The sequence below is a fragment of the Lygodium microphyllum genome, chromosome 16 (genome assembly GCF_053477565.2).
Source record: "Lygodium microphyllum isolate KBCC chromosome 16, Lygodium_microphyllum_v1.1.10, whole genome shotgun sequence".
In the NCBI taxonomy this organism is placed as follows: Eukaryota; Viridiplantae; Streptophyta; class Polypodiopsida; order Schizaeales; family Lygodiaceae; genus Lygodium; species Lygodium microphyllum.
Window position 1 is genome coordinate 92,659,221 of NC_141150.1, and position 72,089 is coordinate 92,731,309.

At 41.0% G+C, this 72,089-nt stretch overlaps 1 protein-coding gene across 1 annotated transcript; it reads left to right on the forward strand.

The window, feature by feature from the left end:
- Positions 1-51,772: 51,772 nt before the first annotated feature.
- LOC148023124 (uncharacterized) lies at positions 51,773-55,427 on the forward strand. Its single transcript, XM_087696119.1, has one exon. It carries the CDS (start codon positions 52,020-52,022, stop codon positions 55,311-55,313), a length of 3,294 nt encoding a protein of 1,097 aa, XP_087552245.1. The 5' UTR covers positions 51,773-52,019; the 3' UTR covers positions 55,314-55,427.
- Positions 55,428-72,089: the final 16,662 nt, after the last annotated feature.

A 72,089-nucleotide genomic window follows, 5' to 3' on the forward strand; every position in this document is an offset into this window, starting at 1 on the left:
ATGGTACAACCAAAAGTATCGTAGAGGCATGTCATCATTTTAACCCAAAACTATTGGAAGTATACTTTCAAATCAATCTTCTAGATTGGGAAAACATCTCAACTAGCAAAGAGAGCATTTAGACAAGAGGATAGGTTTCAAAAATCTTATAGCAAGGTTCCAACTTTTCCTATAGTTTATGGCACAAAATATGGAATGAATCCAATGCATTATGTTGAATTTAAATTAGATTTCAAAAGGACAGATTTTGGAGGGAAACCTATAGCCAATAATTCATAAGGAAAGCATATATCTAACGATAAATTGAAGGAGATATATACCAAAGGTTTATGCTTTAAATGAGAGGAAAAATGGATCCTTGACCATAAGACAAATTGCAAGTCAAAGGGAGCAAAAATTAACATGATTATAGAAGAGAGATTGGATGAGTAATCGAATAAGAATTAACTTTTTTAAGTGTCAACTTTACCTATACTAAAGGAACCACATGAAGATGAAGAAGCTCGAAATGAAGAGTTTTATGATTCGATGTATGGGTTTTCCTTTGATCTAGGTGGTTCTTCTATCATTTGTTTAATATCTCATGATGCATGGATGAGTAGTAAAGGTGAAAATACTCTTTGGCTCAAAGGGCTTATCAATGCAAGGTTGCCTATATTCTTGTGGATATGGACAATGCACATAGTTTTATGAATATGAAATATTTGGAAGGGTTCAAGCTACTACCTAATAATATGGAGGCACCATTGAGAAAGAGGTTTCCAATGGGAATTTTGAAGCCAACTATGAAGTGTGTCTATGCATTCCTATCAAACTTTCAGTGTCATGCACTATACAAGCTGATTTGGTAGCCTTGGAAATGGGATCCAATGACATAGCACTTGGATATGATTAGCAAAAAACATTTGGTAGATTTACCATGGATTTTAATGCCAAAAATTTGGAATTCTCATGTAATGAATAGCCAATTACCTTGCATGGAGTGGATCATATGTATACGGAGCTCATTTGCATGAAGAAATTAAAGAGAGAAATCAATGCCAACAAGTCTTGTGTATTTGCCATTCTCATTTCTAAAGAGAATGAATATTAGCTCACATCTACTAAAAAGAAGAAGAAATCAACATTGAATAAATTGTTAGAGAAATTCGAATATATATATTTGTCTCCATCTTCATTGCAACCTAAGAGGAGAGGTTGATCACCTAATTTACTTGGTTCTTAATACCAAGCCTGTTAATAAACCTTCTTTAAAAATGTACAAGTTTAAGCATGAAAAGGTGAAGTGAGAGGTTAAAGAGTTGTTGCAAATGGGTTTGATATAGCCTAGTCAATCACCTTTTGCCTCTCCAACACTTTTAATGAAGAAAAAAGATGGCATATTTTGCATGTGCATTGATTAGAGAAAGTTGAATAAGTCAACATTAAAAATAGGTATCTCATTCTATGCATTGACAATCTTTTGGATGAACTCAATGATGCCAATGTATTTAGAAAGATCGATCTACATTTAAGATACCATCATATTTGCATGAAAGCGAGGGATGAGTATAATACCAAATTTAGAACTGAGAGAGGATTGTATTAGGTTCTTTGATGTCTTGTGCTCTATTAAATGCTCTAGTCACTTTTCAAGCTCTCATGAATAAGATTTTGCAACCATTCTTATTGAATACAGTTTTTATCTTTTTCAATTATATCCTCATATATTGTAAATCCAAGGATGAGAATTTACAATGAGTAAGGTAGTTGTTTGACACATTGAGGAAGCACAAACTTTTTGCAAAAGAATCCAAGTATTCCTTTATGCAAGATGAGGTGGAGTATTTGGGCCACATTGTCAATGAGAGTGGGATTAGAGTGGATCGAAAGAAGGTGCAATATGTCAAGAATTGAACTACCCCTACAACTTCTATATCTTTGAGTCTAGATTTTCTTGGCTTATCATATTTCTATTGAAAATTCATTAAAAATAATGATCACATTGCAAATCCATTAAGTGATAGGCTGAAGAAAGAATATTTCTTTTGGGATTCCATAGGAAACAAAAGCTTCAATGAGCTGAAGTCTATGTATCTATTCTAGTGTGTCTAGATTTTTCTAAAGAATTCACTATGTATAGGATGCTATGGAAGAGGTATTGGAATTGTGCTATGTCAAGATCATGGAGTAACTGCTAAATTTGAGAGTAGAAAATTGGATGAAAAGGAATGTCAACTCCATATTTATGAGCAAGAAATGTTAGCCATTCTACATGCAATCAAAAAGTGGCATCACTACTTGTAATAAAGCATTGTACTTTGCTCGGTACTTAGTGGTAGAGAAGAGGGGTATATAAAGGTGAGAGAAAGTCATGTCCATTATTGTTTTACATTAATACAATCTCCTTCTTGAGGATTCCTTTTCTTAGAATCCCGCCATTGTAAGGGGTGAATACCTTGCTCCACCATTGCAAGAGGTGAGTTCCTTGCTACCTACTACTTTTCACCATTGTCAAGAAATTTAAGTAGCAATTATAGTTATTTTGATCATAGCATTATCTATATTTTTGTTCATTTCGTGTGTTTCTTGGATATATTGAGCAACTCACTCTTTTATATATAATTATAGACATAATGAAATTGAAAATGCAAAAAAAATGTGCTTATTATTGCTAAAATACATGTATGCTCTGACACAAGTCTTTTGACATGTATTGAAGTACTCTTGTTGACACACCCATAAGCTTTATTACTAATGTAATAAATGTTCCTTGAGTTTGTCTATATTCCTAATCCCTTGTAGTAGAAGGAGGGCTTCGATAGAGGAGTGCATGTCTTCAATCCTCGAGGTAAGCCCTTGCATCCTCTTCATTTTTCCTTTCAACATTGTATTTATAGAGAGAGAGGAAGAGAGAGAGGGAAAAGAAGATAGGGAGAGAAAGAGAGATGGGGTAAAGAGACAAGCATACAGACAGGCAGACAGATAAAGAGATCAAAATGCTATATATTGCCATTCAAGAACATGATGTGTAAGTCTCATGATAATACAAAGCAAGTAGTATGGAAATTAGGAATGAAGTACAATAGTATAGATGTCTATATCAATAATCTATACTCTCTTAGGATGCATATGAGACCATGGCTATCCAAAGGGTTTGTGCTAATAGGTATCGATAGGATAGGTAAGGTCAAATAGTCTCCCTAACAATTCTCAAACACTTTCCACTCATTCAAGTGTTTGTCACTATTTTCTATGTTAAGCATGGCAAGATTGATAACATGGCATGTAGGAAATACATGGCCACTACAACATATAGACCCAATAGCGATGTTTAAAGTGATGTAATTATTCATGGAAAAAATTACCCCCGTCACTGCTATTTGCTTCGCTATTAGTGATGTGATAAATACATCGCTATTTGCATCGCTATTAGTGTCGCTATTATTGTCATTAACCTAATTAGTGATGCAAATAGTGACGTAAATAGCGACGTTGATAGAGACACTAATAGCGAAGCTAATAGAGATGCTAATAGCAACAGTTGCAGAGTAAATTTCCAACGCAAATAGCAACGGTTATAGAGGGGGGAAAAATTAGGTGGCAGGGCATGCAGTCATGCCACCCTTCTAGCTATATGTACTAAATATTCTTGTATAATTCATTTGCCAATATCACCTACACCTAATGTCTAAAAATTTTGCATTAGATTTTCAAAAGAAAAAAGGAATCCTCTGATTACAAAAGCTGGATATAACCAATTTGAAAAGGTATTACGCACGGAGCTTTTTCATCACTTTCTTAGGCTGGAGAAGAAGAAGAGCTTGTGATTGCAAAAGCTAGATATAATCAATTCAAAAAAGTATTACTCAAGGAGCTTTTTTATCACTTACTTAGGCCCAAGAAGAAGAGCTTCACTTCAAGCTTTCATTGCAGTCAGGACCTTGATGTATGAATACGTCTCAGTCATCTCCTACTCACTCTAGCTTATTCCAAAATTGTTCAAGTCTTTTTGGGGGAGCAATTGGACATTTGAAAGAGTTATACCATGGCATTGGAGCTAGAAACACTTATATAGGAAGGAGCAGTGTCTCTGAGCTCTACTTCCTCCTTCTTGTTTTTACCTACATCTAAATCATCTTCTATCTCTTCTTTTTTGGCCTCACCCTTCATCAAATGCATATTGTGCCTCACAAGAGGGCATCAACCTGACCTCACCCTCAATTCAATGGATGGAGGTGTTTCAAGATCAAAAGAATCAAGCTTATCCTTCCCCTTCTCAAACTCCATTTCTTGAGCTGCAGCATGTGGTGCAAGGGTTCATCCTTCTGACATATCCACATATATTTTTTGTTCTTTCTTGTATCCTAACTCCATCATCATACATTCTACCTTTGAACACATCCATTCTCCATCATTCTCCCTTCACATAATACTCCATCATTTCTTCCTCTTCTTGGACTCCTTTAGGTTGGCATTCTTTGTCAAAAGATAGGGAGAGAGAGATGAGGCAAGAGAGAGCAAAGAGCTCCCATATTCTTCATTATTCCATGTACTTCACACACATACTGAATGACTATAAAGAACTAGGTCTAAGTGATGTGATGACTACTCACACTAACTAATTCTACCATAGTTAAGTGTACTCGACTTATTGACTATGACTCACATGCTAGAGATAGCTAGACACTAGCTATTATGTCCGTGTGCATGAGTTAAGATTGAAGTCTCAACATTCTCCCTCAAGCTTAGACTAGTTGTTATACTCCAAGTAGCTCCTTGAAACGAATGAATTTCTCTTTACCACAAGTGATTTGGTAAATATATATGCTACTTGGTCTTCTCTCTTCACATGAAGTAGATCAATTTGTCTTGCAAGTACCATTTCCCTGATGAAATGGTAATAAACTCTATGTGTTGGATCTAGCATGATAGATGGGGTCGCTAGCCGGCATCACACTACTGAGATTGTCACAATGTAATGTAACTTTGCTATCCAACTTGATACCCAAATCATGTAGCAGTTTCACAAGCCAAACTACGTTGCATGCCGCTAAGGCTGTATTCTGCCTTTGTACTATAGATGAAGCAATAGTGGGCTACTTCTTACTGCTCCATCTGATCATCCTACTACCCAAACTAAACACATAACCACTAGTTGACCTCTTGTCATAGACACAACCAACCCAATCAGCATCCATATAACCTATCATACATGTCCAAGATTAGTGTACTTGAACTTTGGTAAGCCAAGTACAAACTCTTTCTGCTGCATATTTTTTAGCTTCTATACATTAACATGATCAATGCGTTTGTGCCATATTTCTACATCCCGAACTGCTTCATTATCATGGGTAAAAGGTGAGAATCTGCATGTCCTGCATAATCGGAGTCAGTGTACCCCACGACCCCTGTATCCTGGCTGCCATAGCAAATACACATATCTGTTGTGCCCTTCAGGTACCTCATGATACCCTTCACGGCATCCCAATGTTTCCTACCAAGTGTAGCCATATAGCGTGCCACAACACCAACTGCAAAGGAAATATCTGGACGAGTGGCTATCATGGCATACATCAAACTGCCCACCGCTGAAACATAAGGGATCTGGCCCATCTCGGCCCTCTGCTCATCTGTCTCTACAGACAATCGGCCTGTGATACCTTCACATAAGAAGGCAATGGACAGCCAATAGGCTTTACGTCCTACATGCAGAAGCTCTCAAGGACTTTATGAATATACTCCCTCTGTGACAAGTAGAGGAGTCCTTGATGCCTGTCGCATCTAATGCGCATACCAAGTATGTGAGAGGCCTGTCCAAATCCTTCATCTCAAAGCTCTTCTTCAACTGAGATTTAAGAGCATCTAGCTCATCATGAGTGTTGAGTGTTGAAATGACTTGTTTTTTGGCTGATTTTTGTTGTTTTTGAGAGCTGAATGGTTGATTTTATGAGATGATTGATTGGTTTGGAAGTGGTTTGAGAGTGTTTTGGATGATATTGATTGTGTTTTGGAAGTTCATGATGTTCATTAGTAGAGATGTGAGGTTCTGATTGGTTCTGATTGGTTCTGATTGGTTCTGATTGGTTCTGTATACCTTCTGTATAGCTTCTGTTTTGTTCTGATTGACTTCTGTAAGGAGGGATGGAGTATTGATTGATGAAGATTGAGATCTTGTGAAAGCTTATTGAATAGTTTTAGAGAGTTTGGAATGGTTTGAGTATGAATTTTGTGGTTTTGATGACCTTCTGTAACCTTCTGTAGGTCTTCTGTAGAGCTTCTGTCTCTGTTCTGTTCTGTACTGTAGCTGTTCTGGTACTGTTCTATAGACTGTTCTATATGCTTCTGTATGTGTTCTGATGGGATGAGAGTGTAGCTTGGGAAAGTTTTCTAGCCTTGGAAAGAGCTGAATACAAGTGCAAAAGAGCTGAAAGAAGTGAAAGAAGTAGCTGCTGAAAACTCAAGTGAAGACTGAAGTGAAGTGACAGTAGTGAGCTATGAAAGGACACTGTAGTGGCTCTGGTGACTCTTCATATCAGACATACCTCTTGGGAGGGGTGTCCACGACCTAAGAAGGATTATTGAGAGTGATTTTGAGAGATTGTAGTGAGGATATGATGTATTATTGATGGAGAGAGAGAGAGAGAGTCAGAGATAGCCAATTCTACTAAAACAGAGTGATTGTATATGAGAGATTGAGAGAGAAGACTATGAAGATATTGAAAATGAATACTATGTGATGTATTTCCATTCAAAGATGGTGTATTCATTTTCTTTCTTTGTTATATTGATGGATTTTGTGAAGATATTGAAGAATATGGTTGATTCTATCAAATCCGTGGGAGATCTACATGATGCTGCATGAAGATTTGTTGTACCTGGTGTTCTTTTCTTCATTGTGATCATATAAAACATAATAAAAAAGCTTGTTGATATTACAAGATAGATTTTCTTGCAAGAGAATTCCCTTTTCCTTGGTTTCCTCTTGGGGCTCCATGTTTTTGGTGCGCAGCCGGGGAAACTTGCCATCAACAAGCACCAGAAGAGGCTGAAAATGAAGAAATTGGCATTGCCAAGAGGAGAAGAATTCAATGGATGTTTGTAAAGTTCCTTCTTCCACTGAAGAGTTGGAATTTCTCATAATCAAAGCCACTTTCCACAAGAAGTTCATCCCACAATGGCGGAAACACATCACCATCATGATGCATGCTCTATGTAGTGGACAATTTCCTCTTCCTGTTGAAGCAGTAGAAACTTGCATCTTGGTGGCAAACTGTTTGGGAACAAAGTGGAGCAGAAACAGAGAGAATGACCATCCATGGAAGATTTGGCATTCATTGAGAAGTTTCCAAACATCATCAAGTGGGAGATTGTGAAGAAGCTTCAGGAGTCTTGGTCTGTAGAGGTTCACAAGGACAAGAAGGAAAAGGGTTGGAATTTGTTCGTGGATGCTCAACAACAAGATACATGGGATGCTTGGTGTACTGATAATCTTCTGTTTGTTCAATTGGCAACCCACTGAAAGTTGATAGACAGAGTGTTATTTACAACATACACTGTTGAAACCATCAGAAGCTGGCATTACTATGATGATGGCACCACCACAATGCTTAGACGTATGCATTTTGACACCTTCAGAACCGAATACATTCCTCTATGCAGTGGCATGAAAGCAGAATTCACAGACGTTGAAAAGGAAGAAGTAGAAGAAATGTTGGCAAGAAAGTCCTCCAGAGACTGAAGCATTCTGTTAACCCTCTGTGGAGCACTAACAACATAGTGGAGCCAATCCCCTGATGAATGACGCAATAAAGAGGCAAGCATTAGAACGAGCCCAGAGGTACGTGAGAAGAGAGAAGGAAAAAATCAGAGCCGAGAACGAGCTCGCAGCAGAAGCCGCCTTTGATGCCCTTGCGGAACTCTTTACAGAAGTCCCAATGGCACATCAAGCCCTTCCTCCTCTTGCTAGATGTCCACTTCCAAGCCAGATCCATCCTGGAAATATTGATGACAGGCCAGCGAATGTAGTTCCATTGCCAGTTTTTAAGGGAGAGTACAATGAAGACCCCGATCTTCATGTAGCAGAGTTTATGGTAGCATGTGTGGCTAACAATGCCAGAACCCCTGAGCATTGGTTAGCAATATTCCCCGCCACTTTCAAGGGCGCAGCGTTTCAGTGGTATGAGAGACGAGCAGCAAGAACTTTTGGCACATGGGACGGCCTTCCTCACTAAATTCAGGCGTGAAGGTTTTAAAGAGTGGATGCGAGAGACATTTATGAATTTAAGTCAGTCCTCTGGAGAAAGAGTAGAAGCTTATGTCTCACAAATGGAATCCATCCTGAAGAGATGGACTAACCATAATCTAGATGATGGCATTCAGAAGGGGGTGTTTCTCAGAGGATTACAACCAGAAGTCCGTAAGTTTGTGGAGCTACAAAGACCAGCCACACTGCAAGCTGCAACAGAAGGTGCAAGACTTTACGATGAAGTAGAAGCTAGATTGGCGATGAATCCAAGAAGAGGAGTCCTTCCTCCTCTGATGCCAGGAATGATGTACCCAACAAATGCAGTCCCAAGGACAGTACCCTATCCCTACCAACAGATGCCCCCAGTATCACAGTACAGTGCACCAAATTCATAGTGGCCACAATCAATGCCTCAAATGATGGTTCAACCACAACAACAATGGTCCCAACCAATTTCCCCAATGCCATACGGTCAAATACTTGGTGTGGTAAGTGTCATCAAGCAGGCCATTTAGCCACTGAATGTACACGCAAACCAACCATTCCTAGAGCCTTCTGTTCCTACTGTTTGCGAAAGAACCATACAGAGGACATTTGCTCTCTGAAGGAGATGCATGATAGGAGAAGAAAGGAAGAAGATGCAAGATTCAACTTGCTGGAATCCAAAATGACAACACAGGATATTGGACCCAAGCCTAGAGAGTTTGGTCCTAATTTCGGACCTAGAAGATTTCCCTCACAAAGTTACAGAGGAAGGCAGTCTAGTGGTGGTCAGAGATCAGAAGTGGAGTGTTACAGATGCGGAGAAAAGGGACACATCTCACCAAATTGTCCAAATCCCAGAAGGTCAGTGGATTATAAGCCCTTATGCAGTCGTTGCAAAGGAGAAGGCCACACTGCAAAAAAGACTATCCAAGCCCAGCCCCAGTGAAAAACAGTGCTACTGATAATTCAGCCAAGGCCCAAGAGCCTACCTCCAATTTAGTGGAATTGGAAGTTGCTGCCATCACACGTGCAAAGAAAAAGGAACCACCTATCCAGAAAGAAAACAATCCTCCTGCCAGAACAGTGAAGTTCAATCTTCCACCAGAAGAACAGAACAGAACAGAGCCTGACAGTGCCGTACAGAGCACTACAGTGCCACAGAAAGTTACAGAGACAGGACCAGAGGTCCAAGAGATAGAAGAGGAGGAAGTGCCACTAGTGGCAGAAGAAGTTCCCATGATGCCTCTGTTGGAAGAACAAAGGAAAATGAAAATGGGTGTTGCCCCATTCCCTAACCGATTAGAGAAGCCAGTGGATCCTATTCAGGAATACGATCTGGTCAGAGATCTAGATACCTTTAAACCAAATCTCACGTTTCGACAATTATTGCTGTTGTCTCCCAGTTGCCGAAAAAGGTTCAAAAGTATATTGACAAGAAGACGTGGATTAAGGATTGCTCCCTCAACAGCAACAAAGTCCAACAAAGCTCCAGAGTCTGTAAAAGAAGTGGACGTGGCTAACGCCTTCCTAGATCCGGGTACCCCAGAGACTGGCATGTGGATAGAAGGCTGCTTCATTGCAAATGCACTAATTGATGGAGGTTCATCAGTGAACATTATGACGGATGTGACAATGAAGGATCTAGGCCTACAAGGTGTGCAACCCACCCAATGGCTCATCAGACTGGCAGATCAGAGCAGAATCAAGCCTTTGGGCATTCTCCCATATGTGAAGACTACAATGGTTGGAAAAGATTATTGGCTAACCTATCTGGTGGTGAAGCCAAACTCTTATGGTACATCCTAACCTCTGAACTGGGCAGACCATGGCTTTTTAAAGCCAGAGCAAGGACGGATTGGTTCAAAGGAACCTTGACCTTAGGTAGAGGACCCAACAAAGTGGTGCTGAAGCTATATGGTTCTCAAAAAGGACATGGATCCACCTCCTTGGAATTATCTTCTGACTCCCCTAATGAGGTTACAGATGGAACATCAGCAGACGAAGATGCTGTCAAACAGATCCTTCCCAAGAAAATAGTGGCACGTTCCTTAACAGTGGATACTGTAAGCCGACTTCCAAAAAATGCAAAGTCATTGTCAATGGGAGAATACTTCCTGCCTGAACCAGGAATGATTTCCGAAATCACTTCTGACAGTGAGATAGAAGCATGGATGTACTGCTCTCCCTGTTACATGGCCATAGCAGAGCCAGAGACAAAGGCAGAAGAGGAAACATAGAACCTGTTCTTCTCTTACAGAGCTCCTACAGAGACAGAAGCAGAGACAGAGACAAAGACAGAGACAGAACCAGAAGCAGAGACAGAAGCAGGAGCAGAGACAGAGATAGAGACAGAAGAGGATGGAGATGATATGGACAAAGAAGGTTATGAAAGCGAGATGGAAGAGTCTATCCCACCCGAAGAGGATATATATGAAGAAGACGTTCCAGAGGCATCAGAAGAAGACGTTCCAGAGGCATCAGAAGAAGACGTTCCAGAGGCATCAGAAGCAGACGAGCTCATGCTATGGGACAGAATGGCGATGGTACCATTTGGTCTGGTAAATGGATCTTCTCATTTGCAAAATCGTTATAAGAAATGGGTTAAGAAGAACAAGCCATCTTTCAGCAGTGGCTTTTGCCGCCCTCACTCATCCTTGCCAAAGAAAGATGATGATGATGCACCGTGCCAACAAGCATCAGTCCCACAAACCCAACAGAAATCAGAGGGTCCTTGTTATGTGACGTTCTTGGATGTGTCATCAGAAGATGAGTCTTTATGCCAAGAGATAATTAATCTTGAAACCAAACCCGAAACGGCTCTAATCCCATTTCAACATCTCAAGGAGCCACCTAAGTCTCCACCAACAGAAGAAGTTGGTTCTAGTGGGACATCCGAAGAGGACATCACTTCCTTGAAGGAGTCGGATCTGTACCCAGAAGCAATCCGCGGGACCTTCATCCGTGAAGTAGAAGGTGAAAGGCAGTTAACCTTTGTGGATGCAGATGGCACTGAACGCCATTTGAAGGTGGGTAGCAGCCTTCCAGAAGAGGAGTTATCAACCTTGTATAACTTGTTGAAAGAAAATTTGGACGTGTTTGCATGGTCCTACAAAGACCTAAAGGGGATTGATCCCACAATATTTCAGCATCATATTGACTTGGAGCCTGATGCCAAGCTGTCAAGATTGTGGGAGAGAAGGAAGGAGTCTCGCTTGAAGCTTTCTTGCTTGCACAATGGGGGAAGACACACAAGGGTGGAGGCTGAAAACAGTTTTTCTCTTCTTAGTTGTATAAGCCAAAATAACTCAAGTACAAAGAAATAGAAGAACCCTATATATGGGTCTCAAATCAAACTCAACTAACTAAGGTGGCATACTAACTGAGCCACGAACTAGAGTAGATAAGGATAGCTATCATGTAGCTATTATTCATGGGCGGTGTACCAACCGCGTTTGCAACTGACAAGTCGGTGACATAAATACACAACGGTCACCCTGGCGTATCACGAGTGGAGCTCGATATCTCAACACTCCCCCTCAAGCTCAATCCCAATTCCTGCACACCAAGCAGGTCTCTGAACTTGTGCAGCTTCTCTGTGCCCAATGCCTTCGTGAATATGTCAGCTACCTGATCCTCTGTGCTGACATAAACTAGATCAATAAGACCTAGTAAAACCCTCTCTCGCACATAGTGATAATGCACCTCAATGTGCTTTGTTCTAGCATGATAGACTGGGTTATTTGCCAAGTGTATACTACTCATGTTGTCACAATAAATGACAACTGGTCCATCTGTAGACTGATGCATATCATAAAGTAGCTTATGCAACCAAGCTACCTCACATGCAGCCATTGCTGCACCCCTGTACTCAGCCTCTGTGCTCGACAAGGCAACTGTAGGCTGTTTCTTGCTGCTCCAAGTGACTGCAGCACTCCCAAAAGAGAACACATATCCACTGGTAGATCGTCTATCAGAAATACTACCAGCCCAATCAGCATCAGTGTATCCATGCAACTGTATCTGAACCCCAGTCTCATAAAATAGTCCATACTGCAATGTGGACTTCACATACCTGAGTATGCGTCTAGCCGCATCCAAATGTGGTTTCCTTGGAGCCTGCATAAACTGACTTACCAATCCAACAGCATAGCTCAAATTTGGCCTGGTAATAGTCATATAAATCAAACTTCCTACTATGCGTCTGTACATAGTAGGGTCTTCTAGAAGCTCACCTGCATCTGTGCTCAGCTTCACATTCTGCTCCAAAGGAACTGAAATAGGCTTACAGCCTGTCATCCCATATTTGGACAGCATGTCCAATCCATACTGCCTCTGCAAGAGCTGAATCCCACTTGGTGATCTAATCACCTCAATGCCCAAGAAATAACGCAGCTCTCCCAAATCCTTCATCTCAAACTTCTGCTTCAATAGCATTTTCACATGAAGAATATCTTCATCACTGTCACCTGTCATAATCAAATCATCAACATAAATGACAAGTAGCATAATACCTTTCTCTGTTTTTCTCACATAAAGTGAGAAATCTGCCTTGGAAATCTGAAAGCCAATAGTGACAAGATACTGTCCTATCTTGTCAGACCATGCTCTAGGTGCTTGCTTCAAGCCATACAAGGCTTTCTTCAACCTGCAAACAAACTCAGGATGAATACCATGCACATAACCTGGTGGCTGCTCCATATAGACCTCTTCTTGCAAATCACCATGCAAGAAGGCATTCTTTACATCCATCTGATGTAAAGACCATCCCTTTGATGCAGCCATAGCAATGACTGCTCTTACGGTTGCCATCCTTGCAACCGGACTGAATATTTCTTCATAGTCAATGCCATATGTTTGTGCATACCCCTTGACTACTAATCTTGCCTTGTATCTATTCACAGAACCATCTGCATTGTGCTTCACCTTATAAACCCACTTACAGCCAATTGCATTTTTACCTTTAGGCAAAGGTACCAATTCCCATGTAGCATTTGCTTCCAAGGCATCCATTTCTTCATCCATGGCTTTCTCCCATTTTTCTTTTCCCATGGCTTCCTCAAAAGAAGTGGGTTCTAGTTCCTGTATCACTTTAACCATATATGCATAGTGAATGGCCGTAAATCCATCATATTTCAGCCTATCCACAGGATACCTAGCTCTCGTAGACCTGCGCAAAGTAGGTTCACTCCCAGGTGCTCTCAAAACATCCCTGGTCTTCCTTACTCCAGGTGTAACAATAGAAGGAATACCCAACTCATCATCAATGCTCTGTTCTGAGCCACTGGATTCACCATCCACATAAGAGTGACCTGCATTCACATCAAACATGGACTGATCAACCTTCTCTTTTCCTTTTCGTGATACCTGCATACCACTATCTACATTACTTTGAGAAGATTCTCCTGATCTCAATCTTCCTGTCCATGGCGAAGAATGTGAACCACTACTAGAGGACACTCCAGGTCCACTAATATTTTGTGACTGCTGCTGTGAATTTTGTGCAACATTACCATTTTGTGCATCTACATCATCAATCACATTTACTGGTTTATACCAGCTACTCATCTCATCAAAAACAACATCTCTGCTCACTGTAAACTTACGAGTAGAAGGGTTATAGCATCTATACCCTTTTTGCTGCAGAGAGTAACCAATAAAGATCCACTTCTCAGCTTTTGGATCCAACTTGGATCTCAACTCATCTGGCACATGTACATAGGCAATGCAACCAAAAATTTTCAAATGAGAAATATCTGGTTTCCTACCAGTATACCTCTCCTCTGGAGTCATTCCATGTATTGCTGCAGTGGGAGTCCTGTTCATTATGTAGACTGCTGTAGCAACTGCTTCAGCCCAATAAAAACCTGGCAAGTCTTTTTCATTCAGCATGGCACGAGATACCTCTCCAATATGCCTGTTTTTTCTTTCTGCAATTCCATTTTGTTGTGGGGTATGACTGCATGAATATTGCTGCTTTATGCCATGCTCCTGTAGGAACCTTGCAAACTCATTTGAGAGGTACTCTCCCCCTCCATCTGACCTTAGGCATTTTATCTGCAAGCCTGTTTCTTTTTCAACCATAGCTTTAAGAGTTTTGAAATGCCCAAAAACTTCACTTTTCTTTTTCATAAAATACACCCAAACTTTTCTGCTATAGTCATCAATAAAACTGACAAAATAATGACAGCCTCCAAGAGATGCAGCTTTAGTTGTCCACACATCAGAGTGGATTAATTCCAATGGCTTCTTACTCTCTTGAACATGTCTAGGAAATGGTTTCCTTGCCTGTTTTCCAAACTGACAGGCTTCACATACCTTATGCATTTCTGCAACCTTGAATTTCGGCAAACCTGCAACAATATTTTGGGCCTGCATTGATTTAAGTCGTTGTACATTAACATGACCAATGCGTTTATGCCAGATATCAATATCTGCAACTACACCGGTCCCATGTGCAAACATTGCTGCACTCAATTCAGACATGTCTGCATCCAATGTAAACATTCTGCCCTTCTTCTTTCCTTTTGCTATCAAGCGACCTTTATTTTTCATATCCTCAACAAAGCATCCATGAGGATTAAATCTGACCTGCAAGCCCTGCTCAACCATTTGACCAACAGAAACTAGATTCTTGGTGATATTCGGGACATGAAATACATCGGACAGGTATTTCTTTTTCCCATCCTGCATAGACAAAGGAATTTTTCCAATCTGCACAATAGGATGTGCAGTATCATCACCAGTCTCCACAAATCCTGGTTTTTCCATTTTCCTTGCATCCTCCATCCATTCTGCATGACCTGTCATATGGTTTGATGCACCTGAGTCAACATACCATACATCGTTGCTTTCTTCTACACTTGTCACAGAATTGTTCATGTGCTGCACCATAAACAGATGCTCATTTCTGTCATCACCCTGTCTACTAGAGGATGCATAATTTCCTTGTTGCAGTTTTTCATTCATGATGTCATTCTGCTTTTTATAGCAGTCTTTAGCCATATGACCCATTTTACCACAATAGTAGCATTCAACATTACTGTTTGCATTTTGGCCTCTTTGCCATCCACCACAACCTCTTTGGCTCCCCCTGCCTCTAGAGTTACCACGTCCTCCTCCATAGGACTGGTTTTCTTGAGTTTGCTGCATATTCTGATTTCTACTACGGCCTCCATATCGGCCTCCTCTACCTCTGCCTCTACCTCTTCCAGCATTTGAGTAGAAGACAGCTTCTTTTGAAGTTCCTCCTGAAGAAGATGCACCACCATTTCTTTGCTCCTCAGAAATTAGAAGAGCAATCAGCTCCTCAAAATCAGGAAATCTTTCACGAACTGAAATGGATGTCCGAAACTGTGCATAATCCTTTCCTAGACCATTCAAGGTCACAGAAACTAAATCATCATCTTCCACTGGTGACCCAATGGAAGCAAGTGCATCTGCAATCTTCTTCACCTTCATGTGGTAGTCGTTGATGCTCATATTTTCTCTTTGCACATTGTGCAACTCTTGCTTGAGCTGCATTTTCTTGGCTTGCGTATTTGTGCTATACATTTTTGACAAAGTATCCCATGCCTTCTTTGGCGTACTTGCATCCTGAATATGCACAATCATAGAGTCTGAAATGCTGATAGACAGCCAATACATAACTTTCCTGGCTCTCTCATGCCATGCTTTAAATGCTTGCATTTGCTGTTGATTGGGAACATCAGGAAGAACTGGTTCTTCTTCATTTCCTGCAACAAATTCCCAATATCATTTTCCCATAAGGAAATTCATCATTCTAAACTTCCATGCTTGGAAGTTGTTCTTGTCAAGCTTTTCAGTGACAATCTGTGAAAGAGAATCAGATGCCATTACAGAAGACTGCAAAAAATTCTGTCACTGCAAAAACCACAGCTTCACCCTCACAAGGGAAAATCTGCAAAACTGGCGAAAGTGGTATTTGACCACACAGTCACTTCCTAGTGACGATTTTGCATCAACAGGCAACAGGGATGATTCTGTAACTCCCAATGTCTCTGCGCACAAGCATACAATGCAATTTTTACAGTAACTATTCACCGACCTGTAGAACAGTGGCTGCACAGCATAAAACTGGGCCTTTTCTTGAGTGCGTGCAGAAAACTTCCGCCTCCAAAACAGGCCCCGAAATGGCCTCAAATCAAAAAAACAAGGTCGCCCAGGGCTAAAGCCCTGTCCCGCAGCATATACTGCCCTCTTGCTTCACCGCGAAGGGCGTCTCAACCTGAGACAATGCACTCCTGCAGTTTCCGGCTGTGCTACCTGCAGAGATCTGCTCCCAAAACAGAAAATGAAAGCAACACTGCTCCTCTTACCAGAACACCGCGAGCTTGGCTTGCTTTCTTGAGCTCCTTACCACGAACAAGGCTCTGATACCATGTCAAGATTGTGGGAGAGAAGGAAGCAGTCTCGCTTGAAGCTTTCTTGCTTGCACAATGGGGGAAGACACACAAGGGTGGAGGCTGAAAACAGTTTTTCTCTTCTTAGTTGTGTAAGCCAAAATAACTCAAGTACAAAGAAATAGAAGAACCCTATATATGGGTCTCAAATCAAACTCAACTAACTAAGGTGGCATACTAACTGAGCCACGAACTAGAGTAGATAAGGATAGCTATCATGTAGCTATTATTCATGGGCGGTGTACCAACCGCGTCTGCAACTGACAAGTCGGTTACATAAATACACAACGGTCACCCTGGCGTATCACGAGTGGAGCTCGATATCTCAACACAAGCCAGTACGGCAACGACAAAGGTGAATGAACCCGAATTATTCCACATTGGTGAAAGCAGAGCTGCTGAATCTTCTGGAAGCCGAGTTCATCTATCCAGTGGCAAATAGTGAATGGGTTTCACCCATCGTGGTTGTACCCAAGAAGAATGGCAAATTGCGAATATGTGTTGACTTCCAAAAGCTCAATTCCAAGACGAAGAAGGATCACTTCCCGATCCCTTTTACAGACCAACTGTTGGACACAGTGGCAAGGGATGAGCTTTATTCCCTTTTGGATGGATTTAGTGGATATAACCAAGTCCAAATCGCAGAAGAAGACTAGTCCAAAACAACCTTCACCACAGAATGGGGGACCTACGCTTACCGAGTGATGCCGTTTGGGCTTTGCAATGCCCCTGCTACTTTCCAGCGAGTCATGATGGTCGCATTCCAAAATCATTTGCACGACTTTATTGAGGTATATTTGGATGACTTCTGTGTCTATAGTTTGATATGTGAACACTGGGGACATTTGGAACAATGCTTTGACCGATGCCGGGAGTATGGGATTTCCCTTAACCCCGACAAATGCATCTTTGGGGTCTCTTCTGGAGTTCTGTTGGGCCACATTGTCTCTGCACAAGGGATATCAACAGACCCTGCAAAGATCGAAAAGATCGCAGCTCTGACAGCACCCACCAACCTCAAACAGTTGAGGGGATTCCTAGGCCATGTGGGTTACTACAGAAGGTTCATAGCTCATTTTGCAACAAAGGCAACCTCCTTGCACAAGCTTCTGAGGAAAGATGCAGAGTTTACTTGGACAGAAGAATGTGACAAAGCCTTCAACACTCTGAAGCAGTGTTTGATTGAGGCACCCATTCTGCAACCTCCTGATTGGACGAAAGAGTTCCATGTACACACTGATGCATCTATTGAAGGCTTAGGCGCAGTTCTATGCCAGAAGGGCTCCTCGAAGCTGGTTCAACCGATCTATTATGCAAGCCGGAAAGTCACTGATAGGGAACGGAACTATACAGTGACAGAGCTGGAGTGCTTGGCAATGGTGTTTGCCCTAGAGAAGTTCCGCCACTATCTCTTATCAGGAGAAGCTACAGCTAGGAAGGCTCTGCTAGTAGGATAATGGTGGCCTACCCTTCACAAGGATTCCTATGATTACTGTAAAAGATGTGATGCTTGTCAGAGAATGGGCAAATCCACGAAGACAAGTGCCATGCCACTGCAACCTATCCTTCCCCTGAAGCCATTTGAGAAGTGGGGCATCGACTTCGTAGGTCCAATCAATCCTCCTACCCGAAAGAAGCAGAACCGATAGATCCTCGTATGTACGGATTATGTTACAAAGTGGTGTGAAGCTAAAGCCCTAAAACGGGACAATGGAAACAGCGTGGCCCTGTTCATGTACGAGAACATCATCACCCGTTTTGGCAGTCCCTTAGAGCTGGTAAGTGACAGAGGCATTCATTTCATTAATAAAGTCATGGAAGAGTTGACAGAGTTGTATAAGATCCGCCATCGCAAGTCCACTCCTTACTACCCCAGAGCCAATGGCCAAGTCAAAGTCACGAATCGCATCCTCTGTTCGATTCTAACAAGAACAATTGTCGCACATCGTCGTGATTGGGACGATCAACTTACAGAGGCCCTCTAGGCGTATAGAACCTCCCATAAAGCAGCAACAGGACAGACACCCTTCCAGCTAGTGTATGGTACAGAAGTTGTTTTCCCTATTGAATTGGAATTACCCTATTTGAGAGTGGCTATCAAAGAGTGTTTGGGAGACGATGATTCACTGCAACGCCGTCTCCTGCACCTGGAATGTTTGGACGAAACTCGTAGGATGGCTCTACAGTGCATGGAAGCCACGCAAGCTCGACGTAAGGCTTACCATGACAGCTTCATCAAGCACAAGGAGTTCAAAGAAGGTGATTTGGTCTTAGCCTATGATTCTCGATTTGGCAAGTTTCCTGGCAAGCTCCAACAACGGTGGATGGGCCCATATAAGGTACTTGCTGTCAACCCCAATGGCTCTATCCAAGTGCAGACCGTTGATGCCTCTGATGATCCCTTTCTGATCAATGGATATTGCCTGAAGAAGTACTTCCCTCCTTGGGGATCTTGACAATCACGGTCACCTGATCCTTTCCCTTGTTGGTGCGGCACTGTACTTCTTATGATGCTACTTCTGATAGCCGTTCTTCAGCCACTCCTGATGAGGTGGACGTAACCCTCTGTCCCCTCCACCCTACCTTCCAGCCGTGATCTCTTATCCTCTATTTTCCACCAGCGATAGTGGTGAGGTTGGTTCTAATACATGGTCTTTCTACCATTCCCTTGCTTAATTCGAGAAAAAAAAAAGAAAAAATAAAAAAACTATACATATCGGTCATGGGAGAAAAGGACTTCGGTCCCTGTCATGCTGACCTATTCTTCGAGAAAAGGTGGAAACACCCTCGGGAATAGGGGAAAAAAAAAGAAAAAAACAAGATAAGAAAAAAAAATCTGTTATGGGAGAAAAGGAAGCAATTCCCTGTCATAGCAGGCCTCGTTACAAGAAAAAGTGGCAAACACCCTTGGGCGAGAAGCTAGCTGTGGAAAAGGTGGCAACACCCAGCAGTCCAGAAAGTGGATTCATTAATTGATATCTCCAGGATCCAGTTCCGAAGCTGCCTCCCTTGGTACGCTGTGTCTTGGGTCTCTCTACAGAGCGTCTAACTGTCCTCTAGTAGACGCCATATCCTATCCAACTCAACGTTCGATTTGATGGCTACCTCCCTGGGTACGCCTCTTCAACAACTAACGACGCGATCTTCATTGACAAACAATCGAGTGACGTGAGCTTTCATCCTAACCGGATGGGGACATGAGTATGGATTTCCCTCTGTAATTATCAACAGAGAGTGAGACAGAGGGTGGGGCGAGAGACCAGTCTTTTCCCTTCAAATCAAATGAGAGGTGAATAGTGTGAATGAAGTGTTGCACGCACGGGATGGGCCTCTCAATGCACAAAGCACAATTTGTTTCTGTGCACTGCATTATGAGGCTCCCTCGCCTTCCTTCTCGCACAGTATGCCGGCACAGGGCGGGATGCACAGTTGCACCATCAAATGCGCACAAGGCATACAACCCTTGCACAAGTGACTGTGAGGATTACATCAATGGGTTTCAAGAAAAGGCTACCCTCCTGTATCTATCAACCGAGCGTGAGACAGAGGGTGGGCTGAGTGTGACTGGAGTTTCTTCAATCAATTACTGAGAGGTGAGATTGAGGGACGTTACGACACTTGGCGTAAGGTATGTTTCTGTTTCCATATGCACCCACGGGATGGGTCTCTACCGTTATCACAGGACACATCACCCTGTTCTGTACACTGCACTGTCAGGCTCCCTTGCCTTCCTCCTTGCACTTATGCCAGACGGGTTCGACGCACTAATGCACCGTCAACTGTGCACCCTGGCATACTCCCTCTATACCATTTCCCCTGTTGATTTCTAAACCGGGTACGAGATATGGGTTTCAATCATTCTTCCTCGAGTGATATTAGTCATGGGGCGAGTGACAGTTCTTTCATTCCATTTGAGTGCCTGTGAGTTGAGTGTAGTATCCCTCATCATCGACGAATTTCCTGCGATTCCTTCAATCAGCTACCTCCCTGGGTGCTGCTGCGTGGTCCCTGCCATGACGGATGTGTGTCGAGAAGATGCCTTGGTACCTCCAGCAGCCGACAACGACACAGGATGTGCCATCGACAATCAACCTTGATTCCCGACAACATGGGCCAAGTTTTTCTAACCCTACAACTTATGTTTCTTAGTGACGTTAAGGTTTTAAGTGTGGGGATGTTAGTGGATGGTCTGTGGCATGGTTCTAGGTCCCTGTTGCTCGGTTAACCCTATCCGTTAAGGTTTTAAGTGTGGGGACACGTCCCTGCGCGTCTATATTGCATACCCTTCTACATATGCCTCAACCTGCTAATGCCTCTATGCCATGACTTGCTTTTACCCTAATGGGGTCCTTTCCCACCCACTCATTCATTTTCCACCCCCCTTGGGGCTGTTCCCTTGCAGTTCTCCTTAATTCTCTTATTTTGTTGTCCTGCCATGTGAACGCACCCTACGTTCATCGAAGTCCAAATCTAACCTTATAGCCATGTTCCTCCCTTTGAATTGACCATTTTTCCTTTTTACCTACCCCTGTTCCGATACATGGTTTTTGAGTTATTAATTTTGGAAGCATTTTACGTAAATTAGTTGGTTTTCCATGTGAACTCGCTTTTCTTGCTTCGGAACCGTGATCTGACATCATAGCCCTGACAATCACTTTTCCTTGACATTTTCCCTTTTTACTCCGTATCCTTTCGATGCACGTTTGTCCAATATTAATTTTTCGGTTTTTTTAAGACTTTTTCGTGCGTCTTTTTGACATTTTTCCATGTGAACCTGCCCTATTTGCATCGAAATTCCAATTTGATTTGACAACCGTGTCCCCCGTGCCTTCCCCCACCTTTTTCCTTTTTCCTCTACCCTCTTTCGGCTTTTGGATTTTTAATTATTACTTTTTCAATGAGTTTTCAAGCGTATTTTTGGTGTTTTTTGCATGTGAACCCCTCCTCCTTCCACCGGGACCGCGGTTTAACATGACAATCCTGTGCCACCCCTTCCTACGAACATTTTTCCTTCTTACTGCATGTCATTCCGATGAACAGTTCGTCCAATATTAATTTCCGATCCCATTTTTGGGTTTGTTTTTTGGGTTTTTCCCACGTGAACGCGTCTTATCTCAATCGGAACTATGTTTGGACATGATAGGATTGTTGGGCACGTCTCTTTGCACATTTTTCCTTTTTCTTGCACCTTGTTCCGATGCACGAATCTTTCGATATTAATTTTTAATTGTGTTTTTTGGTCCTTTTTTGTGTTTTTTGCACGTGATCGCCCTTTACTCCCCCCCCCCTCTGAAACTCCCGTTGCACATTTTCCCTGTCTTCCCCCTGCCGTCCTACCCACTTTTTGTTCTTACGCCATTTCGTTTTGACGTCCGCATTGGGAGATATTACTTTTTCTTTATTTTTATGTGTTTTTGCGCACCCCGTCCCGCGCGTGAACACGCCCGTTTTCGATTTTACGCGTCTTACCGCGCCCCGTTCGCATCCGCGTGCCTCGTCCCAACATCCGAGTGCCCTTTCAATCCCTTCACGGTAAATTTTTTAACCCCCGCCCCCCGCACGTGCGCGGGACGGGGGTACGCCTTTCCCCCTTGGGCAACCCCCCTACCCCATTCCTTGGGCACCCCCCCTCCTATGGCCTCTGCCCCTTCTCCTATACCCTACCCCCCTATGACCATGGGCACCCCCCCATATGACCTACCCTACCCCCAACCCCTACCCCACCCCTTGGGCACCCCCCCTATGACTCACCTTCACCCCTACCCATACCTCGCCCTCTACCCCTCACCCTTTTCCCTATCCCCCCTCCCCTCTCACGACCCCTCCCCACCCCAACCGTCTCCTCCATCTTCTTCGCCCTCCCTGCCTACTCCTCTCCTCCCTCCTCTCCTTCGTGCAGGCCTTCAGCCAAGCCTGCCCCCGTCCTCTCCAGCGCCAGCGTTCTCTGGTCGCCAGCTGCCCGCCAGCCTCCAGGCCATTGCAGCGCCCCCGCCGACGTCCGCCGTCACCTCCCTGTGGTGCAGGGCCTCCTGTAGCGCCCCGCCCCGCCTCTGAGCGCCCTGTACCCGCCGTGGCCGCCGTGCAGCCGCTGACGTCGCCTCCCCCTCTGCCCGCCTTCGTGGGCCGCCGCCAGCCGCCCGCCTCGTCCTCGACGCCCTCGCCCTGAACGCCCGCTAGCCTCCAGGCCGTCGCCCTCGACGCCCTCTGCCACGCCGTCAGTGCCGTCTTCCAGGCCGCCCCGCCCCCGTCGTCGCGCCACCTACCACCGTGAAGGACGCCCTCTGGCACGCCTGCCCCCGCCACGACACCCCGTGGGCTGCCACGTTGCCCCGCCCTCTGCCACGCCTGCCCTCCAACCACCCTCCTCCACGTGTTAGTAAACCCACCCACTTACCCTTCCCTAGCCCCCATTCCCCCCACTAAGCCCCCCACCCCCAACCAAGCCCCCCTTTCCCCCAGCAACCCCGCACACCCCCCCACCCCCAACCAAGTCCCCCTTTCCCCCCAGCAACCCCACACACCCCCCCCCCCCCCCCCCAACCCCCAAACAAGCCCCCTTTCCCACTCTCACTAATACACACCACTATCTAAGCCCCCTCCCCCCCACATGCACCCCCGCAGGACATACCCCTTCCTAAACCACTGTTCCCCCCCGCAGGAACCCCCCCACCGCAACACACCCCCTGCAGACCCGCAGCACCTTACCCCTCCTTAACCCCCTGTTACGCAGAAACCCGCAGGCATTTCTTTTCCGCCCTTGACACCCGCAAAGGCTGTGTACGCACGTGGCTGTTCGTGCGAGTGTGATTGTTCGTGATTGATCGTGCGCGGGTGCGGGACTTTGTTCGTCTGTTGTGCTGCCACGCAACTGCCACGCAGCCTATTTCTGGGTATTTTCCCAGATTTTTCATTCAACAACCCGCAACCCCTTTTAAACACACAAAAACAAAATAATTATAAAAAAAACAACTAAACACAAAACCAAAAACATTGAAAAATTAAACAAAATCATTTAAAAATTTAAAAAAAAATACAAAAAAATCTAGAAAACTTTCTATTATTTCTGCAACCCATGGCCATATTTTTCTAAACCTGTAAATTTCAAAAAAAACATTTTCGACCATTTTAAAATTCCCCAATCTTTTACAAATACCCAAAAAAATAAAATAAAATCATTAAAAATGCTTTAAAAATTCCAAATTAATTTTTGAAAAATTCCTAACACTTCCATTACCATTTTTACTTATTTTTGACATATTTTCTAAGCTGAAAAACTTCTTCATACAACACCTAAATTCATCCACAATAAAATAATACAACACCTTGTTCATCCAAACACCAACTAAACATCTAGAAAAAATTAGGTGATAAAATTATTAAGAATGGGTGAATTTTTATTAAGTGATATTTTTGGCTTGCGGAGAGCGCATTCTTTGCATTTACATACACCCACTACCAGGTATTTTTCCTTTTATTTATTATTTTTTCAGCAATCCCAAAACCCACAGTTAATTCAAAAATAAAAAACAACCAACACAAACAAACAAACAAATAATTTTTAAAAAAAGAAAAAAATGAATCCTAAACACCACCATGGCACGCGCATTCGCGCTAAACACACAATTTTTTTTAAATAAAAATAAATCCGCCGTTCACTTAACACGCGCTAAGTGCGCTAAAGAGGCACTTTAATATTTTTAATTAAAATGAACCAGCCATCACAAGAGCACGCACTGGCAAAAAAGCGCTCCATATCACCTTATTTTGTAATCAATGAACTTGCATTTAGAGACCCAGTCTGGGTATCGAAGTCCGGGATTCGAATTAAAGCACCGCTTTCACCTAATAATTGGTAATTAAATTTTTAAGAAGGAACCGCCGTTTTCTTGCTAAGGTTTATCACTTAATAAAAATTCACCCATTCTTAATAATTTATTTAAATGAACCTTTCATTAAATTACTTCCCCCTCACTGCACTTAATTTCCATTTTTAATAAACCCGGTTTTGTGGAATGGGTATACGCAGTCTTTGGAGTTATTTCCATAGTCCAACACCAGTTTATCCAAGATGTGGTCTTGATGTGTGTAGGTTGTTGTGATGTTTTGGTTTAGTGTCTTTGATAGGGTTAAGGGTACGATGTATAGTTTTTTTTTCTTTATTGCCTGATACGAGGCTTTTGGGTGTTTGTATGATGCATAGCATGAAGCTTTCGGTCGCATATGTCTCGAGGTCATGTCGAATTTTTTCTAGGCTGTGGTTTGCTTGGGGATAGTTGGTCGAGTCACATTTTATTGTTTTGGTTGTTCTCTTATCCTTGGTTTTTTGTTTGTTGCTTTGCAGGCATTATCCTTGATTGTCTGTGTTTGTGGTGTGTGTGTAACCATCTGAATGGCGCCTTCTCACGCTCCTCCCCCTATCTAGTATGTCCCACTAGTCAGTAGGGATTACTCTTCCCTACTCACTTTTGAGCCCCTCACGAAGGCGGGACTCGCTGCTTTTGTGGCTACCTCCTTTCCATTGCTTCCAGAGGATCCATCGTTGTGTGATGAGTTTCTAGCCTCCTACAGCAAGAAGTCGGGACTGGTCCAGGGTATTTCTATGACTTTGACACCTCGAGGCCTAGGAAAGGCTCTGTCTCTTCCCTCCAAAGGTGAACCTTTTATTACCACCCGTCACCTTTTCTCTAATGAAGAGATTTTGAAGCTGTTACAAAAGCAGACAAGGGAATTGCTGGATGTTAAGAAGGTGATAAACTCTTCAGGAGTTTCCTTTTCCATGATCGTTGATCATGTGTGGAAGATGGTCTGTCAGCTTCTCCAGGACAGGTTTATGCATGCCAAAACGCCATCCCAATACTTGTCCAAAGAGCTTTTCACAGCTTCAAGGATAGTGTTGAAAGGAGTCGCTATTGATTGGACCACTTATCTCCTCACTAAAATGGATCAACATTTCGTCAAAGTCACTAGGGGTAATGTCACCAATGTCACCTATGGATCGTATTTGTCTGCCTTCTTGACCTACTCAGGTTTACAGAAGAGTATGCCTCCACCTCCTCCATCAGATCCAGTATCTCCTCCTCCACCTTCAGATGAGTCAGAACCCATTGATATAGAGGATGATGATTCTCCGCCTCCCCTGGTCATACAGCGCAAACGCTTGAAGCGGGTAGCGGATAAAGCTCCTTCAGTTCTTCCTTCAGTGTCCATTCCTGCTACCTCTGGCAGTGATCTCCCTGGGTATCTCACATGTAATAACCTGTTCAGAGCACATCGCGAAGGTTCGTTGGATATATCAGTTCCCTCACTGAACAGTCTAGTCTCAGGAGATGCAATTCCTTTCCTCTGTAAAGATATTCAGAGTTTCATTAAATTGTCAGTGACAACCTGTGTTCAACAGTTGTACGCTTCCTTTTATGAAGAGCTGATGCAGTCTAAGGACCAGTTGCATAAGGCAACATCCGAGTTAGCCTCTGCTAAGGATACCCTAGCAGATTTGTTTAAGCAGATGGAACAACAAACCCAACTGGTTGCAACCCAAAGAGATGAGATATCTTCTTTGAAGATCCAGTTACTAGAGGCTCAATCAGAGGTTACTAGCCTTTCAGAGGAGAAGGAGAGGATGTCCAGAGAAGTGCAGGAGTTCCAAACTCTCTTAGATGCCAAACTTTCAGCCTTACAGACTGCTAATGACACAGTGGAATCACAAGCTTTCCAAATCAAGCACTTGCAAGATCAACTGGCAAAGTCACAGTTTGTTCCTCCAAGCCCTAATGTTCCCTTGATTCCTTCTCTCTCACAGCAGGACTTGGCTGCTCTTCAGAGACAGGCTACCTTGTGTCCTCTCTTCCAAGATAAAGTGGAAAGATTGCAATCCAGAATGGATTTGTTATGGTCTACATTTGAGCAGTTTCAAGAATATGTTCCTCCCGACCATTCTTTCTTTGTCCACTACCAATTACAGAAGTTGGCCTTCTACATGAAGCTTTCCACGATGGATTTACCTCTTCCAAAGGATGGATGGAGTGGGGCTTGGTCTGCTGAGTTGCTGACAGAGGTGGTCAGGATGGTGTTTGAAGATTTTGTCACGACAGATACCATGTTGATGTCATACATGTATCTACGAGGAGACTTGTTGATTCTAGATGAGGTGGATATGGCATGGTATGTGGGAGACGTGGTTCTACAAGCTATTTTGTATGTCAACCATTTGGAGTTGCGAATAGATGACATGTTTGAGAATTACTCCTCCAAAGTGGTTAATTGTCCTGAGAATTCTTGGCATACCATGATTGATTCTGTGGTCTTGAATCAAAGACAAAACACAGCCCCTACCTATGCCCAGAGTACTAATCAATTGAGGGTGGATCTCTTAGCTTATCTTTCAAAACATAATCCGTTTGATTCTTCCTTTTTTTGATGCCTATCATAGAAGATCTCTCTTAGGACCTTCTGTTCCTACCCTCCTGTATTACCAACAAATGGCTTACCGATATGATATATATCTTTTCCTTTGTCAATCCAATTCCACAACCATTTTACCCCTTCTTTTCCAACCTTCATCTTTCCCTCAAATTCCCATTTTACATACTGCTCCTTTATTGAGGATCGAGTATTTTCCCCTTCTCCACCATGTCCTTCTCCATCCATTCATGTACCTTCCACCTTTCTTATTTATCAGTTAACACCCTTTTTAACTGATTCCCTACAAATTTCAGCCACTCCTTCTTTAAACTCTTCTTCCGTTTATGATTTTGCCTACCCCTCACTTCATTCACTTTTCCTTATCCCACTTCCCTCTCCTAACACTTCTATATCTCAACCGCCTCAGTTGGTTAGTGACTATGACGGGTTTGATCATCAGATTTCCAGAAGACAGGGATGGAGCTCGAATGATTCCCTTACAGGACCTCAGATAAACTGGCCAGTAATTCCAAGAGAATGGACAGCTGCCAGTCAAGCTTATCAGAACTATATTCATTTTTCTCAGCAGTATTCACACTCTACAGATCCTTCAGTGAGATTAACTGCTCATTTTGCTTGGTACCTGGCATATATGCATAGGCACTCTCATAATGATTCCAAGCCTATTCCAAAGTTGTGCATGAATGTCAATGTGAGCATTGATTCCCAGCAGTTGGATATATTGTATTTTCATGCCCTTTGTTTGCCTAGCAGATACCTTGTCCTCTTGGAAAGGATGTGCTGTCTTCAGTTTTTTCAAAATCCTCCCAAAACATTTGTAGATGAATCCTTGTCTATGGATTGTTTCCGGAATCATCAATCTTTCAAGAGGGATCATCTTCATTGATACCTTGTCCAATGTATGGTGGATGATTTTTAATGAAAATCTCTCTTTTTGGAGGAGTCATTCAAATGGTTGTGTTGTGTGTAGTGTTTGTGTTGTGAGTTCATTTATGTAATACAAACGTGGTGATTGCCTATTGGATTGGATTTCGTGCGAGCTACATTTTGAAGAATTGTGGTGATGGGGTCGTAGTTGGAGAGTTGAAGATGCTGATGAAGAAGAAGAAGACAACCTCTTATATCCTTTACAAGTTTGTTGTGATTTCTAGTTTGATAAGAAGTGTTAATGTATAAAGGATTTTCCTTTCGTTGTATTTTTATATCAGATACAGGTTATAAGTTGGGGTCATGGTTGGATGGATTGTTTTTGAAGAGATATGGAATATCAAAGTTGAGCTTTTACCTGAACTTGTATTCCCTTTTTCCTGGGTCGCGAGGACGCTTCCTTATTAAGTGTGGGGATATGTTGAGTGTTGAAATGACTTGTTTTTTGGCCGATTTTTATTGTTTTTGAGAGCTGAATGGTTGATTTAATGAGATGATTGATTGGTTTGGAAGTGGTTTGAGAGTGTTTTGGATGATATTGATTGTGTTTTGGAAGTTCATGATATTTATTAGTAGAGATGTGAGGTTCTGATTGGTTCTCATTGGTTCTGTATACCTTCTGTATGGCTTCTGTTTTGTTCTGATTGACTTCTATAAGGAGGGATGGAGTATTGATTGATGAAGATTGAGATCTTGTGAAAGCTTATTGAATAGTTTTAGAGAGTTTGGAATGGTTTGAGTATGATTTTTGTGGTTTTGATGACCTTCTGTAACCTTCTGTAGGTCTTCTGTAGAGCTTCTGTCTCTGTTCTGTTCTGTACTATAGCTGTTCTGGTACTGTTCTATAGACTATTCTGTATGCTTCTGTATGTGTTCTGATGGATGAGAGTGTAGCTTGGGAAAGTTTTCTAGCCTTGGAAAGAGGTGAATACAAGTGCAAAAGAGCTGAAAGAAGTGAAAGAAGTAGCTGCTGAAAACTCAAGTGAAGATTGAAGTAAAGTGACAATAGTGAGCTATGAAAGGACACTATAGTGGCTCTGGTGACTCTTCATATCAGACATACCTCTTGGGAGGGGTGTCCACGACCTAAGAAGGATTATTGAGAGTTATTTTGAGAGATTTTAGTGAGGATATGATGTATTATTGATGGAGAGAGAGAGAGAGAGTCAGAGATAGCCAATTCTACTAAAACAGAGTGATTGTATATGAGAGATTGAGAGAGAAGACTATGAAGATATTGAAAATGAATACTATGTGATGTATTTCCATTCAAAGATGGTGTATTCCTTTGCTTTCTTTGTTATATTGATGGATTTTGTGAAGATATTGAAGAATATGGTTGATTCTATCAAATTCGTGGGAGATCTACATGATGCTGCATGAAGATTTGTTGTGCCTGGTGTTCTTTTCTTCATTGTGATCATATAAAACATAATAAAAAAGCTTGTTGATGTTACAAGATAGATTTTCTTGCAAGAGAATTCCCTTTTCCTTGGTGTTCCTCTTGGGGCTCCAATGAGCTTTCCCTGCTATCAGCATATCATCCACATAGAGTACCAAAATAAGCAATGAACCATCACGGGATTTCTTCGTGTAAAGACACGGATCCATAGCACTCCTGCTATAGCCTTATGACTGCATAAAGGCATCAAACTTATGATACCATTCCCTAGGTGCCTGCTTCAAGCCATAAAGACTTTTCTTCAACTTGCACACTAGGTGCTCCTTGCCAGGTTCTGCAAAGCCCTTAGGCTGCTCCATATAGATCTCATCATGCAAGTCCCCATGTAAGAAAGCCGTCTTGAAATCCATCTGATATAGATCTAAGTCAAGCTGAGCAACCAAAGCCAAGACCAAGCGCAGGGTAGTCATCTTAACCACAGGAGAAAAGACCTCATCAAAGTCTACACCATACTCGTGCTTAAAGCCCTTTGCTACCAATCTAGCCTTGTATGCCGGCTTGGGGTGTCCAGGGGTGCTTTTCAGCTTGTACACCCACTTGCATGGCAAAGCCTTCTTGCCCTTAGGCAAGGCAACCAAATCCCAAGTCTCATTCTTATGCAAGGAGTCGATCTTAGACTACATAGCCCTCTCCCAGGAGTGACTGTCACCCCTGCGCATAGCCTCATCATAAGTGAAAGGCTCTCCTGCATCTGTAACCAAAATATAATGCATAGAGGGCTGAAATCTATCAGGTGCACGTCTCTCTCTAAAAGACCCTCTCACTGCAGGCTTTGCTACCTGGCCAGCTGCCTGTCCAACACCCTGACCATGAGCATCTACTGCAGCTGTAGGCTGTCCAACTGGCTATGCAGGAGCTCTAGGCTCCTCCTGAAAGATCACTCTCTGGATCTCAACCACCTTCTCAGGCTGCCTGTGCATCTTGTCTTCATGGAAGACTACATCATGGCTGCGCATTATTTTCTGCACCTGCAGATCCCATAGGCGATAGCCCATCTCTCCTGAATCACCATAACCAAGAAAGATGCATTTAATGCTCTTTGGATCCAACTTACTCCTCTTGTCATTGGGCACATGGCAGAATGCCTCACATCCAAAGACACGGAGATGCGCATAAGGGGGTGGCTTACGAGCCCAAACATCCTCTGCAACCTAGAAATCCAATCCATTAGAAGGCGATCAGTTTATGACATGCACTGCCGTACTAACTGCCTCAGCCCAAAAGCTCTGTGGTAGGCCTGCATGACTAAGCATAGAGCGGACACGCTCCTGAATAGTCCTGTTCATGCGCTCAGCCATTCTGGGCAGGGGTGTAAGGGGCGGTCAACTGACGCTTAATGCCCCTGTCATCACAAAACTGCTCAAAAGCACGTGAGACATATTCTCCTCCATTGTCAATCCTAAGGCATTTCAGCCTATACCCAGTCTAGTTCTCAACAAGAGCAAGCCAACGCTGAAAGACTGCCAAGACATCGGACTTTTGCTTTATGGGATAAGCCCACACTTTCCTAGAAAAATCATCAATGAAGGTAACAAAGTACTTCGCGCCACCCATAGACATACACGGCATGGACCCACAAACATCTGAATGCACCAAAGCCAAGGGCTCACTCATGCATGGCCTACCCGATTTCTTATGCGTAGACCTATTCTGCTTACCATAAAGACAATGATCACACGAGTCAAAACGTGCATAGTCCAAAGGCGGAAGATACTGCAAACCAGATAACATTTTCATTCCCTTCAAAGAAATATGCCCCAAATGGGCATGCCAAAGTGATACATGTGGGATAGAGCCCACTGCCAAAACATGGTCTACAGAAGACCCAGATACAACAAGAGGATAGAGGTTGCCAGCCTTGGCGCCTCTAGCAAGTAGAAGTCTGCCTCTGGTAATCTTCCAGGCAAAATCCCCAAAACAGACATGAAACCCTGCATCATCCAACTATCCTGCAGACATAAGACTGCGCGTAAGCGCAAGTACATGACGTACATCCCTGAGCAAAAAGGAACTTCCAGTGGAAAACTGCAACTAAATATCTCCACAGCCCACAATATCAAGAGACCTATCATCTCCAAGTCTGACTGATCCAGATACAGTACGGTTAGAGTGAAACCACTCACGGTAAGACGTCACATGGAAGGACGCACCTGAATCCAATAACCAGCACTGTGCATACATACTAGGTGTCTCAGTCAAGTGTGAGGCATCAGAAGAACTAGCTGCAAGTATGAACTCATCACTACCATCGGAATCCTCGGTCTGTGTGACATTAATTTCTTCGATCTTGATGCTAGACTTCGCAGGTACTATGCTGCAATCAGAGGACTTCTCATGCACTTTCTCTTTCCCCTTATCCTTGCGCTTCTCATTGCGCAACTCATGACACTGTGGTCTGATATGGCCCTTTTTTCCACAATGATGACAAGTGACATTAGCGTTGCGCCCACGCGACTTACTACGTGACTTTCCACGAGATTTAGACCAACCCTTCTGAGAGTCACGGCCACGGCCATTCCCACGTTCATTCCTGTCATTCCTGCCTCTAACTGTCAAAGCATGTGAAACACGAGAGGCATCCAAGTTTTTGCAATTAACGTCTTCCTGTAGAAGAGCACTCTCAACATCATTCAGTTTCAGAGTAGCAGTAGAGGCACATAGGGCAGTGCGGAATACATCCCATGACTCATTCAGAGTCCCAAGCAAGAAAAGAGGAGTTACTTCCTCTCCAAAGGTGATATCCTGCGAAGTCAGGTTCTTCAATATAGCATGGAACTGGCTCAAGTGAGTAGACATAGTCGCATTATCCTTCATGCGCAGATCCATAAGCTGCTTCAACCAGTACATCTGACTCGCCGGACTTTTCTTATCATAAAGATTCTTGATCTTATTCCATAGATCCCATGCACTCTGTGCTTCCTCAAATACATTATAATGTACCTGTTTAGTGAGAGACAATACAATCGTGGACTTGCATAGCTCATCAAGTTCAAGCCAGTCGTCATTGTCCATAGTTTCAAGCTACTCCCCACTTAACCGAAGTGGCTTAATCTGAGATTTCTGCACCAAGACCTGCCAAATTTGACTCTTCCAATAAGAGTAGTTGGTACCATCCAACTTTGTGATGTTAAATATGGCATTATCAGTCAAAGAGGACGCCATAATGCAGGCTGGAAATGCACAGACAATGTAAAACTGCTGGCTGTTTTACTGTAGAAAATGTCCAAAATCCACTGAAATAAGCTCCAAATGGCGAGAAAAGTGTGCCAAAAGATGCTGTCCACTTAGTACTAGGTGCGGTACACCAAATTAGGATATTTCAGCATAAAAAATACTGCTCAGTCCACCAATAAATGCTTGCTGTAATAAATTTCAGAATTGCAATAATGAGAGCAAACTGTCCCAAAACTGGATCTAATGTCAACTAAACAATGCTAGGTCCAAAGCCGGCATAAAAAGGACAAAGCAAAGACAAATGACAGTGAAAATACATGAGCATAACACCGAGAGATGTCAAATAGCATCTGCCAATAAGAGGCATACCCCCACACAATCCAGGCAAAATGTAGAACCAACTGCCAAAACCTGACACAAATAGGTGTCTGCTCAAAGGAAAGCGGATCCAAAACTGAGACTCAGCTCATAAGCATCCTGTGAACCAAGACATATAATCAATGCAACATCCAATTGTCGGAGTATAATCCCAAAGTCTCAATACATCTATAACTGCTCAATGACATAGACTGCTCCAATACCATATAATCCCTGCTCAAGGTCAAGTAAGCATGCAAGATGCTCCCACTGGCACAAAAGACATACAATCGAGTTAAGGGCTCAAGGAACCCAAGACAAAGAACCAGTGACAAGTGACCAAGTCAATGCGTCATACGCTTCCCAAGAGCATGACATACATGAAGCAACTGATGTAGCAACCACTAAGTAAGACATAAGGCAAAATATGAGGGGAATAAGCTTCAAGGGTTTGAAGCCATGGCTGCCCTTGCTATTTGCAAACTGTAGACTGAAATAAAACCCTGAAAGAATGATCAAATACCTCAGTAACAATGCCTTGAAGGTGCCTCAATAGGCCGGGAAGGTGCTCGGGAAGCCGGGGAGTGACGGGAGCTCGAGGAGGTCAGATATGGCTGCCGAGATGGAGATCCAATGCGTGAAGGGAGTCGATGCGAAGGTAGAGAAGCTCCAAGTCGAGCTCGAGTAAGAGGAAGCCAAGCTCTAATACCAGTTGAAAGGTGAAAGGATCGAAGCTTGCACGCGAGCTATGGCGGGAGAGCAAGAGCAAGAAAGAGAGAGACAAGAAATGGGAACTCCAACAGTCACAATGTGTGACTAGGCCTTCCTTTATTTACTAGTCACTAAAAATGAATGTAAAGAATAAAGTGACGTGACGGGCGCCCGCCACCTGCAGTGTGCAGTAGCGGGTACTGTCAGTGTAGTAATACACGGGGCAGCACGGCGAAGGCGCCTTTACCCCAACAATGGGCAAACATGGCTGCCTTCATTTCGGGATAGATCATCCCCAAGGTAAACATTCTATCATCTCTCTTGCCTTTGGTAATCAATTTACAACCATTGCCATATTCTTTAATAAAACAACTATCCCTATTGAATCTGACTTGTAGATTCTGTTTTTCCATCTGTCCAATTGACAATAGATTCTTGGTAATAGAAGGTACATGTAGTACATCATGTAGGCTATTCTTTCTTCCATCAAGCATGAAAGAAGAGCCTCTCTTTGTGTGTGTATGTGTTTTCTTTACTTTTGTTTTACCTCTCCCCCTCTCTCTCTCTCTCTCTCTCTCTCTCTCTCTCTCTCTCTCTCTCTCTCTCTCTCTCTCTCTCTCTCTCTCTCTCTCTCTCTACGTGTGTGTATGTGTGTATGCGTTGTCTCTCTCTATCCCTCTCTCTCTCTCTCTTTGTTTTCTTCTCTTTTCTTTATTTCTCTCTCTCTCCCTCTCTCTCTATCTATTTCTCTTTCTCTCTCCTCCTCCCTATCTTTATTTCTCTCATTCTTTACCCCCTCCCTCCTCTTCTCTTTTTTCATTTCCTCTCTCTATTTTTCTCTCCCTCCATCTATTTCTCTCTTTGCATCCCTCTCTCTCCCTCTCTCCCTCTCTATCTCTCTCTCTTTATCTCTTACTCTCTATTTTTTAATTCTCTCTCTCTCTCTCTCTCTCTCTCTCTCTCTCTCTCTCTCTCTCTCTCTCTCTCTCTCTCTCTCTCTCCCTCCTATCTATTTCTCTCTCGCCCTCTCCCTCCCTATCTTTATTCACTCCTTCTTTCCCTCCCTCCCTTCCTCTCTTTATTTCTTTCTTTGTCACTCTCTTCATCTCTCTCTCTCTCTCTCTCTCTTTATGAAGCTCTTCAATAAACAATAAGAAAAAGAGAAGTGAAGAAAAGAGAAAAGAGAGAATGCCCTTATCTCAAAGCTTGAAGAAGAAATGGTGGTGGCAATGGCTTCTCTCTCTCTCTCTCTCTCAATCTCCCTTGTGTTGATCTCTCTTCCTTCTTCTCTCTATACATCTCTTTATCAAAAAAAAGAAAGAGAGAAGTAAAGAAAAGAGAAAAACAAACTTGAGAGAAGAGAGAATACACTTACCTCAAATCTTGAAGAAGAATCCTTTTGCGCTTCTCTCCTTCTTCTTCTTCTCCTTCATGGGTTCCCTTCTTCTCCTTTGCATTTTTCCCTTCTCTTTTCATGGTAGATTGGTGGTGGTAGTGGCCTCTCTCTCTCTCTCTCTCTCTCTCTCTCTCTCTCTCTCTCTCTCTCTCTCTCTCTCTCTCTCTCTCTCTCTCTCTCTCTCTCTCTCTCTTGCATTGATCTCTCTCACTTCTCTCTATACATCTCTTCATTAACAAAAAGAAAGAGACAAGTAAAGAAAAGAGAAAAACAAAGAGAGAAGAGATAATGCACTTACCTCAAAGCTTGAAGAAGAATCCATTCGTACTTCCCTCCTTTTTCTTCTCCTTCACAAGTTCCTTCCTTCTCCTTTACACTTGTCTCCTCCCTCTTCGTGGATGGCGGTGGTGGTGGCAGTCTCTCTCTCTCTCTCTCTCTCTCTCTCTCTCTCTCTCTCTCTTTTACAAACCTATAAAATGCCACGCTTTGGTTTTGACACTTTTTTATGAAGCCCCTCTCTCTCCCCTTTTCTATTTCTCTTTGTCTCTCTCTTCCTTCCCCTCCCTTCTTCTCTCTATTTCTCTCCATCCTTCCCTCCCCACTCTCACTCAATACATCTCATTGCAAACACAATCAAACATAGAAAATAAATATATTAAAAAATAAAGATATTGAAAGCAATGTCACCCCACCTCTCTTTATCTCTCTCTACCCTCTCTCCCTTTACTTTTCTTTCTTTTCCTTCTCTCTCATTCTCTCATTGTTTTCCTATTTCTCTCTTCTTTTCACTCACCTTCCTCTCTTTACCTCACCCTTCTTTTCTACCTCCTCCTTCTCTCTTCCTTCCTTCCCTCTCCCTCTCTCTATTCCTCTCTCCCTCTCTTTCTCTCTCTATTTCCCTTTCTTTGTTTTCTCTCTCTTTGTTTCTCCCCCCTCTCTCCCTCATTGTTCCTCAGTCATCCTTCTCTCTCCCTCCCTTCATCTCTCATTTCTCTCTTCCTCTTTTTCTTTGTTTCCTTTCTCCCCTTTCTCTCCCTCTTTCTCTCTTCTTCTCCCTTCCTTCTTCTCCCTCCCTCCCTCCCTGCCTCTCTTTCCATGCATCTCTTTGCAAAGAAAAACAAAAAAAGAAAACAAAACAAAACAAAAATAAAGCAAGAAGAGGCAATGTACCTACCTCAAAGGCTTGGAGATGAAACCCTTTGTACCTCCTCTTTGCACCTTCCCTCCCTTCTCCCTTGCACACTTCTCTTTCTTCTTCTTGTATAGCAGCGGCGGTAGTGAGACGATGGTGATGAGCTCCCCCCTCTTTCTCTCCATCTTCCTCTCCCTCTCCTCAAAGATTTAAGCTCACTCGCTCTCTCATTCATTGTTTCTTGCAAATGTTTTCTCGGCAAATGTCACACCTCGAAATTTTTTTCTTAGACCGACGTCACTATTAGCATCACTATCAAGGTCGCTATTAGGGTCAATAATAGTGTCGCTATATGCATTGCAAATTCTATTAGCGACGTTAATATCAACGCATATAGTGACACTTTTAGCAACACCAATTTTTTGCGTCGCAAATGACTGTTGCTATTGCCCCATTCCCTTGTAGTGATCAATTGATGGTATCCAAGTAGAATCTTAAGCATAGCCTCACATCAATTTAGGGTTTCCATAATTTGCAAAAGACATAAGGAATCTTTGGTTTGGTCTTGCTATGGATGGCCTAAATCCATTTCGATTGTGATCAATAGCTTATAGTGCATGGTGAGTAGTTCTTGTTAGCTCCAACATTCCACCATGGCTTTCTACTAGGAAAAGACAAATGATCCTTAATTTATTATACTTGGATGTTATAAAGTCAAGAATATGGACATCTATCTCCATCCATAGATTGATGAGCTTAAGATATTGGGTGGAAATTACAATGGAAGATATGAGTAAGCATTCTAGGAGGTGGTCAATCAATGTAAGGGCCATTATTATGTGAATCATACATGATTTTCTAGATTTAGGAGAGTGCTTAAGTAAATGAGTCTCCATTGTTGATGCTTTCTCCAATATATCCTTTCAACACAGCAGGCCAACAAATTTGCCAAGCACATTTTCACATGGGAGGATTGAACTTTAGAACTAATGCAAGAAGTTAATACCAAAATTTTCAACTGAACGATAGCCTTTTAACCTTGGCCATGTACATGGAAAGCTAAAAACAATACCCTTGTCCCAATTTTTTTAAATAAGGAACAACCATTGAAATACATCACAAGACTAGTATGAGTCAACAACATTGACAATACATCTATGATTTTCATTCTAAACTCATCTTACCATTGTGCTCGATATGTCACAACCTCCATGCTTCCTCCTTGGCTTGATGTAATTTCGCTACCTTGGTTGTGAAACATAATCTCACAAACTACTTGGTAACAATATTTGAAAGCCAAGATGCATATAGAATGCACAAATCTAAACTTGAAAAATGGTCAATCCTTTCTATAATAATAGGAATTCATGGCAATGAGTAAGTAATACCCATACAAATGAAGAAGATAAATGAGTGCAATCCTTGCCATGGATATGTTGCGCTCATAAGAATATAAAAGAAAGCTTTGTATGATTAACACCATCACTCCTTTAATCCAATATACTACTATGCACATTATGAATGTAGCAAAAACCTTTATACGTTAACATAGTCAACCATTGCCTTAATTGATGCACACATCTAGGAGACAGTTTTTAAAATAAATGTTTGATCAAGAATGCCACAATCTTGTAGGAAACTGAGGATTAAGAATGCATATAGTACCACAGAGGAGATGAAAACCAAAGGGTTACTTCTCCCACACTATCGCTAGTAGATGCAAACATGACACTGCTCTTAGTCAGGTCATGCTTCCCCCACTCCCTTTGTCTAGGAGTAGAAGAAGCGTATGAGGGTCAGGCAGTTCTTGGGAGCGATCGAAAGATTTACAACCAGAGCACCCCTGACACTCCTGCCTCTCCTCCTGCTATCTAACAGATTCCTCACCTAGCAACCTCTTGCCATCGAGGCCGGTCCAAAGCTCCTCGCATCAGTACAAAACAACCCCCCTTGGAGCAGCCGTGGGGGAGGCATAGCGTGATCTTTCCTCTTATTATCCTGATTATATATTTACAATCAAATCTAACTATTGTAAGCACAATCAATCTTTCATGTGCAACCATCAATGCATGAACAAATTAAAGAAAACAATAGTAAGTGTTTTTAGCATAGAAAGCAGCCCCACCTAAATCTAGGGTTTCTCTTTTAAGGTCCCACCTTATTCTTAGGGTTTCACTTTCTACTTGCAACTCTTTTTCGGGATCCGCAAGTTATTTTGCAAATTTGAAGTGTATTTTATCCTTATGAAAATTTTAGTATTTTCACCCTAAAAGATAACATGGGCATTTATACCTATGGTAGGCAATTCATGCGTTGACTTGCCCTAACCCGCTTAGCAAGATTTCAAATGCTTTTCCAAGTCTGTTTAGACTTTTAGAATTTCTATTGACAAATTCTTATCAATGTCTAAAAAATCCTACAGACTTTTAATATTTATTTAATTTCTTGATACTGATAGTTTCAGGGTTGTCGAGTATTTTATAGCTTTTTTTGCTTCAATATTCTCGATATTTTAGGCAAGGTTTTCTCATTGATTCATACATGGATCAACTCATGATATTGACTCTCTTGCTAATATAATCATTAATATTAACATTCCATGTGTTTTCAACAAGAAAAATATTTTTTATTTTATTGTACTCGTATTCTATTGTTTAATCGACGATGTCCGACCATTTGTCAAACTTTCAACGTTATCTAGAAATAACAATTTTCATTTAGCTATGTCCTACGTGCAATGCTTATTGTTTTTCTGAAAATTTTATTCTAGGAAATACAAAAATCATAAGTGCAAATTTTCTTTTATCTTTCAGATATTAAAGTATATTACTATGCACCTCTAGTATATATTTTCCTATACAGTTTTTTGTTGGTTTAATGCATTGATTATTTCATGGTATTATCTAAATAATTTTCTAAATGATTTTCTAAAAATTATTATAAAACTCATATGCATTTTTTTATCATTGAAAAAATGAAATAGAGATAGTTACTTTAAGGGAAAATTTATAAAATAAATCCTTCCCTAACACAGTCTACCTTTTTGTGTTATTATAATCACATGTGTCATTAATTAAATAACGATAAATATCATGAAATAAACCATAATTAAGATATTTTCTTAATGACAAGTATATAATCCGTTTCCAAGTGAAAGATTCTTTTCACTGAATAGTTAATTATTATATTACTTATGCTATTTTCCTAAGCGACAGTTCATATGTATTTTTTAAAGAATGCATTTGTAATCATTTAAAGCCAAATATAGTAATAAGCTTATAAAAAATTATTCTTTTCTAATCTAACGAGATGTTACCTCTCTTAAGTTTGCTGTAGCAAGGGTTTCATCAATTCCCACTACGTCATTTTCTCCATCGACCGCATTCTTTGTTTCCCTTGCTTCAAATGGGCTTTTTGAATTTCTACGACCTCACGGAGCCATGGATGTCAGGAAAATTTGATGTGGTAGTTCAAGGAGAGTTGGTAGTCGTCCATAAAAATTTCACCAGTGTTTTCTTAGCGATTTGGCTATCATTGATGCATTAAATGGAATCGGGATTACTAAATCAAATATAATGCGGAAAAAATTATAATCAAGCCGTCATAATATTATTTACGAGGTGTCTTTGCTTCTTGTTGGTTGGGAACATTGGGGCGTCTTCTCGTGTCAAATTGCGGAATCGATTTAATGCAAGACTAGATATTAAGAAAAGTATGTGCGGTCACTTATGTGATAACTCGACGAGTAATTTTTAAAACATTTCAAGCCCGAATTTGTTTCTTGATATGAAGTGTTATGGCGGGAATATTATATCCTCTCCTCCTTAGAGGAATCGAGATGTCCTCATCTCGTAAAGAACTAGGGAAACTATTTTTCTAGAGTTGTCTGTTTTATCCACGTGGCATCCTCCTCAGGATATTCTTTTCACTAGATAAGATGCTCTCTAATGGTTCTATTTCTCAGAGGTTTCTCTTTTACATCCTGGATCTTATCAGGTTGCTGGAGTTCAAGGGCTCCTTGACTAGGCATTACGATTTGTTGTTTATCAAGAATATGATCTTGATTTGCCACATAAGCTTTCAAAAGACTAACGTGAAATACATTGTGAACTTTCCCATGATCAGGAAGTTACAGTTCGTAGGCATTAGCTCCTAAGCATTTAAGAACCTTGTATGGTCCACAATACTTTGGACTCAACTTTTTTAACTTTCCCAATGATAGAGAACTCTTCTTTGGTCGTATACAGATGAAAACCATGTCTCTCTCTTGGAAGATATGCTCTTGCCGTCCTAGATCAACATAAGCTTTATGGCGGTCTTTGGCAGCTTGGATGTCCTGTCTAATAGTTTTGACTTGATCATCCATGTCTTTTAGCATTTTCTTAGAAGCCTCAACCTTTAGGGTTGGATTAGAGTAATTCGGTGGTGTCAAACAATATTGCCCATACAATGCTTGAAATGGAGTCATTTGTATACTCTGGTGATATGACGCATTGTAGGAAATTTCTACTAAGGGCAAATATTGTATCCACCTTGTCGGTTCTCTCAAACAGTAAGTTCTCAGTATATCTTCAATGACCTGATTAACTCGCTCTGTTTGACCATCAATTTGGGGATGGTAAGCTGTACTAAAGCAAAGCTGGGCTCCAATTGCTTCAAATAGGCTTCTCCAGAAATGTGACGTAAACAGTGAGTCATGGTCACTAACAATCCATTTAGGCAATCCATGAAGCCTAAAGATTTCTTTCACAAACAGTCATGTAATATATGAAGCTTTGTACTTGGTCTTGACTGGGATAAGATGAGTGACCTTTGTCAACATATCCACAATCACCATGATTGAATTATACCCTCCTTGAACAGAAGGTAAGCCAACTACGAAATCCATACTGATGAACTCCCATTTCATCTATGGAATGTCAATAGTTTGGAGCTTGCGTGGAATTTTGACATGCTCAGCTTTCACCTGCTGGTAACTTAGGTATTGAGTAACATATCTGAGTACATCACGCTTCAATCTTTCCCAATAGTAACTTTTCTTGACTACATTAAGAGTTTTTGCATAGCCAAGGTGTGTTGAGAAGGGGAGTCATGGGCTTCCCATAATATCTTCTTTTTCAACACTTGACTAAGGGGAATGTAGAGTCTTGTCCTGAAATAGACAAGTCCATCATCCATAGTGAAATTTTGATATTTGACTCTGAGCTTAGGATTAGTGTCCTTAACTAGGATTTCTCTAAGTATTAGCTGATACTTAAGATTCTTGTTTGCCTCTTCTTTCGCTAACTCAATGACTGGATTGCTAGGCATCGATATCATGGTAGCTAAAGTTTCTCCTTTAGATGGATTTTCCATGATATGTGTATTTAGAAAAGCTTTACGACTTAATGCATTAGCAATCACATTCTCTTTTCTAGGTCTGAACTTGATTTCAAAATCAAATTCTTGCAAGACTTCAATCCACCGATGTTGCATCATGTTGAGGTCTGGTTGAGTAAAGATCCATTTGAGACTTTTGTGGTCAATGACCAAAGTAAACTCGCTTCCAAGTAGATAGTGTCACCACAATTTGAGAGCATGGATCACAGCTAACAGCTCGAGATCATGGGTGGCGTAATTCCTCTCATGGATTTTGAGTTTCCTTGAGGAATAGGCTATCGGATGGCCTTGATGCATAAGCACACTACCTAGTGCAAGAGAACTTGTGTCTCTTATGATCTCAAAATCTTAACTTCAGTCAGGTAGCTTTAAAATGGGTGCTATTACCAAACTTTTCTTGAGCTACTAAAAACTGGCTTGCTCGATGGGCATCCATACAATGGTAGTTTACTTTTTCAGCAAATCAGTGAGAGGTGTAGCTATTAGAGCATAATTTTTTATGAAAATTCTATACCATCTGGTCAGTTCTAGAAAACTTCTCACTTCCTTTGATGTCATTGGAGGTTGCCACTCTTGAATATCTCTAACTTTGGTTGGGTCTACAGAGATTCCTTTAGCAGATACTATGAATCCGAGATATTCCATTTGTCTTTTGAAAAATGCACACTTCTTTTAGAGCTTGTGCATCCTCATTGTGTCTAGCACAATACCCAATTGCAACTCATGGTCTTCGTCTCTCTTGGAGTATGTTAGGATGTCATCAAAGAAGACTAGGACAAACTCATCAAGATAAGGTCAAAAAATGTCATGCATTAATCTATTAAATGTAGCAAGGGCATTAGTTAGACCAAAAGACATTACAAGAAATTCAAAATGACCATATCTGGTATTGAAGGCAATTTTGGGGATATCTTCTTCCTTGATCCTCATTTGGTAATAACCAAATATGAGATCAATCTTGGAAAATATTCTCACCCCTTGTAGCCTATCAAGTAGCTTGTCTATTCTTGGGGTCGGATACTTATTCTTGATTGTTACCTGGTTTAGACCTTGATAATCAACACAAAGGCGGAGAGTTCCGTTCTGTTTCTTTTGAAACAATACTAGGGCTTCCCATGGCGAATTACTAGGTTCGATGTATCCTTGATGCAGTAACTACTTGAGTTGCTCTTTCAGCTCAATTGCTTCAGGGATAGATATGTTATATGGACTCTTAGCGATTCTAGCAGCTCGTGGTTCAAGTTTGATTCCATGATCGACTTCTCTTCAAGGTGGTAATTCAATCAGCTCTTCTAGGAAGATGTCATCATATTCCTTCAGCCAATATGGCTCTCCCTCGTCTTGTTTATTTTTCTTGACCTTATTTAATTTTATGAGATCACAGGTAATCCTTTTCTTAACCCTTTTATTATGCGAGATGATTTGGCTAGTTGAACCTTGGGTTTTCCTGCCTCACTTTGGGTCATCACTGTTTCCCCCTTTAGGTTTTGAAAAGTCACCTAGCCTTTTCTGCACTGAATATGTGCATCATTGGAGATTAGCCAATCCATATCCAATAGACATTCTCAAGTCCCTAAATTCATGATCCTGAATCCCATTTCAAAGAGATTTCTTCCCAGACTTAATGTCACTTTGCAAGCTTGTTGAGTAGACATGATTTCTTTTGCATTAGCAAGTTCCACAAGTAACCTAGATGAAGGTATTGTGTCTATACCTAATTTCCTGGCACACTTTGGTGGCATGAACGAGTGTGTGCTTCCACAATCAATCAGAATTTTAAAGGACTTACCCTCATATTCTATTGGTGTTTGAATCACTAAAAATTGGTAATTTAGGTCTTTCTTATGGAGGGTGGTGTGAGTTGATGCCCTCTCCATATCGGCTTTCATAGTTGGGTTTCCCTCTTCTTCAAGCTCTTTAAGAATTATAGTGGATGCTTTTCCCTTTGTAATTGAAGCTTGGTTTTGACCTTTGTATTGTCCTTGGCGAGGAATTGGCCAAGCTTTGGGCACTGTCTTTTAAAGTGGCATGGCTCATTACAATGGAAACACCTAGGTATGAAGTTCCCGATTGCATTTTTTTTTATCCTCTTTCCTTGACGAAGCGGATACTAACCTTGGGCTCAGTTAACATAGCTCCATGAAGTCCCTTTGTTTTGATTCCAGAGCCTATTATTTCTTAGCTCCAAGCTCATTAATGGATCTCCGGAACAAGAGGTGATGCACCAATCAAAGCATCTTGGAGATCAATTGGGCACATAGATTCAAGGCGTGTGTTCAGAGAAGCATTCAATACGTGACAAAACTTAGACGCCTGTTGAGAAATAGTCATGGAAGGCGCATATTTAAGCAATGAGATAAACTTTGAGTAATATGTCTCCAAGCTCATTCTTAGTTGTCTTAAGTTAAAGAACTCATTCATTTTTAGTGTGCGATAAGCTGGTGGCAAATATCCACCACACACAACTTCTTTCAGCTTTTCCTAGGTAATAACTATCTCAATGAGTCCTTGGTCTTTACACAATTGTTTCCATCACAAGCATGCCTCATCCGTCAATTTCAACTTGGCAATCATAGCCTGATTAGCAGGGGTAGTTCCCGCACAAGTGTTCCTGCGGCGAGTGATTTCATAAACCCCCGTGCGAATCCTGTGTGACACCACGGAAATAAAGTATTCCTCCATGGTATCAATCCAAATATCTACCTTGGTTTCAATGTCTTTGCCCTTGTCTACGAATTCAGGTGGCTTAACCTGCTTAAGGAGATACTTCTTCTCCTAAATTTCCATCTAGCGATAGCTATATTATCCTGGGTTATCATAAGTTTCACGAATTATTTTAGCGCTTAAACTTTTCAACTTCATTTTCACATTAACATATCTTACTAGTTTTGTAAAACAATGATGGGCCAAAGAGCACAATACTTTTACAAAATCTAGCCATTGTTATCTTTTATTATTAGTATCCATATGCTACGATTTTTTACAAGTAAGGGATATTTACAAATGGCAGATGTTTACAAGTAGAGATACATCAACATCGATAGGATAGGTTGGATGCTATGTACAATTTTCAAAACAGGATATCATTATATCAGGGATGGATATTAGTTATATTCATGTAGAAGAAAGTAGGCAAATTGTTGTCTACGTCCAGAAACCTATACTGTGGAAATGACAGATCTGGAAAACCATGGATACGGTAATCTCGATACTTGTGACATCCTTGGATTATAATCATGTCTGCTGGGATTACCTTTAGTACCTTGTCATAGATATAACGGTCTAGACGTATCTTCCGGCCACTAGTAATCATAAAGTGGATTCCTTATGGACAGACAAAAGATAAATGCCTCTTACTTTTAAATTTTCCATCCATTCAAGGCATTTCAGATTAGTCTGCATGTTGAAGAATCGATCAGCCTCAATCTAACAATAACGCTCATCCCAGAACCATCTTCTTTCATGATTCACAGGGGATGGATCGTATAGGTAATCAATTATCCTCATCATTTCTCTTATGCACTCATCATCTGTGGAGTTTAGTGCAGATGTGTACATTACTCGAAAAAGAAGGAATTGGCTCTAGGCTTCATTATTCTGCCAAAGTTTATCCCATAACAATTAGTAGGCTGATTATTACTTAGCACAATTAATCCACGTTTTAGTGGTCCATCGGAGAACTATCCTAGACGGCTTCGCTCGGCCCTCACGAGAATGCATGGGGTCTATCATCTAGGTTTCCCAGAGTCCACCGCATAATGAAAGGTATCGGTCATCGGCACAAGGATCAACCTACAAGATCGGGTCCTAATTTGGCAAATGAGGTCTCGATGCATCAGTTAGCTCCCTCGGAGGTGTCCCACAAGGGCTTCTTGTCCGATTGGAGTGATCGTAGTTACCCTTCGTTCATGGAGTGCAATGCTTTTTTCCAGCAACTGGTTAGAATTCAAGGAACCTTAACAGAGTTCTGGCACAGTTGCCACACCTTTCCCCTAAGATAATTATTGATCAAGGTTTTAAGACCTAGGTAATTCAATGCTCAACTCTACCTAATTTTTCCTAACTAACATTTTGTTCAATCTCTTGAGAGAAGCTCCCAACTTACCAAGACCACCCAGCCATAGGACGGATCCCAAAAATGGTTTTCTTTAGTTTTCTAATTACCTATCACATTAAGTTATGACATATGAAAGCAACTTCGTTAATTAACCCATTATCACAGGTTCCTTTGCGTAATTTTATGGCACAACACAAAGACAAAGAAAATAGTATTTTGGAAAAACATATTTATTTATTATTTCGCAAAGTTATTTCCAATGATTTTTTCCTTCTATCTACACAAAAGATAAACCTCCGTTCACCGAAAAATCCTTTCTATCTGTCCAGAATAAAAGAAACCCTCCAAGATTTTGGTACCTTCATTAGTATCAAGGAATCTAGGATCCCATCCTAATTCGTATGAGGGTCAGACAGTTCCTATGAGCGATCGAGAGATTTACGGCTAGAGCCCCCTAGTACTCCCACCTCCTCTTGCCTAACAGATTCCTCACTGAGCAACCTCTTGCCATTCAGGCTAGTTCAAAGCTCCTCCCGGCAGTACAAAACAATCCCCCTTGGAGTAGGGTTCCGCTTCTAGCCATGGAGGAGGCATAGCGTGATCTTTCCTCTTATTATCCTAATTATATATTTACAATCAGATCTAGCTGCTGCAAGCACAATTAATCTTTCCTGTGCAACTACCAATGCATGCACAAATCAAAAGGAATAACAACAAGTATTTTTAGCACAGGAAGTAGTCCCACCCAAATCTAGGGTTTCTCTTTTAAGGTCCAACCTTATTCTTAAGGTTTCCCTTCCTACTTGCAACAATTTTCTGGAATCCACAAGTTATTTTGCGAAGCTAAAGTCTATTTTATCCTTATGAAAAATTTGATATTTTTACCCTCAAAGATAACATGGGCATGTATACCTATGTAGGAAGTTCATGCGCTGACCTACCGTAACCAGCTTAGCAGGATTTCAAATGCTTTTCCAAGTCTGTTTAGACTTTTATAATTTGTATTGACAAATTCTTATCAATGTCCAACAAATCCTGCAAACTTTCAATATTTATTTAATTTTTTGACACTGATAGTTTTAGGTTTGTCGAGTATTTCATAGTTATTTTTGCTTCAACATTCTCGATATTTTAGGTAAGTTTTTCTCGCTTATTAATATGTGGATTAACTCATGATATTTACTCTCTCGCTAATATAATTATTAATATTAACATTGCATGTGCTTTCAGCAAGAAAAATAATTTTTATTTTATTATACTCATATTTTATGGTTTAATCGACGATGTCCGATAAAATTTCAATATTATCTAGAAATAACAATTTTCATTTAGCTATGTCATTAGTGCAATGCTGATTGTTTTTCTAAAAATTTTATTCTAGGCAATGCAAACACCTAATTTATGCACCTCTAGTATATATTTTTTAATAAAAAATTTTGTTGATTTAATGTATTAATTATTTCATGCTATTATCTAAATGATTTTCTATAAATTATTATAAAACTCATATGCATCTCTTTATCTTTAGAAAAATGAAATAGAGATAGTCACTTTCAAGGAAAAGTTATAAAATATTTCTTTTCATAACACCGTCTACCTTTTTTGTGTTATTATAATCACATGAGTCATTAATGAAATAATAATAAATATCACGAAATAAACCATAATTAAGATATTTTTTTAATAACAGACATATAATCTTTTTTTAAGTGAAAGAGTCTTTTCACTGAATAGTTAATTATTATATTACTTAGACTATTTTCTTAAGCGATAGTTCATATGCATTTTCTTTAGAATGCCTTTGTAATCGTTTAAAGCCAAATATAGCAATAAGCTTAGAAATCATTATTCTTTTCCAAACCGACAAGATGTTACCTCTCTAAGGTTTGTTGTAACGGGTGTTTCGCCAATTCCTACCATGTCATTTTCTCCATCAGCCGCATTCTTTGCTTCCCTTGCTCCAAATGGGCTTTTTGAATATATGTGACCTTGCAGAGCCATGGATGTCAAGTGAAATTGACGTGGTAGTTCAAGAAGAGTTGGTGGTCATCCATAAAAATTTCACGAATGTTTTGCTTAGCGATCTGGCTGTATGGAAGGAATGTGTAACAGGGGGTAGAGAAAATAGAAATGCGGTAGAAGAGGGGTATTTTCCTCCTTCAAGGCTCAAGCTACAATATATTGGAAAAGAGAAGTAGAGAAAATTTTCCATCATCAGGAAGTATTCCTTCTTGCTTTCTTTGTGAAGGGGAGAGGATGTATTTATAGGCATGAGGGGGAGGATGCAGTCGACTCATTCTTTTGGCTACTTCTCAAGAGTCAAGTGAGCTTTATTAAAAATGCATTTTGATTGCCTACCTGTTGGATGGTGGCATGGGGATGAATTTAAAATGCTTTCTGTCTCTCCATGCATAAAAAAGGTCATGTTTTTTTACCTATTTTTTCAAAAAGTTATTTTGTTCTTCATGACTTATCTGGTTTATAAAGTCATGTCATACTTTTTGATACTTAACTTACTCAATATCATGCTCGTTCTTGCACGTTCTTTGTCTACTGATTAAGGCTTTTGCGATTTGTCTTGCGGTTACGAAATCAATGCGATTTTTGACGCATTAAATGGAATTGAAAATACTAAATCAAATATAATACATAAAATTTTATGATCAAGCTGTCATAATATTATTTACGAGGCGTCTTTGCTTCTTGTTGGCTAGGAACATGGAGGTGTCTTCTCGAGTTGGATTGTGGAATTGATTTAATGTAAGACTGGATATTAAGAAAATTATGTGTGGTTACTTATGTAATTACTCAATGAGTAATTTTCAAAACATTTCAAGCCCAAATTTGTTTCTTGATATGAAGTGTTATGGCAGGAATATTTTACCCCACTAGAACCCCACTACGGGTTTCTAATCCTTGTCATGACAAGTTACAAGTTTGTTCGAGGGTCAATTGACCTCGAGTTGTCGTAAATTGGACAAGGAAGGCAGGTCAATGCCCGGCACGAACAATATAAGCAAGGCTAATAGATGCAGGACCATTGTGCTTGCTCATGTCTTCCATAGCTCCTCCCACAAAATCTTGAGCGCCTCATCAACTTTCTTCGTACAAAGCCATTGTAGGATGTTGGAGTTAAAAATGACTATAGGCCATACACTATAAGAAGTTGAGCATAGACTCAATGGATTCATGCCATCCATAGCAAGGTTAAGCCAAAGATTCCTTGGCTCACATGCAAAGCCTAGAAAGGTGGAGTCAATGTGGCTCCATGTGCATGAATCTGTTGATATTCGTTGGACTCCATTTGTGGATCTATTCAGCGCATGCCACATTTCCAGGCTTGCCATGCCTGATATATAAAACATGTGACATATGTATGGTATAAGTGAAAAGTGTCTAAGAAGCTTTTGAGGGTTGGTTTGCTATTGCAAATCCTATCGATATCTATCAATACCACACTTTGGACATGTCTCCATAGTCCCGTGATCTCCCGGGGGGTCCACTAGGGATTACCATATGTTACCACGTGAGTGTAAGGGAGGGGGATTATTTAAGGGAAGGAATGTACATTTTATAAGGTAAGGTCCCATAAATAGGGGGTAGATAAGGGGTATTTTCATATATTTCTTACACGCAGGTGACCTCTCCTTATTACTACTAGTGAATCCCCCATGCGTGATCTCCTTGAAAGAGCACATAAATGTGGACACATGCATGAATGTTGTTGTAGTTCATACCAAGATTTTGTAATACTAATCATGCATCATCATAGGACTCATGCATTGTGTTTCTAGGTGGTAATATGTGATATTTTAGCAACCTGAAAAAAATCGAAGTACCATTAAAGAGCATAATAAGTGTATTTTATAATGGAGTCAAAAAAATCAACGCAACATAGAATGTACCAAGCTCTAAGATTCGAGAAAGGTCCGAAAGGCCCACTATTTCCTCATATGTCGAGGGTGTAGTCTGCAGCGTGCCCTCCAATTGGTGTATCGACTTAGGTACTCCATCCATTGCATACTCACAAACTCTTCCAACGGGTCGCAATAGGTGTATTCCTTGAGATGAAGTGTCTCTCTATACAAATTTCCAAGGCACGTCTAATATTTTTGTATACGATATTCAATTACTTTGCAAATGTAAAGTATGATTGATATACACTTTTCTTATCGTTCACTCAAAATTTGAGATCGCTTGGTCAATGATCTCTAATTGAAACTCACCAAAGTGTCATACATGCTCTATGGACAAGCAATGCTTTCGTCTGATTGCTAGCTTGCATTGAGTGCAAGGATATGGGATATGCTCATTAAGATATGCCTCGCGATCTTCAACATCATGACCGTCATCGTTCTCCATTTGGTCTATGATACAACAAACAATATGTTTTTGTTTCCCTCATTGATGAACATGTTTTCCTTTCTATCATTCTCTCTTCCTCTCCCTTCCTCGTTTTCTCTCTCTCCCTCTCTTTGAATGCATTTCATTACATAGAAAAAAAAAAGGAAAACACAAAAACAAAGCAAGAAGAGGCAATGTACCTACCTCAAAGGCCCAAAGATGAAATCTTTTTTGCCTTCTCTTTGTGGAGTCCCTTCTTTCTCCATTGCGCATTTTTTCCTCTTCTTCACATGTATGGTGGTAGCCATGACGATGGTGGCAGTGAGGAGCTCTCTTCTCTCTCTCTCTCTCTCTCTCTCTCTCTCTCTCTCTCTCTCTCTCTCTCTCTCTCTCTCTCTCTCTCTCTCTCTCTCTCTCTCTCTCTCTCTCTCTCTCTCGGTGGTGATCTCTCTCACTCTCTCTAAAAAATATTTGCAAAAAATGTCGCACTCAGGTTTTCGTGCCTTTTTTTCCTTAGACTGCCATCATTATTTGCATTGCAAATCGTCACTATTTGCATCGCTTCTAGCATCGCAAATTCAAATTTTCAACACTAATAACATCACAAATAGCAACGTTAATAGCAATGCCGCTATTTTGCATCACAAATCCTTGTTGCTATCATCCCATTCCCTTGTAGTGTCATTTAGATAGAACACATATTAAGCCATATCGTTGAGCTTCTTGTACAATAGCCTATAGATCCAAAGCTTCCTCCTAAGTGGGCGAAGCGAGATTAAAACTTCCTGCTTTAAATGTACCACATTTATCTCCAACTTACCCCTCCTTTGCAGGTCAAAGACACAAAGATTCCTTTTGCTCCAAATTATCTCGTTGTAACTCCATTGAGCAGGCTAATTAACAGCCCATCCCTATCACACATAGTATCTCATGAGGGTAGAGAAAATTCAACACATCCCTATCACACATGGTGTCTCATGAGGGTAGATACATGGCTTTCTTTTGACTTTGGTCAACAAAGTTATCCTAAGTTCAATTAACAGCCCATCCCTAAATTCAACCCATCCCTATCACACATACTATAGTATCTCATAAGGGTAGAGAAAATTCAACACATCCCTATCACACATGGTGTCTCATGAGGGTAGATATGTGGCTCTCTTTTGACTTTGGTCAACAAAGTTACCCTAAGTTCAGCCCATCCCTATCAAACATAGTATCTTATGAGGGTAGAGAAAAGTCAACACATCCCTATGACACAATGTCTCATGAGGGTAGATACTTGGCTTTCTTTTGACTTTGGTCAACTATATTCAACCCATCCCTATCACACATAGTATCTCATGAGGGTAGACAAAAAGCAACACATCCCTATCACACATGATGTCTGATCATGAGGGTAGAGAAAATTCAACACATCCCTATCACACACACAGTGTCTCATGAGGGTAGATACTTGGCTTTCTTTTGGCTTTAATGAAGGCTTTAGTCAACAAAGTTTCCCTCGATGCCATGAGGAGTGCCCATTGACAACTATTCTTTTGTAGGCAATACAAATTCCTTCAACCTTGATAACTTAACAAGTTTTGAATTGAACTTTTAAGTTCTTTGGGCATGTATATTACAGTTAAAATGATTTTTGGTCTTCAAAGTGAAAAACTTTGTGAGCACTAAAAATTTGAAGGTTCTTTTTTCCAAATGTAATCATTTACTTGAACGTTTTCTTTTGGAAGTTAATGATTTACTTGAACACTAAACCTCAGATTTTTTTGAACACTCATGAGCTAAGCTTAAGATTTTTTTGAACACTCATGAGCTAAGCTTATAATGGGGGCCTTACAACGAAGCCTTTTATCTTTGTCACATTAACGGGCTCTTGTGAAGGACAAGGGCAAGAGGCTGCGAGATCCTCATGAGATAGCCTTTCCTCGTGCGTCATGTGCAGAGTGTGTGTATGAGCTGATGAGCTATAAAAACCTTCTCCTTGGGACAATCACGAGCTCACAAAGCTAAGCTTATTGTAAAAATGAGAGGGTTTACAAAGCCAAAGCACCAGGGTAACATACTCGTTGCGGCCACCCTCTCCCCCTCCTCCTCCTCGTCTTCGTCTTCGTCCTTCTTCTTCTTCTTCTTCTTCTTCTTCTTCTTGTCCTCTCACGCCACCGCACCAGTCCCGCCTGCTGCTCCGCTCATAGCCGCAGCAGACGTAGCAGTTGCCGTTGATGCTGATTCGGGATCTTCTTGTCATCCTTCTGACCTTGCCGCCCTCCGCTCCATCGCGGCTGCCTTCCCTGCGCCTCTCTTTAATTATGCTGATTATCAACACAACCATGGCGGAGGAGGTGCAGGCGGACACATTAACGACAACACCACCAGGCGCAGCTTCTGTTGCGGGCGATGGAGCAAGTGGACGTGCGTGGCGTGCAATGGCGGGCGTGTTACGGGCCTGGAGGTGATCGTTCCTTTGGCCCAAGATCAGTCACAGAAGGTGATACCGAGGAGTACTCCCTTTCCTTCCGCACTCTGCACTGGGCTTCCGGCTCTCACCTCGCTTGTCATGAGAGGGCCGTATCTCCTGTCCGGATCATTCCCACTCTGCGCCATCACCGGCCACAACCTCACTCAGCTTCAGCACCTCGATCTCTCCGGAAATGGCCTCACAGGCCCCTTGCCTCCTCTCCTTCCCTTCCCACCCTCCCTCCAATTCCTATCCCTCCGTCAGAATCAAATCACAGGCCCCATCCCTGCTGCATCGCAGGCCTCCTTCCCACCCTCGCTCCGACACTTGGACCTCTCCGACAATCTCCTGAAAGGCTCCATCCCTGGACACTCCCTCCCCCGCTCCCTCCAATTCTTGGACCTCTCGGCCAACCAATTCACAGGCTCCATCGCCCCCTCTGTCTCCCTCCTCCAATCTCTCCGCTACTTATCTCTCGCTTACAATAGCCTCTCGGGCGAGTTCCCCTCCTCACTTGCTAATGCTAGTTCCTTTCCTCACCTCAAAAGCCTGTATCTTCATGCAAATTATGCTCTCTGTGGCCCTCTCCCCAGCTTCAGCACGCCTAATCTTGCCTCCCTTGTCATATCTTCCAATGCGTTCTTCGGCCCACCTCCTACCTTCAATACCCCTGCATTGCAATATCTAGACCTCTCTTCGAACCGTCTCTCTGGAAGCTTATCTCCCCTCTTCCGATATTCAAATCTCACATCTTTACAAGAATTAAGGCTGTCAGGGAATTACTTCTTGGGAATGATCCAGGAGTTCCATCCTTACCAATATTTCTCTGATCTTCGTTGGCTTGACTTGAGCTTCAATGTTCTCAGAGGAGAACCTCCAAATTCCATATGTAGGCTGTTAAAGCTCTCTCACTTGGACCTCTCTGGTAACTCATTCACGGGGCAGTTCAATATGCTGCAGTGCAACGCAACTCAACTTCAACAGGTGTTGATCTCCCATAATAACTTCTCGGGTCCTTTTCCCGACTGGCTAGGCTCTCATCGAAGCCTCGATACCCTCTCTCTCGACTATAATCACTTCAGCGGGAGCCTCCCCAGTAGCTGGCGCAACCTTACATCTCTTTCAGCCCTGGCCCTCTCTGGCAACTCCATCATCGACCCTGATGATAACAGCCGTCATGAACCAAAGCTCCCCAAGTGGCTTTTCAACATCAGCAGTGTATATTTGAGCTCACTGAACCTGCAACCTAAAGATCTCCTATTCTGCTCCGATGACAATGGCGTAGTAAGCCCACATACGTTAGATGTCTCTAACAACCTCATCACCGCCATTGATCAGCTCTCCTGCTTCTCTCACGGTAACCTGACCGGCAATGGCCTTCGCATGTTGAACTTATCTGGGAATCCCCTCATGCTGCACCTAAATGATCCAAATGCAGTGAAACTTCTTCCGTTGCAAATGTCTGAAGGTGTACTGGATTTAAGCTCGTGCATGTTGACAGGACATCTCACAAGCTTCTTCTTCGATCGCCTGGAACCCTCGTTTTCCGAGCTGTACTTAGCCCATAACCAGTTGGAAGGCCAAATACCAGAAGGCTTGGGAAACATGTCACGTCTTCGCAGTTTGGATCTCTCACACAACTCCTTCACTGGATTTACTCCTCTTATGGGGAGTGGATTTGTGGGGCTAGATCTGTCTCTCTCCAACAACGATCTATCTGGGGATCTCTTTTCCATGCTATCAAATATGGCTGCCAATATAAGTTGTGAGGGGTGTATAGTTGGTTTGGATCTATCTCGCAACCGCCTCACCGGCGCCATCCCTCCTTTCCTCGGTCGGTGCCTTTCACTTTCAAGCACAAGACTCAAACTCAATCACAACCTTCTGGAGTCCTTTATTCCAAATGAGTTGTTTCCTACCCAAAGTGAGACTCAATTACAAATATTCTCTCTTGGCAACAACATGTTGAGTGGGCAAATACCTGCTTCTTTTGTCAACCTCAGGCATCTAGTTCTTTTGGACCTTAGCCATAATAGGCTTGAGGGCAATCTAGAGAGTGCTTCTCTTTTCAGTAACACTTCACGTTTGCAATATGCTTGCTTACGTGTTTTGGACCTAGGGTACAATCGGTTTAGTGGCACCATACCCACTTCTTTAGGAGAACTTGCTCCTGCTCTCCAAGTCATAGACCTCTCCAACAACTATTTGACAGGCTCTATCCCTTCATATGTCCTCGAGTCACTTCCACAGTTTCGCATTCAATATCAATTGCAAGGCATTGATATTAATAAGGGGTCCCTATACGAAGACCTTGATATCACTATAAAGGATGCTCAACAACACTACGAATATGTAATTGAGGCTTTGGTATCACTTGATCTTTCTTGTAACAATCTATCAGGGGAAATATCTAATATAGGCCTCGCTCAACTATCTGCACTTGTGTACTTGAATCTATCCAGAAATAGCTTCTCGGGACCTCTTCCTTCGGAATTAGGAGAACTTGGAAGCCAATTGCAATCCATGGATTTGTCCTTCAATAAGCTCCATGGACCTATTCCACCTAGCTTCCAAAATTTGTCAAAGTTGGCAATTTTTAATGTCTCCTACAATGAAGGGTTGGTAGGCCCCATCCCACAGAATTCACCGCAACTTGAGAATGAAATGAGCTACATTGGAGATCATGGGTTGTGTGGACAGCTTGTTCACCGAGCATGTAATACACCTAAAACTCAAAAGCCTATAGCTGAAACCACATTCAACTGGTTTGATGAGTGGATTTCCATCTCTGGATTGTGTTTAGGTTTCTTTATTGGTTTCTTAGGGTTTCTATATGTTTTACAAGCATTCTATATTTTGTAAGCTTGTTTCATCCCACTTATGAATCTTTTAGATTGCAAAGCTACAACTAGAAAGATCAATGTAAGCATTCATACTTGTACAATTCAAAGCCTTACTGTATTTCATCTATAAACAATGAGATTATGGTTTACATTTGTTTCTCTTTGTACTTTTATGATCATGAGATATAGTTCTTAGCAACAACATCGAGATATTGTTTTCCATACTTAATAAATGTGCAAAAATTCTAATGCATCCTAGCTTATGATGTTATGTATTTTAGGGCTTATCACGCTCTCTTTGAAATGTCATTCTGAGCATTTTTGAACTATTATAAGGCACATATGATGGGAGATGATTAATGCATGCAATAGACCTTTCAATGGGACCAATTTATCTTTACATAACAAGCAAGTTCTCAATTGTCTATTTTTCTTTTTCTTTGTTCAACAAGAATTTGAGATAACACATTGACATTCAAGAAAAGAACTACATTCCTAATTAGTAGATTACTGATCATTATGGATGATGGGGATGCCAAAGAGAAACCTAATTGGATGACATGTTCACCATGAAAATTAATGTCTTATAGCATTGATATTATGAGATATGTGATGGTAGTACAACATACATTTACATCTTTCCAAGAGTCCATGAAAGATTGACACCTTACCAAACATTTTCCATCTCTAATGAGATCGCAACATATATCATATGCCTTGTCAAGGTCCATGTTTACCATGCATCATAAGACCTAGCATGAGTGAGTCAATTGTCCAAGGATATGTCTACAACCTCACAATTCTCCTACATATGATACAAATTTCACATAGACTCGTTAAGAAACCTTCATCAAACTTAGACTAGGTTCTTCGGTATTAGCTTGACAAGATACATGGTTGACTTGTTTAGAAGCATCCTTAATTGCTTGAGAGTATCTATCATATTTATTTAGAGTAATCTCATTACCTTGTAGAGATTATGATTTTCTGGAGAGAGATTAATTTGAAATTTCCCCTCATCTGTCCTTGAAAACAATATCTCCACCATGCTAGCACACAACTACCCATATTCAATTAATAGTCACCACTCCTTTCTTTTGTCTTTACCAACTCTCTTTTGAACCTAAGTTAGGAAGAAGAAAACAATAAGTTACTAAAAAGTACAATATTATTTATTGGCCAACTTAAGGAGGATATAAAAATAAAACTTATTTAAGGAAACATAATTTATCTTTGTTAACCCAAAGTGACAACAAGTTGAAGAAGAGCTAGTCAAGTGAAAGAACAAGAAGTGACAAAGGCCAACCATTAGTGTAGATATTATTTTTAGAAAGAGATATAATGTTTCTAGCTTCATTGTATTAGTTTTAGGTATCGTGAATCTCCAAGATAGATACTTAATTTTCCTGATCTACGACCTTTAGATGCTAGATTGGAAGAGTTGCAATGAGCCAAGCATATAATGTAGCTAACTTTGCACAAACTCAAAAGACATGGAAGTAGACTAGAAGAACTACAACAATTGTGGAGATTGCAAAAACACTCTTTATTTTTACAAGCCCAAAATGGAATATAAAAGAGAGGAGGACTATCATGAGTAGAAAAGGCTACAGGGTGCCCAAACCTAGAATGAAACCCTATGCATATAACATATAAAAAGAGCTATCATTCTTATGTGTGTAAATTTTGAGCTTCTAGTTCTCTATCCAAAAATCTTACAACCTCCATATCGAGAGAGAGAGAGAGAGAGTGTGTGTGTGTGTGTGTGTGTGTGTGTGTGTGTGTGTGTGTGTGTGTGTGGGACAAGTGAGAATGAAGCTCTATCTTTACTTCATGCTTTTGCCTTTGTCATCTCTTGCTTCTATGATTGAAGAGGCTAAGATGTTCAATAAGAGAGTGAAGGAGAGAGTGAGAGGCAGTGGAATCAAAGTGTATATCAAGCCCAAGATAAGCAAGTTGCTTAGTTTCATTCTACATGGACTACATAACAACAAGTTTGAACGTTAGCCATAATGTTACAAACTACAATTCCAAAACGTTTTGATGTATTAAAGAGGCTCACAACAAGTGAAACAAGGCCAACAATTCAATTGAATAGAGTCTATTTGTTTGTTGTTAATTCTTGGGGGATTTATTATTGGATATTCAAAGCTTCATGTGCATACACTTTCTTTTTTTTTAATAGTGTATATTTTCATAGAAAAAGGCATTGCACTTGTTTCACTATGGACACTTGTTGATTTGCAAGTGTGTAGAATGTTAAGACAATGATCTTATATGTTTACCACAATCTTGTCTAATGGTGATAAGTTCAATGGTTCCGATTGTCTTGTGTGGGAATTTATGGTGAAAGAACGTTCTTATCGGCAAGGGTTTGTGGGATTTAGTTTGTGGAGATGAATCAATACCATATGTGCATGAATTTAGTATCACTTCAAGTACACCTGGAAGGCATACTACAATCATTTTTTCAACACCTACATGTGCTAGTGAGGAGCAAGAGAAGTGAGATAAGAGGGATGATAATCATTACCTTTTTTGTAGGAATAATTCTATCATGTATTTCAAGTCATGTAAGGCACTTAAGGATGCATGCGATGTGTTCTCTCTCATGTTTAATGTAAAGAATAAGGCCCAGATTGTGTATCTCAAGAATAATTGATGAAGGAGATCACAATAGCTTATGAGGACTCCATGACCAATTATGTTACAAAGATTAGATCAACTAGCTACTCTTGGAGAAGATACTAGCCACAAAAGAATGCTCAAGAATACTCTACCTAACAATATTGCTTCAAAGTTTACCACCTTTTTGATTGCTTCTATGATTATAATGCAAGTACCAAAAGAAGAAAATGTTACTTTGATCACGTGGTGGGTTTCTTGAGCATGTATTCTCAAATTTGATGATTCCCATGAAGAAAATGTCACTTTGCTTATGTGGTGGGTTTCTTAAGCTATGTATGCTCAAATTTGATGTCAAGAATCGCGTGGTGGGGGAACTTGCTTGAGTTGTTGCACCAAACACACACCATATACACAAGAGGAAGCTCACTTAAGAACACAAGAAGAGAGATGGAGGCCAATACGTCTTCTTGTTAGTTTCTTCTTCTTTTTTACACACAATACAATGTACACAAAGTATAGGTACGATACAACATAAATGAAAGTGGCCTACTACGTCAAAGAGTGCATAACTGACTATACTAATTGACTGGCACTATATCTATGCTAGCTGTAGGTAGGTGTAACAAACTAAATATAATAAGTGATAAGTCAATGGCCATGTGAGGATCATAATGACCACCAATGTGCTAAGTGTAGATGTGCAAATCCATCTATCCAAACAGTCCATCATCAATGTCCATACGTGTTGAGCTTGCCATCTCAACACTCCCCCTCAATCTCAACTATATCTCTATAATTTCAAGTAAGCTTCGAAACTTTCGAAGCTTCTCTATACCCAGCACCTTTCTGAAAATGTTAGCTATATGATCCTGTTTTGACTCATTAAAAAATATGGAAATGGCTTCCATACATATATAGAAATGACCAGTGATTTCCAAGCCTTCTCAGTATTAAGGCCACCCAAAGTGGATGAAACCAAATCATCAACATCTGACATTGCATCAATCATTGCTAAAGCATTTGCAATGCTTCTCACCTTCAAAACATACTCATTGATAGACATTTTCCCTTTCTTCAAGGTATTTAACTTTTGCTTGAGTTGAACCTTTCTTGCCTTTGTATTTACTGAAAATATATTCTCAAAAATTATCTAAGTTGTATATGAAATTTATGTATCCTTGATATGTCCCAACATAGTATTATCAATGACCGTAGATAGCCAATACATAAGCTTTTTTTCTTTTTTATTCCATTCTTTCCACGCCTTTAATTCATGTCACAGGGATACTTAGCTCTAACTCCTTTTCCCGAGTAGTTCACTATATGTATACCCTCTATATCACGTGCGTTCAAGGCCTATTTATAAATATCCTTATCTGTGAATTTTTTCTTAATAAAGAATAATCCTTTTCTATTCAATCTACAAGTAACACCTTTATATGGGATCCTTTTATATGTAAAAAATGTGTAAAAATGGTATTTTAAATATCCCTTATGTTGAACTCATGTGATACATACATATATTTATGACCGATCTTCCCAGGCTCCTTTTCTTTACCTAAAACAAACTCATAAAGGCCCTTTCCAATGAGAAAGTTCATCACACAGAACTTCCATGAAGGTCAATCGTTCTTGTCCAGCTTTTCAATAATAGGATTTCTACTATTCTCTTTCATTATCACAAAAATGATATAAAGCAACAAGCAAGTCTTTGCAATCTTTCACAACAAGTACACATCAATACACCAAGCAACCTTTTTAACTGATTACTCAATAATAAATGTGATCTGCAACTTGTTTGTAGATAAAACTTACGTTTGCTTCCTGGCGAATACCTAAAAATTTATAGATTCTAAATTTGCAATCAGTGCATCCACTTTCAATGGATACAACCAAAATCGCAGCATACCCTAAAACTGTTGTCTACAATCTTACGGCTCTAAAACGGGGCCCAAAATGGCCTCACATGTCTAGAAAAGTAACAACCAAGACCTAAAGGACTTATGTGAAAAATATAGATTGCTTTGCTTACACACCAAGTCTCACAGCAATCTAAGATTTTCGATCAGCCTTGCTTTCAGTGCCTTCATAGGCACTATCCAAGAGAAGAGTGAAATGTGCAAGAGCTTCTTACTGACTTCTTGCTTGCTCAAATATTGCTTCTTTTCCTTCACTTTAGCCTTCAAAACCAATCTCTCTCAATGGTACCACTCTGATATCATATTATGAATCACGTGTTAGGGGGACTTGCTTGAGTTGCTATGCTAAACACACACTGTACATGCAAGAGAAAGCTCACTCAAGAACATAAGAAGAGAGATGGAGGCCAAAACACTTTCTTGCTAGTTTCTTCTTCTTCTTTTACACACAATACAAAGCATAGATAAGATATAATATAAAGAAAAGTGGCCTACTAGGTCAAATAATGCATAACTAACTATAGTAATTGACTGTGGTGTTAAATCTATGCCACTTGTAGGTAGGTGTAACAAACTAAATATAATAAGTGATAAGCTAGTGGCCATGTGAGAATCATAATGACCACAAATGTGCTCAATGTAGATATGTAGACCTATCTAGCCACGTGGTCCATCATCAATGTCCACATGTTGTCATATCGCTATGCGCACATCATGTGAAAAACTCTAAGAGTGCAACTTCCTTATAGATCTAGAGAGCCAATGCCACTTTAGGCATTAGTGTTACTGTCCATGGTTCAAAAATATTTTTGGACAAGTTTTAGCCAATTTGTGATATTTTAGATATTATCTCTTATAAAAATCCATAAAACAGTAGAAAACTTCTAGATTAGGATAACATGTAAAAGAAAGCTATTTTGACAGGATTTTATGTAAAAATAAAGATTAGTGAAATCGTGCGATGCACGATCACTGTTTTCAGGCAATGAACAACACTCTGATGGGAGATGAAGAGGGAGTGATCTAGCAAAATTCTGGCCTGTGTACTAGAATTTTACCCTCCTTTTGGAGCCAATAGAAGCATCAAATTGGCAATCTGATCAACATAGAGGAATGTATTATTTTATACATGTTTTTCTCTACAAGATTTTTATATTCTCATAATGCAAAAATAAACTGACAAGCTCCATCTCTGTTAATATTCTTCTACATTATCTATTTCTTTTTGTGAGTATTCTTCTACGTCTTCTATTTCTTCGAACCCCTTCTCTTCCGTCTACTCCTCTCCCTGAATCTCCCTTTACCTTGCTATCTCTTACCCTCGTGGTAGACTTTCAACACCAAATGCACTGACACCATGTTGGGGGAAGTTTATGCTATCATCAGAGGTGAATTTTGAAATATACTTGGGCCAATTTGGGGTTGATATCTTCAGCCATGTTCAGAGAATTAGCTACAGTAATGTTCTTTTAATTCATTTCTTACTCTACAGAAGACATCTTGTCAAAATATGCAAGTATTATATGCCCCTATGGTAGGGCAATGTTTGTAGATCATTCATAGATGCTTTGAGTTGAATTAAGAGGATTTTCCTCTTATTTCTTGGCTGTAGTAACTTATCCTTATCAAGAACTCAATTTTAAGCTCTCTTGAAGCAAGTCTCTTTGCCCTACACAAGCCTTGTAATTGACTCATAAGCTTTTGTCCCTAGCAGTCTACATTGAATGTAATCATGCAAAGTTGATTCATGCTATGGCATCATGTATGAATGATGGGATGCAGAGTTGTTTATGATACATGATAGCATATTGTACTTGATTTTATAATTTGTGATTGCTCTTACAGTCAAGAAAACAAGCTTGATTTGAGTTAGAACTTATGAGATAATACTCTTTTGATCTTTGCTATGAACATGCAGTTGGAAGCTCTATTAACATCTTCAAGAACTTGGCTTGAAACCTTTAACCATTCTCTTATCTCTACCATCTCCTAGGTCTAAGCTTTTGAACCCCCATACATTCTTCTCTCTTAAACCCCTGTGATTTACCATGAAGTACTTCTTGAACCTTTAAACATTCACTGTAATCTACTTATCTCTTGAAGACACATCTCTATCTATCTTGTCCAGTTTTCTTGTCAAACCCATGTGGTGACCTTCAATCCTACGCGCTGTGACATTGGTGAACCCGACATGAAGGTCAGTTTAAGAGAACTCCAAGATGGGGGATTCTTCAGGAGATACTCTAAAACAGTTGGTGCGCATATTGCAACAAACTCAGCAACAAAAAATCCAAATGTTATAACAACAACAACAAAGGCAAGATGAAGAGAAGATTGATTTCACAGCCTAGAGGAAAATATTGGTCAAAATGTCTTTGTTTTTATTCACTTGTATGTTGAGAAAATGCTCTTCTTTGGTGTACCGCAACATGCACGGAGTCGTTATTTTGCCAGACTAGCCAAGCATGGTCTTCAAGAAAGAATCCATGGTCTTTTTCAGCGAGATGTGGATTGGGCTGCATTCAAAAAATCCATACGCGAAAATTTCTTCTTAGAAGACTCTGGCCTACTGACGAAGAAAAGTTTCACTGATTGGGTTGAGAAACCCAACAAAGGTTTAGCTGCAATAGCTTTATACCATGATTTTGAAAGTAAATTTGGACAACTTGATGCTGAAGACCAACAAAGTATGGAAGGTCAAAAGATTGAATTATTTCTTAAGACTGCAGATCCCATTCTGCAAGAGAAGTTTGATGATCGCCTAGAAGATGCTACCTTCGAATCAGGAGTCAAGACTGCATGGACAGATGTTATTGATGCAGTTAACATGATTGCTCGAAGAGAGCGGATGTGACTAAGATTGGGCTCTACCTCAACTTCAACAAATCCATTGATGGAGCTTGTTCCATCTTCAAAATCCCCTATTCCTTTGACTAATCAACCAACTCTTTCTTCTTCTATTCCTTCTAAAAATGATATCATGGATGAACTTATTAAAAGCATGTGTGACCTTCATCTGAATCTTACATAAATTAGTTCCAAGGTGGAGAAGCTGGATGTCAAAGTTGAAGGATGAGTGTTGGGGGTAAAGGCGCCCCCGCCGTGCTGCCCCGTGTATTACTACACTGACAATACCCGCCACTGCACACTGCAGGTGGCGGGCGCCCGTCACGTCACTTTATTCTTTATTCTTTTAGTGACAGTTTGAATAAAGGAAGGCCCGGTCACACATTGTGACTGTTGGAGTTCCCATTTCTTGTCTCTCTCTTTCTTGCTCTTGCTCTCCCGCCATAGCTCGCGTGCAAGCTTCGATCCTTCTCACCTTTCAACTGGTATCAGAGCTTGGCATTCTCTTGCTCGAGCTCGACTCGGTGCTTCCCGACCTTCGCATCGACTCGCTTCACGCATTGGGTCTCCATCCCGACAGCCATAGCCGACCTCTTGAGCTCCCGACTCTCCTCGGCTTCCCGAGCTCATCCCGGCCTTCTTGAGCTTCATCAGGGCCTTGCCCTTGAGGTATTGCTTCAGCATTTGCAGGCATTTGAGTGTATTCTCAGTTTGAAATAGGGCAGGAACAAAGGGCAGCCACTCTTCTTGAGCTCCATAGCTCATATCTTCCCTCCCCTTTGCATTGGGCCTTCATGGCTTGGTATGTGCCTACCTTGGGCCATCATTGAGCCCCCCCACACTCAACATTCAGCCACGTGATTAAAGCAGCACTCCAGGCCTCAACACGCTGAATATGGCGCCCATTTTCAGACTTTGACCTCCACGTTTTACAGATGAATGCTTTGCTGCTCATGGAGCACTCATCATTGGCCTATTTGGAGGGCGTTTGAGCCATTTTTGGATGTCATTTTGATGCGTTGGCTTGACATTGAGGTTGGGAGCTGATCATTCTCGGTTTTGAAACTGTCATTCACTGCATAACAGGGCTGGAAACAGGGCAGCACCCCTGACACTGACATTTGTTGCTTATGCCTCATTCCATTGGAGCTATTTGATGCCCGTATGCGGTCTACTTCCTACCCGGATGTATTGGGGATGTATGCATTTGGTTTGACCATGATTTTGGCTTGAATTCGGGGCTGAAATCTACTGTTTATTTGGTTCGTGTATGCCATATCGACATTTGGAGCTTGGATTTGGATGTATTTGAGCATTCCCGGCTTACTTGATCACTGATCTTGGTTGCTATTTGGATGTCATTGAGTTGACCGAGAGCTTATTTGGGCTTATGTATTGCTTCATGGTTAATACGACCGGTGCTTCATGTATGTCATGCTCTCTTGGATGCGCTTGATGCATTGACAGGGTCACTTATCACTGGTGCTTTCTCTTGGGTTGTTTGAGCTTCTGAGCTTGCTTTGTACGCCTTTTGTGCCAGTGGGAGCATTTTACATGCTTGCTTGACCTTTGACAGTTGCATACTATTGGAGCACTTACATGTATTTGGAGCAGTTTATGTCTTGAGCAGCTACATACGCATTGAGACTTTGAGATCATACTCCGAACTTTATGGATATGCATTGATATACTCTTGGTTCACAGGATGCTTATGAGCTGAGTCTCATATTTGGATCTTTCTCTTTGAGCAGACACCTATTTGTGTCAGGTTTTGGCAGTTACATGAACACTTTGCCTAGAGTGTTTGGGGGAATGCCTTTCACTGGCAGATGTTATTTTGACATGCTTCGGTGTTGAGCTCATGTTCTTTTCACTATCATTGGCCTTGCTTATGTCCGTTTCATGCCGGCTTTGGACCTAGCATTGTTTGCTTGACATTGGATCCTATTTTGGGACAGTTTGCTCTCTAGACTGCATACCTGCAATTTATTACAGCAAGCAGTTATTGGTGGACTGAGGTGTACTTTTCATGCTGAAATATCGTGATTTGGTGTACCGCACCTAGTACTAAGTGGGCAGCAACTTTTGGCACACTTTGCTCGCCATTTGGACCCCGTTTTGGTCATTTTTGGGCAGTTTCTGCAGTAAAACAGCAAGCAGTTTTGGACTGTTTGGGTATTTCCAGCTTGCATAATGGCGTCACCTTCACATGATAGTGCCATCTTTAACATTACAAAGTTGGATGGTACCAACTACTCTTACTGGAAGAGTCAAATATGGCAGGTTTTGGTGCAGAAATCTCAGATTAAGCCACTTCGGTTGAGTGGGGAGCAGCCTGAAACTATGGACAATGATGACTGGCTTGAACTTGATGAGCTATGCAAGTCCACGATTGTATTGTCTCTCACTGAACAGGTACATTATAATGTATTTGAGGAAGCACAGAGTGCATGGGATCTATGGAATAAGATCAAGAATCTTTATGATAAGAAAAGTCCGGCGAGTCAGATGTACTGGTTGAAGCAGCTTATGGATCTGCGCATGAAGGATAATGTGACTATGTCTGCTCACTTGAGCCAGTTCCATGCTATACTGAAGAACCTGACTTCGCGGGATATCACCTTTGGAGAGGAAGTAACTCCTCTTTTCTTGCTTGGGACTCTGAATGAGTCATGGGATGTATTCCGCACTGCTCTTTGTGCCTCTAGTACTACTCTAAAATTGGCAGATGTTGAGAGTGCTCTTCTTCAGGAAGAGGTGAATTGCAAAAACTTGGATGCCTCTCGTGGTAGTCATGCTTTGACAGTTAGAGGCAGGAATGATAGGTATGACCGTGGTAATGGCTGAGGCCGTGACTCGCAAAAGGGTCGGTCTAAATCTCGTGGCAAGTCACGTAGTAAGTCGCGTGGGCGCAATGCAAATGTCAGTTGTCATCATTGTGGGAAAAAGGGCCATATTAGACCACAGTGTCATGAGTTGCACAATGAGAAGCGCAAGGATAAGGGGAAAGATAAAGTGCAGGAGAAGTCCTCTGATCGTAGTATAGTACCTGCGAAGTCCAGTGTCAAGATTGAGGAAATTAATGTCACGCAGACTGAGGAGTCCGGTGGTGGTGATGAGTTTATACTTGCAGCTAGTTCTTCTGATGCTTCACACTTGACTGAGACATCTAGTATGTATGCACAGTGCTAGTTATTGGATTCAGGTGCGTCCTTCCATGTGACGCCTTACCGTGAGTGGTTTCACTCTTACCGTACTTTATCTGGATCAGTCAGACTTGGAGATGACAGGCCTCTTGATATTGTGGGCTGTGGAGATATTTAGTTGCAGTTTTCCACTGGCAGTTCCTTTTTGCTCAGGGATGTACGTCATGTACCTGCGCTTACGCGCAGTCTTATGTCTGCAGGATAGTTGGATGATGCAGGGTTTCATGTCTGTTTTGGGGATTCTGCCTGGAAAATTACCAAAGGCAGACTTGTGCTTGCTAGAGGCGCCAAGGCTGGCAGCCTCTATCCTCTTGTTGTATCTGGGTCTTCTGTAGACCATGTTTTGGCAGTAAGCTCTATCCCACATGTATCACTTTGGCATGCCCGTTTGGGGCATATGTCTTTGAAGGGAATGAAAATGTTATCTGGTTTGCAGTATCTTCCGCCTTTGGACTATGCACGTTTTGACTCGTGTGATCGTTGTCTTTATGGTAAGCAGAATAGGTCTACGCATAAGAAATCGGGTAGGCCACGCATGAGTGAGCCCTTGGCATTGGTGCATTCTGATGTTTGTGGGCCTATGCCTTGCATGTCTATGGGTGGCGCGAAGTACTTTGTTACCTTCATTGATGATTTTTCTAGGAAAGTGTGGGCTTATCCCATAAAGCAAAAGTCCGATGTCTTGGCAGTCTTTCAGCGTTGGCTTGCTCTTGTTGAGAACCAGACTGGGTATAGGCTGAAATGCCTTAGGACTGACAATGGGGGAGAATATGTCTCACGTGCTTTTGAGCAGTTTTGTGATGACAGGGGTATTAAGCGTCAGTTGACCGCCCCTTACACCCCACCCCAGAATGGTTTGGCTGAGCGCATGAACAGGACTATTCAGGAGCGTGTGCGCTCTATGCTTAGCCATGCAGGCCTACCCCAGAGTTTTTGGGCTGAGGCAGTTAGTACGGTAATGCATGTCATAAACCGATCATCTTCCAGTGGATTGGATTTCCAGGTTGCAGAGGAAGTTTGGGCTGGTAAGCCACCCTCTTATGCGCATCTCCATGTCTTTGGATGTGAGGCATTCTGCCATGTGCCCAAGGACAAGAGGAGTAAATTGGATCCAAAGAGCATTAAATGCATATTCCTTGGCTATGGTGAGTCAGGAGAGATGGGCTATCGCCTATGGGATCCGTAGGCACGGAAAATAGTACGCAGCCATGATGTCGTCTTCCATGAAGACAAGATGCACAGGCAGCCTGAGAAGGTGGTTGAGATCCGCAGAGTGATCTTTCAGGAGGAGCCTAGAGCTCCAGCACAGCCAGTAGTACAGCCTGCAGCAGTTCCTCCACAGGGCTAGGGTGTTGGACAGGCAGTTAGACAGGCAGCAGAGCGTGCGGTGAGACGGTCTGCTAGAGACAGACGTCCACCTGACAGATTTCAGCCCTCTATGCATTGACAATCATCAACTCAAAGACCCATGAGAGAAGGCTTTAAGAGGTGTTGTATTTGGTGTGATAGCCAACAACATATACATATCAAAGACATGATAATAGGAAAAATAGAAAGCTCCCATTGACTCCTATTATAGCCATACTACCATTTGAGAAGTGGATATTTGATTTTATAAGACTTATACATCCTTTGTGAGCTACAAGAAAGTATTATATCATTGTAGCAACAGACTATTTCACGACGTGGTCTAAAGCCCGCACTACAATGAAGGATAATGCCAAGGAAACAGCTAGTTTTATTGTGGACTAGATTTTTTATCATTTTGGTTCACCTAAGGAGCTTGTGCCTGACCATGTGATGAATTTTTTTTAATAAAGTGAGTGGGGCTTTGACAGAAGCTTTGAATATTGAGCATAATAAGGCTACACCTTACAACCCCCAAGCTAATGGGCAAGTGGAGAGAACTAATGAGCAAATTGTGGGGATTTTATCTAAGGCAGTGTTATTCAAAGGTAAGTGTGATTGGGATAAGAAATTGTATGTGGTTGTTTGGGTTTATAATATGGCATTCAAAAGAGCTACAGGCCACACCCCTTTTAAATTAGTATATGGAGAAGAGTGTATTTTACCTTTGGATATTTAGCTGCCTACGATAAGGTTTGCTCTAAATCATTCTTTGGGAGAAGAGAAAGTGTTACAAGAAAGATTCACTTCCCTTGAACATCTTGATGAGATTTGGTTATAATCCTTGTTACGTCATGAAGTAGGGAAGAAGCAGATGAGAATGCTTCACGACCTTCAAGCTAAGAAGTATAAATTTTCTAAGGGTCAATGAGCTATTCCCAGGCAATTTGAAACCTAAATGGGATGGTCCTTATAAGACTGTTCGTATAGGAAAGAATGGCTCTACAATCCTTTTAGTAGATTTGCAAGGGGTGGAGTTCAAAACTAAAGTAAACTTTTAGCGGATTTACAAGGGGTGGAGTTAAAAACTAAAGTAAAATTTAAAAAACAAATCCCTATTATGTATACATACTAATCTCAGACTTGGTGCATTTGCATGTCCTTTAGGATTCACCTTAAACTTGCACAAGGTACCAAGACTATTGGATGGGGACATCCATATCTAGAGCATCCATATTTAGAGCAGTGTTACCACCAAGGAAAAGTGATTTGGTGCAGTAAGGGTTATCACATTACTTAGTGGCAAGACATATCTCTTACAACGTGGAATATTTGAGTCTCTTGTCACCACTATTATCAAGTTCTTACTAGCGTTCCTATTGAGTTTAGTAAACGAGGGATTATAATTGTCTTACACTTTCTCTCTCAATTAGATTTTGACTATCATAAATACGAGTAGATTGGTTGTTATGGCAAGTTATATCAATGAAGTCTTAGTTACATATTATATTTTGATGGAGCTTCTCGAGAACCTACTACTTATGTGAGCGTTGGGGTTGTCATTAAAGATCCCCATCATTGAGTGGTTTTAAAAAATGGAACTGTATTTAGACACTGCTTTTATGAATAACATGGTGGAATACAAGGCCTTGCTTTGTGATGGTAAAGGCGACTTGCAATTAGTGATCAACCAATTGAATGGGACCTATAGTGTAAGGGATCCCATTGTAAGGATGTACCATTGTGTAACCTTGGATACCCTTGAGATCTTTGAGCAATTAACTTGCCAACTGATTTCCCAAAAATTTGGAATCGCTTTATAGACTCCTTGGTTAATTATGTCTTTTTTTAAGATGACTTTCTTAATTGTGGTCCTGATGGGTTTTTACAATTGCCCCTTGATGTCAACCTAGAGCTGCTATGGGGACTGCTTGTTGCTGACATGTATTGTTTTGGCCTCCGATGGTTAGTATGGATTATGAGCCAAGTAACAATTGACCATCTTCCTAATCTGTCATGGACGTATCGGATTGTTCAATGGCATATTTGTAGAATATCACTTGCCATTTATTCAAGGGAGTTAGCTAATAATTTGATACATTTAGTATAGGGTGCCTAAGCAACCCATCCCCTTGGTCTAGTTTTGTGCTTAAGTATGGTTTATGTGGGGACCAAGGTTTTGCTTTTAGCAGTAGGTTGTTGAATATTATGCTTTATGGTTATATTTCATTTGGCCAAGAGTTTCATTCGTGTTGGATTTAATGTTTGATTTCGTTAGATCAAGAGGGCCATTTATTTTGCACTGAAATGGTTTATGTAACTAGGCCAAGAGGGCCATTTGTCTGTTTAGTGGGGATGTGGTTAATAATGGTTTTTGTTTTAATGTTGTGCTAAATAGATTCGATGGAGCATCTAGAGGGAGCCTCTTGCTCCGCAAAAGCTTCTTGTGGTGGCCAAGTCCAGATGATGTCCGTCCTTTACAAATTCTTTCCCCTTATGTTGTATGTGTATATGTACTTAGGGAATTTTTCTTTTGTTCAGGACCAGTATTCAAGGTATGAAGTCCCAGGGTTAGGTTAAGTGTATTTGTGGAGGGTTAAGCAATTGTTCACTTCTTGTAAAGACATTGTCAGGCACTCTAAGAGTTATTTTTTAGGATAGTCCCAGTGACTCTGTTCTATTGGCCTACTAGACATTTGTATCTAGGAATTCTTGTTAGTCATGAGACAGATAGGGAAGTTTGCTAAATAAAAGAGAGGAGAAACAATGAATATATTTGAAAAATATACAATACTTTATGGAGGTGTGTAAAAAGGAGTTCTAATCCCTTTTTAAAAAATAAAGAAAGAAAAATTTCACGAGAAGATGATCATTGCCTTGCAAAGGCTTGCTAGGTTTCTAGGGAGACCTGTGGTGGTTGATGCTTTGTCTTCCTAGGGGTGGCATTTAGCTAAAAAGTAAATAAGGATGGTTGGAGCAAAAACAAAAGCAAGCGAAAGAAAAAGGATTTAGTGTTACCTTGTGAGAGCTTGGTAGGTTCTTAGGTATCGAGATAGGACGTGAGGTGAATGCCCTGTTCTCCATGGGTCACAGAATGCTCAGCTTCCTTGTTTTTAAACTCATGTGAGTATAAAATATTGAAGAAAAAAATGTGATCAAATGAAAAAATATATAACTTTTATTAGATCAGGCTATAGGAGTCCTTGCTTGGTAAGAGTTCTTAGTTCAATTTAGGTAGGTAGATCAGACCACCACTTAGGATGACTTGTTTGATAGTTCTTTTTAATAACCATTCTATGTTGGAGTAGTTAGTTAGCAAGAAGCTCTACCGACTATGCTCGGCCTATCCCTCGTGGACTTCATATTTTAGTCAGGGATAGGGTGAGAGCTATGCTTGTGCTTGTTGTGTATTTTTATTTAAAGCAACTTGATGCTCCTTATGGTTTATATATGTACAAATCAGTTCATGGGTTTGACAAACTGAGTTTTCCTATCCCATGGTTGCCAATGAGATCTCATTTTAGAGCTCACTTTACAATGCAAAAGTAGCCTAAGACCCGTAAAAGAAGCATTTTTTGTGAAAAAAAATTCAAAAACTAAAAACCCCTGGAAAAAATTATAGATAGGTTGGTTTTTTATAGCTTAGCTATTTGTGTGATTGTTTGTTTTGTTGTTTTGTAGTTGGATTTTCTATGGTTATTTAGCTTAAGATTTGTTTAATTTTATTAGTGTGGAAACTTGATAACCTTGGTCGAGATTGGTTTTTGTTTTTACAGATTGGAGCTAGAGTTTATTGATCTCTATTGAATATTTTGAAGCAATTATGTTTTTTCTTACTGAGACTCTTACACATCACAGGGATTATGGGTTCACGAGCACTTCACATTGCACTTGTTTAATGCACTGCACTTGGGGGTCGTCTCCTAGTTTTTTCAAATATTTCCATGCCAAGGGTTGGGTTGATGCACATTTTGCACCATTGTTGAGCACTAACATGGCATGAGGCCCGATGCAACTATATGTAGCAAATCTTAGTTGCACGCATACTTGAGAGAGCACCTTTCAATGAGCATGCATTGTTTCTTGCACACACGAAAGTTGGGATATTCATCACTCTGATAGGAAGCTTTAGTTGGTGGGAAAGGTGGTTGGGTGAGTTTGAGGGTCCTGAAGGATGCTGCTAATTGTGAGATAGGTTGTTTAATTTGGTCAAAATTATGAGAACCATTATTTTCTTGAGTGACAGTGAGATTTTGGGTGGGTGGAGCGGACTATGCCATTTTCCTTTCTGAGTGTTGATGAGAGGTCATGTTAAGGATTTAATCAAATCAAGGAATTGTGTTTGCATATTGTATAATGCACTAGCACATGTAGATAGGCTAGGCACTATTTTTGTAGTGCATTCATCTTTCGGTGTGGAGCATCCCTTGATTGGTTGCATAGCATGGATCCAACATTGCATATTTTCTTAAACCATGTTTAGTTGGGCATGAAGTTCTATTTTCAATAGCATATGTTTGTTAGGACACATTGCATACGATAAAGTATGTATGTTCAAAGAAAATAGAGTGCTTTTGATGAAGGCTCAATAGATCATGTCAGATCTATTAGAAGTCACGGAAAGTGGAAGGCCCTCAAAATTTAAAGGCATCATCTAGCAGCGCGGTTCTTTCTATATTAACACTTTTATCTCTTACTTATGGGAAATTTCTCAAAGATCGTTATGTTAGCAAGGATCGACCTACATTGAGTTTTGCACCCTTGGTTCTTTGGTGTCATCACCTTCATTACCATTGAGGCTTGTTGTTAGGTTTTGGGTTAACAACCTCAAAGGTGTAGCTCCTCAAT

Coding starts and splice junctions, on each gene's coding strand:
- LOC148023124 (XM_087696119.1), top strand. CDS start 52,020: ATGAGAGGGTTTACAAAGCCAAAGCACCAGGGTAACATACTCGTTGCG.